Genomic DNA, 72,089 nt, shown 5'->3' with positions numbered 1-72,089 from the left:
ATGTATCTTCCGCGAATATGGAAATTTTACGCCTATGCAATGTGACCGCTGACTTCTCAAGTTACGGGTTCCTGGAGGGGATTAGGTGGAGCGAACGCACAGTCCCCTTGCCCCTCTGTCGGATCAGTTTGTTGGTGCTCAGCAACTTAGCTGCAACGAACAGTACTAGAGCAGTGATGCCAGAACCGTGGGAAGTGGGACAAATTTTTACCCTCTCCACGACGTCCCACGACGTCCCAGTGGCTCCCCTACCGCAGTTGTTTCATCTAACACAAGCGCGTTGACCCACGCACCGACGAGATACTGTTAAAGACTGCCAGCCCCTGTGTTAAAGTTCGGCCCGCCAAGTGGGCCCAGTGGGCCTGGGGTACGATCGGTAAATAGGAATGATGGATAATGTAGAATAGTGATATTACCCATTCTACCACCGAAAAAAACTGTTATACCACCAACGAGATGATTTAGCTTTGCCACAGTACAATAATTATCTCGTCGGTGCTGCTTGGAAAACAATTATATTTTACCTTATAATTGTATTACATTCTTATTGTAATACAATAATACAATTATTGTAATAATCGATACTAAATAAATATATGAAAAATAAGAATATTTGATATATAACATTCTGAAGAAATGCAAGAACTGAATAAAAAATAATTCGAAAATTACTGTTATATTTATAAAATAATGATTCTTAAACCAAAAATATCATTTAACTGTTAACAGAGACTCGTCTCTTAGCAGACTGTTAACAGGTGGGCATTTTTACCTTTTTCACAGGTAGCGGAAGTAGCCATTTTTAACAGAGAATGACATACTAAGCGCTTAGTGTATTCCCTTATTCTGCCATGTGGTGAACAGAGTCGAACGCCCCAAACGTTTGAAAGTTCGCATCCTTGCATACCCCGCGCTACCACTGGCGCACTCAAGGGGGGGGCTAAGGGGCTCTAGCATCCCCCAAAGAAAAAGAAAGGTGAACAACAGAAAATTTTCCAAAATCTGTTCCTAATTAAATTAGTGTTAATGTTTATGTCACATATTAATAACACTGTTTTTTGTATTAAAAATATTTTTATTCGTTCAACTTAACTCCCTCCAAGAACAAATTCTGAGTGCGTCATTGCCCGCACATACCCCATCATGGCCCATCATTGACTGTCCTTTCTTTTTCAAGGTTTTATGGCAAGACTTTATAACAGAAAACAGACCCCGAATATTCTGAAAGGTCGCAGACTGTGTCAAGCAGTGGACAAATTTGTATATATGTACTATTGTGGTAATTTTAGATATTTATTTTTTCGTGGAATACAAATCTAACACTGAAAATACCGCGACTTAGTTACTTTTTCAATTTTTGCTATCAATCGCACCGTGTGTTGCTCGACTCACAATCAAACATGGAATAACGGCTCTTGCTCATTACCGATCATTCGTGGCATTACCGCAGCATATTCTGAATAAATAAATAAATATAATTCAAACTATATCGTGTTTGGTATCATTTTAATCAGAAAAATCTTACCAATGCGTTAGTAAAAATTTAATTAAGAAAAAGTTAAAAATAAAAAAGTTTTATCGTTGAATTAGTATTAGTCACACCAATATTACGGTTCGGATCATATTACACGGCTTCCTGATCGAACGTCTCGGTTCGCCTAGGGGGATCCCCCCAAGTGGAGAGGATAGCGATGTTGCACTTATCCAGCTTTTACTTACTATTAAATAAAAGATTTTATTGAAATACATTTCTCTTCTTTTCGACACCTGTTACTTATTATATTATTATTATTATTATTATGACTATATCCTACAGAACCTATGTAATATTTTTTTATTCATCATTTTTTCTAAATGAATATTCTTTTACCTTAAAAACACATACCCTAAACTTAGAACTAGAGTTCGTCATTTATTAAAAAAATAATTGCCAATGAACTAAAGAGGGTTATTAAGTTACCTCCTTTAAAATATTTTACGTCTTAAAAAGTATCTCCGAAAGGTTTGTAAAACGTACTTAACTCGAATCACCGAAGAAATAATAATAGCATCGACCAGATAAAATATCATCTCATGTCTCATGATACAGTTCAGCACCGAACCTCGTCGTTGGTAAACTCACTGATTCTGGTTCTGTTTCTTACTGCGGCCGCAATATATTCTAGAGGGCGTACGAAAACGTCGACTTTTTTCGGTCCCGCGAACTCCCATAAGGCTGGCAGTCTTTAACAGTATCTCGTCGGTGACCCACGTGTCCGTGCGAGCTCTGCGGGTTTGGCAGAGTTCGGTTGCTCTCGTCATTTCTACGTTATCGGCTGGATGCTCAAGCCGCTAAAGCACGTGGCAGCAGCATCGACGAATCGACAAAACTAAGTCTGTTGTCCGCTTCGCTGCTAACACAATAATGAGCGCAACTCGTATTCGGTAAGGGCTAATCTGCCTTGATGAATAACCTATGCTGCTCAACATATTTGCTGCTGAAGAATCTCTCCTCCCATAGTAATAGTTGACACATTCATTTAAATCTTCTTATCTCATTTATTGACCTAAAGTTGCTAAGTTTCTTAATCGTTGCAATGCCGGGCGCTTACGGTTCCATCCGATATGATTGTTGATAGAAGTTAACCGTGTTTTAGGGAACAACGGCTCGATCACCAATCCTGCCAAAGAGCGAACGCGCGAGAGAGCAACGTATGTAAGCCCTATTCCAAATTCCGAATTGCCAATATCAACTACAGCACGATCAACTGTAATTCCTTGAGACTTGTGTATGGTTATTGCGTAAGCTAAATCAAGCGGAAATTGTTTGCGGGTGCAAGCCGTAGTTCCTTTTTTGTAACTAACCGTCTGGGGAAGAATAGGTACCAAACCGTTGAAAATAAAAGGACCATTGTAGTTATCGAAACGAATTAATACGCAGGCTGGGAAGTCGGACAAATGATCATCGGTATCAGTTGACAGATAAATTACGTCAGCGACGTAAGTTTTGCGTAAGCATGACTCGGCAATCCGACGCTAGCCACAATGTTGCTGGAAGGCCTTGGGCAACATCGGTTGAACCAGAGATTGCTGTGACGTTATTGTGCTTAGCACGTATTATCGCTACGGGTTTATTCAGTTGGCGGAGCATATGCTCATTATATTCGATGATGTCTTCCTTTTTTGCTTTCAAATGGATGCATCCACTGAACTCAGTGAAAGAACTCATAACGTTTGACGCAAACCTTGATTGCAGGAGATCGTAGTCATCATCGGTCACTTTGCCGTTAGCAATGTTGATTAACGTCTTGCGATATGCTTCTTGTTCGACTCCGACCTGTCTCATTATCTGTTTCAGCTCGAAAACCGTATTAAATTTTTCGAACAGCAGCTGTCCTCTGATTGCTAGCATGTTGGACGATTTAGCAATCCCAAACAGTGATGTATCACCGACTGGCGGCAGTTGATTGAAATCACCGAGCAAGTACATTATAGCGCCACCAAATTCCACCGATTGATTCTCCGGGTATGCCTGTCGTAACCTCTGATCAATTGTAGCAAGAAGCTTCATTCCAACCATAGACATTTCATCGCAAATGATCACTTTAATTGTAGACATTTTATCCTGAAAATTACGTTCGCTTTCCCCCGTTAGATCTGGCATTGCACCACCTCTCGAAAGCATCAAGTGAAAAGCGGAATGAATTGTTGTTCCGTTGATATTGTTGGCAGCCATGCCTGTTGGCGCTATGAGCAGCACGGAGCCAGGTCCGTGTATTGATTCGACAATGGTGACCATTTTACGTATCAGGCAAGATTTTCCTGTTCCAGCTGCTCCTTGCACAACTGTCAGCTTTCTAATTGTAACTCCTACCAGTTGATTATGCAGATGGTTTATCACATTCTGCTGTCCCGGATTTAGATCCAAGTTGTCACTGGTTGCAAGTTCGCGCTGGCACACATAATTTTCTTTAGCTTGTCGGATGAAATTTATTTGGGCTTCCAATCCTGGATAGTTTCTAATGATTGCGTACCATTCAAAATCTCAATCCTGATCTCTGTATCCAAGCACAGTATCAGGTACTGCTTCGTGTGGAAATGCCTCGGCTATGGCCATCCAGTCTCTTGGTTCATTTTCCAAAGCAGGTATGTCGTCAGGATCATGTGGTGAAGTGTTGTTTTCATCCAGTTCCCAGACAGTGGATACTTAGGTAATACCTGAAGCACACGCATTTTTCTACATTCTTGAAGTTGGTTGCGTACTGCATTGTATCTCGTTGCGAATTGACTCAAAGTCATGTCATTCGTCGTCTCTGATCTCGTTCGATAGCGGTCGAGAATTGATTGATGTACAAATTGATCAGAGTCATCCAGAGGTATCAAATTGAAGTCGTCAAGTCCAATATATATTTTCACAATGTGCCTTGTGCAATGATATAATGGAATACCAGCCAACAAATGCATGACCTCGCACGATGATATATCTCGAAGCCCTACTATTTTGATGAGCATCTTAGAAAATGCCTTCTGTACGGGATCATCAGGATGACAGTCGACGAAAATGTTGTTGAAGAGGTCCATGAAGCTCTGCGATTGTGGTTCACTTTTAGATGCATACTTCGATAAGTAGTTTAGAATTGCGTGCTCCGATGTAATTACTTTGCAGTCTGTATTTGCACGCCATATTTGGGCCACAAAGATGTTGTGCTCATTGAGTAAAGCATCATTTCTTCTGGGTGTATACTGCCAAATACCTTTTTCGTCTTTTTGAAGTGTCGATACATCTTGTAGTGGCTTTGGAAAGTTGAAACGGCAAGTCTGTACCCGGCGATTGGATTTTAGACAGTACCTCGAATGATTAGTATGTCTTTGAACTCTGTTCAGCAATTGCGACAGTTGGTGTGTATCGTATAGTTGTAGTTCAGTATGTTTCAATCGAGAAGGATGTATTTCAGCTGGAGGCTCATTAATAAGCGGATTCATGGCAGATGTGAGCGAATCATAGAACTTTTTATGAGTTTCGATCTCCTCCTCAAAACAGTAATCGAATGTCCGTACGTCGGGTGCATTTTCGAGCCAGAGAATGGCATGAATGTGAGAGCTACCACGATGTTGGTATTCAAACCGGTACCAATAATCAGCGATATTTAACTTGGTCTTGAGGATTTTCATGAAGATTTCAACCCTCTTCGAGAAGTATTCATCGGCCACCAGCGGATTTTCGTTTAGTTTTTCCTGCATAAGACGTGATAGTTGAGTTTCGGTCATGCCTTCTATCTCTGTTGAGCTGATTCCGAAGTGTCTCATCATGCAGGGCCACCAAAGATCAGCTGAGCTTAGTGTTAAGAAAAGAGTTGGAACTCCAAGCTGGTTCACCATTGCTTGCAATTCTAGTCGTCGTTGATACCAATAAGTTGAAGTTCCTCGAATCTTGGATCCCCAGCTCAACAACTTTTTGAGTATAGCTGGGTTGCGAATCAATTCTGTACGTAGTTGTTGTATACTGCCGGTAAAATCATTCTTTTTGCAAAAAATTGCACTCTTTATCAAAGCTTCGTGGCGTTGGAGTGTGTTGAGACAATGGAACCTGAACCGACAGTCATTTGCGAAACCTTTATCTTTGTAATGTATCAGAAATTCACACCATTCAGAGTATTGAAGTTTTTGGTTTCTAGTGAAGTCGACAATATCTGCCTGGCCATCCGGAAAGAAATGAGGAAAAGCCATAGAGATATACCCTTCCGTTCTGAACTCATTAATAGGCGTTGTAGAACTCGACGGCCATTGTAGGGTTGACCTGATTGCTTGTTCTTATCTTTGTTGGATTGTTATTGGTACTGCTGATTCAGTTATATCAGTTTCGTCAGTTACATCTTCGGTGAAACCACCTTCGTTTAAAAAGCGAATCTGATGCAAAATCACCATCTTGGGGAAGCGACGCAACATGTTTCATATCAATGTTAACGTCAGAGTAATGCGGGTTGTTGATTTTGAGCCACTCGAGCGCTTTGAGTACCTTATCGCGCCGCACTTTGAAATCTCTATGGCCAGAAACCCCGTCATGCTGGACAATGAGGACGTTTACATCAGCTGGCGTCAAAGGTAAGCGTCTTGTAATTTCGGTGATGTCTTGTTCCACATTTATAATATTACCGCTATAACGTATCTGACCAGGTCGACCGGAAGCTCTTACCTGATATACTTTCATGACTGGGTGCACACTAGCAATTAACATCTGTTCGATGACAGTTAGATCTTTGAGCTCATCAGGCACATCAGCAGGTCGCATCTTGTTCGCCGATGTGAATTTGGTGGTATTGCGCTTACAGTGTTTGCATGTAAATTCGTTAGTACATGTATTAAGAAGGAATCTATTGCAGTTGATGCATGTATTATACGAATGTTCGTTTAGGAATCGACTGAAATCATCCACGTGCTTCTGATCATGGATGCGAGTATAATGGATGGTAACATATTCAAGCTGCGTGGCCGGTCGTTGGCTGACAGGTACATATCGACGTGCGTCATGAGTTCGTCGACTTAAGTTCGTTCAATGTCTAGGAGGCATTTGTAGTGAAAAGCTTAAATTAATGGTGTTTTCGATTTGTAATGAAATTTATGAACTTTCTTGCGCGTCAATGTTTAGAGCGAAGCTCTTCTTGGCGCGATCGGCAGTAAGATCAGTTGGAAAGAACGTTACGATTCCCCTACAGGGGAATTTCGGTCCCCTCTCCTCTAATTCTTTCATCCAGCGAAATTGCGCGTCAATCGTGCGTACAAGAACGTTCGCGACAAAAGACGATCTCGCCCTCGCGTACGGCAGAGCGACGTTTTTTTTCATATTGAATTGTACCATAAAAAAATTACTAAAAAAACAATTCTAATTAATTGAACTGTAAATTTACGCATTATGACTTGAGCTTCGCTCTTGTCGGCCGTCCCGCGACGGCCACGTTTTTATTTCAATGATTTTTCATTGAAGATCAGTTTTTTTGTGATTATTCACTATGCTTGGGCCAATTTTTTATTTCAATAGCCTATGACCATCACATTGTGGTCATGATATGCTGTGCCAAATTTGGTGAAGATTGGATAAGCCGTCCAAGAGGAGTCTCTGGAAAACGAAATGCAGTTTTCGTGAGAAATTGAGCTTCGCTCGCTGCGCTCAATGATATAATTTCGTCCATGGCAATATGGCTGAATTAAGAAACCAGGAGAATCAGTTCGAATCCCGATTTTACGGTTTCAGTTCTGATTCTTAATGCATTAACGTTTTTTTAATACATAAAAATACATTTTTAATACATTAATACTATGAAATACATTAACTTGGGAAGCAGTTAAAAAAATGAGTTGAACTGCATTTTTCTTTGATATTTTTTTTATTAATATTTAAGTAATTTCTTCAATTAGATATTACTGTTATTCTAACTATTACAATACGTAAATCCGAAGACATATGAGGAAAATTCGTTAGGTTAAATTGTAAGGATATAAAGAAATTTCAATCTTTAACGGTTTGTTAGTTTTATTTCTTATTCCTTACAACTATTATAATTTTATTCTCTGAATGGTCATTACAATGAAAGATGGATTAGATACAATTTGATTCCTCATTTAATTTGTTATATACATATCAGGTTTCTTGCAACTATTGCACCTGGTCCACGCTTATACGATATTGCATATTTTTATCCGACTTCGAAAAGGAGGAAGATACTCAATTCGATCAGTATATTTTTTTTTTTTTTTTTTCATGGCTTTGTTCACCGATTACTCCGAGACGGATGGACCAATCGGAATGAAAGTTTTTGCATCTTGTACAGTACAACTCCCCATTGGTCCCGTAAAAAAATATTTTGCATTTTTTTATTCCTAACGACTTTTTTTTCTAAATGTACGTTCGCTGATTACTCCGAGACGGATGGACCAATCGGAATGAAATCTTTTGCGTCTTGTAGGATATGTCTTCCGATTGGTTCCGTTATAAAAACATTTCGCATTTTTTTATTTCGAACGGTTTTCATTATTGCAAAATACGTTCTGGTTCAAGGAATGCACCGATTGCGATGAAAGTTTTCAGATTTCGTAGATCATTCCACGATGATTCCATTTCCCAAAATTTATGTAACTTCTTAATGTTGATAACTATTGTTATTATAATAAAAAGCCTATTCTTTAGGGTTACCCTCCAAGGAATATACTGATCGCAAATTTTCAAAGTTGTCCCTGCAAGTAAACTTCGTCAGTTTCTTTACCAATTGGTTGCTAATACGGTATCCTTCGAATACTGCTCGTTCCACTAAAAAGTGTGAAATAAAATAATTTTTAACAAAAAGAAAATCCGACTTCGAAATGCACTAAAAAGTATAAAATAATTTCTATTTCATTTATATCTGTATTCCATAGCTATTAATACAATCTACTTAATCGTTAAATAGGATACTAAATAAATTTCAACCTTTTCGGAGGCGGCGCAAAATTAAACATATAATTTTTTCTTTGAAAAATAATAGGAATTTCATTATATCGTGTATCTTTACCATATCATCATCGCTTATCAATTATCGTACGTAATATATTTCTGTCCACCATTTATATGATCGCAAATTAAGAAGCAAGCTGTAGAGGGGAATCTCACACGTTATTAAAAATCTCCCTACACCTAGTGAGCTGCGCAAGTTAAGTATGGTCTCTCGTGAAATGCAGTATACATGTACATCAGAACTGCTACCAACTTCTGATACAATCGTTACAATTACAAATGTTGTCTGCCGTATCTATAACGTTTCGAATTTTTTTTCTTACGACTTATTAATTACCAAGTTTGCAATGCCGCAATCAAATCATTATTGGCAGCATCGTATATTCGGGTATTTTTAATTTTGCGCCGCCTCCGAAAACTTTGAAATGTATTTGGTATCCTATTTAACGATTAAGTAGATATTATTAATAGCTATGGAATATTGGTATAAATGAAATAGAAATTATTTTATACTTTTTAGTGCATTTCGAAGTCGGATTTTTTTTTTGTTAAAAATTATTTTATTTCAGAGTTTTTAGTGGAACGTGTAGTATTTGTAGTATTCGACACCCGAATAGGGATGATTGCTAAGGTGATTCTAAACAACTTCTTCCTTTGCCAAAATGTTGGTTCGTTTTCGAGTTATTAACAAAAAACACCGACCAATCCGAGCGCGTATAGCTCGTATTCATACTAGTGCAATAAATGAGGGGAGTTCACTAGCCCGACCATGAAAACAGCTGTTCTACCGAACGTGTTTCCTCGTCGAATGGTTGGGACCGACACAGTGACAATTTTACTGCATTTCGCGCTTGCAAAACAATCATGAACAATAGCTATGTGAACCTGGCACCCGACTTTTAAAACATTAACTTTTTTTTTCATAAAATGGTAGTATATCGTTTGTAGTTGATTGTAGTAAAGATATTTTCGTTTGTAGTTGGATCAATTAATAAATAAACAAAGTTGAAAAATTGACCCGCACCCGACATTGAGATATTTCAAATCGGTTTTTTCCATGTGATAGAGAATCGTTTGAAGTTGATTGCAGTGAAAAAAGTTTCGTTTGTAATTGAATAGTTTAAAAGTTATAGGTAATTGTTCATACCTATCAGCCAACTTCGTCAATTTTTAATATTTTTCAAATCCGTTTTTACCATGTGATAGGGAATCGTTTGTAGTTGTTTGTAGTGAAAAAAGTTTTGTTTGTAGTTGAATAGTTTAAAAGTTACAGCCGTATAACTTTTAAACTATTCAACTACAAACGAAACTTTTTTCACTACAAACAACTACAAGCGATTCCCTGTCACATGGTAAAAACGGATTTGAAAAATATTAAAAATTGACGAAGTTGGCTGATGGGTATAAACAATCACCTATAACTTTTAAACTATTCAACTACAAACGAAACTTTTTTCACTACAAACAACTACAAACGATTCTCTATCGCATGGAAAAAACCGATTTGAAATATCTCAATGTCGGGTGCGGGTCAATTTTCCAATTTTGTTTATTTATTAATTGATCCAACTACAAACGAAAATATTTTTACTACAATGAACTGCAAACGATATACTACCATTTTATGAAAAAAAAAGTTAATTTTTTAAAAGTCGGGTGCCAAGTTCACATAGCCATGAACAATTTGGTGGGGCAACGCGCCGTTTGCTTCTTACGCTATGTTATCGTTTCGGCGACCTTGTCATATGATTACAACACGTATGTAAGTACATATAAATTATAATTAAGAAGTAAAGGATGAAATATCTTCTACGAAATAAGAAAATACAACGTGCAATAATTTTTTTTATTTTCATCGGTTTCACTCGATACCGAACTACAATGGTATATACTATATGGTATACAATATGTATATTTTTATTAGGTAATACCTCCTGTTTAGGAGACCCCGCTCCAATGACCTTGACTTTGACATGTATTATATGGGACATCTTCCTGAGTAATTTTTCCTTATAACTTAACCATCGGTCACTGCTTATTAAAACGTTACTAACAATGAAAAATTGAAAAATGTACTGTTATTTTTCTAAAAATGTGAATTTTCTCCCCATGAAGTGCAGCTACATTAGTTAAATATTCTAGGATTGAAATTGACAAATAAGCTTCGTCTCTCTCTCGCCTCTAAAAAACTAACCTAACCTAACCTAACCTAACCTAACATAACTTGATATCCATTTTGTGATCATAATCGTGGAAAACAAAAAAGGGGCTAGAAGGCGGGGCGGGGGGTGGGGTGTAGGGGTTAGGGGAAGAGGAGCAGAGCCCCGACCCCTGCACTCCCACCCTTAAATACATCCTGATCTAATGAAACCTAATATCAGTCCCTTTTTTTATTTTTTATGATTATGATTACAAAATAGATATCAAGTTAAGTTAGGTAGAGTTAGGCTAGTTTTTTTAGAAGCGGAGATGCGAAGGAGAGGTGAAGCTTATTTGGCAGATTTTGAGAAAAATAACGGTATCCAGTCAATTTACCAAATGCCATTCGTCGAAAGACAATTCATCAAACACAAATCGCCGAATGCTAATTCACCGAAAGATATGATTCATCGAAGAGATAATTCACCGAAAACAATTCCCCGAATTGACAGTTCATCAAAAATTGATAATACATTTATGGTACTCCTTATCACATTACATAAATTGTGTCTGATCATGACCTAAACCTCACCGAAATTGAGATAACCGAACTTAGCTCTTCGGGTGTGTACTCCTAAGAGATACAGGTGTATAAATGTAATGACAAATTAACTTTGGTCATTGCAATTACGGTCGCTTGAGGGATACTTCATATCATAACTTGCATTCTGCGGATCCTTCGGATCCCTGGCTTGTTATAGGCAAAGCAAAGCATATAACGGAAAATTAACCTTGGTAGAAACAAATTGTAGATGTAAAAACGACGATATTAAACAAAATAAAATCAAAACGAAAAAGACAAATAGACTCAAAAACATAAAATAAGATCAAAAACATTCGATGAATTGTCTCATTCGGTGAAATGTGCTTTCGCTGAAGTGGTATTTCGTGAATCGGTATACGATAAACAACCCGTAAACCAAAATAACGGTACGATTTTCAATCTTTCATTGTTAATAACTTTTCAATAGGTAAACAATAAACGACGATTATATTATCAGAAAAAATGATTCAGGAAAGTATCCCTTATAATATGTCAAGGTCAAGGTCATCGAAGCGCGGCCCCTTAAGGGGGTAGACACGGGTAATATTAGCGCGTTAACTTTACCGGCAAAAATGGGCCTAAACATGAGTTTACGGGATTCGACTTTTCGTCCTTATATGAGAGAATTTCGGGCTGGGTGAGGGCTTATTCGAAAGAGAAAGGTCCAGTGCAGTATGGTCAACTCATGTTTCAGTGGAATTATGTTGATGATTAGTAATATAAGCGTCCAAAGTAGAGGAAAAAATCGACAAAATGCACTCGCGGAATCGAAGCATTTTTCGGCCACTAAAAGAGTGCTGTGATTGAAATCATGAGTTGACCGTACTGCACTGGACCTTCCTCTTTCGAATAAGCCCCCACCCAGCCCCAAATTCTCTCATATAAGAACGAAAAGTCGAATCCCGTAAAAGCATTCCTACAGACCAGTTCCGCCATTTTGTGGATAATACAGAGCAAGTCACGTGACAAATTCAGTTCAGCTAGTACTTATAAGGTGGCGTCTAACTAAGAAGGCTGTCGATTTGGAATCGTAGCCAAAATCAGGCGTTAGCTTGGTTACGTCACACGACTGTGTCAGCGAAGACAAGCGAAAAAGGCAACAACGCCCGAACGCTGAGTGAGACGAACTACAGTCATGCTGTCCTTCTCTCATTCTAACGATAAATGTTGAGATCGTCCCTTTTCGCTAAGTTTTGACTGACGCCCGCCTGGATTTTTCACAGCGGCCCATAACAAACCTCGCTCAAAGAGAAGGTATGACAAGAGAAGAATATACCTTCTCTTTGCAAAAATTCTGCAAATGTTTTCATACATAAGTTGTATATGAGATATTTATTTATTTAAATTATTTGCATTCACTCAGAATATTGACTAACACTTCTTTGTATTGTTTATTAGTTTCGAAAAACAAAGTTACTATAGGTTTTTGGAAATAGAAACGTCACGCAATTGGGACGAAGTATATCTTTTTGGTACGAGATAGGAAAAAGCTATTCATGTAAAAGTTGAATGGTATGACTTATGAAAAATATGAGATATCTCACGAAATATTAATTTTTTAAACATTGTACTGTTAGATATAGGTGATAGGTAATAGTGAGAGGGAATAGTAGCGAGGGGAGAGAAGAAGAGAAGGAGCCGAGGCCCCTCCATTTATTAGTTCTAATACTACTTTTTTATCCAGAATTTTCCAAGGAGTTGATACGAGTAAAGAAAAAATGCAATTCTGTTTAAACAAAAAGTGCATCTGCATTTTTTTAGTGCATCGTTGCATTCACGAAGAAAATGAAGTCATAGAGAAATAAACATTATCATACCATTGAACTTTTACATAAACAGCTTTTTCCTATCTCTTACCAAATTCAAGATATAACCCGTCCCAATTGCATGATGTATCCTGTATACTTTTATTAATTAAAAAACCTTTATTTTAAGAAATTAATAACTTTTTCTAAAAAGTATTCTCAGATAGCACGTTCCTTCGGTTCTTCAGAGTAGGCATATATTTTTCAGCAGTGAGGGGTGTTACGGTGCGCTATATAAAATCCACACGTTTGGTCAGTCAAAATTTACCGGAGCGGGACAATTCTATCATTTAGGTTGAAAGAAGGATAACATGATCACCCTACATCTCACTCTAACCACGCGCCAATGTTTCGCTTTCGTTCTTTAGGCGGACCGTCGCGATGCCTTTGGCGGGATGAGCGTTTGAATGTGTTTGTAAAAATACTTGAGGCGCTATTGCCTTCCTAGATCGTGTTGCGCGCTCACTAGCTGAGAATTAAACCTTTTAAGTTCGTAAAGGACCACGCAAGTGGCTCCACCAGGCCCAACGAAAAAACTGCTGTAATACCGACGTCCCGAATCGGAAAGGTCACGTGCCGTGTCTACCCCCTTAAACAGGAATTTTACCATATATTACAATCTATTACTTATTTCTCCTCATTCCAGTCGATAGAGACTAGGATATTCGAAAGATACGATAATGATGTCAATTAGCTTAGTCGATAATAGAGGGTTTTCTTAAACAGACTTGAGAATAGTTTTCAAATTTCATACATTTTGTGTACAATTTAATAATGGTGCTGATTATACAGGGTGTTCGACAACAGGTGGGAGATTTTTTAAGGGGTGATTCTAGGGATCAAAATAAGACGAAATAGCGTTTGGGGCTTTGTTTTCCAGTAATTAACGTTTAAAAAGTCGAGTAAAAAGCGCCTAAAACCTGCAATCTGCCCAGCACCGACGACTAAACGTCAGGTCAGCAGGGGTGGGTACAATCATAACCAAGAATCATTGAATAGTAGAACCTTACCTCGTGCTATTCTGTTTATATGTACTGCAGCATTCAACTTTCTCTTCTTGGTTATGACTGTATCCACCCCTGCTGACCTGACGTTCAGTCGTCGTTGCTGGGCAGACTGCAGGTTTTAGGCGCTTTTTACTCGAATTTTTAAACGTTAATTACTGGAAAACAAAGCCGCAAACGCTATTTTGTCATTCTTGATTTTCGTCTTATTTTGATCCTTAGAATCGCCCCTTAAAAAATCCCCCACCTGTTGTCCTAACACCCTGTATAAAAAAGACGGAATAGATTGAATTCATTTAGATAAAACTCCTGGAAAGTACTTTATAAAATGTAATTGACAGTACAATGATATAGTTCTGGTAACATCTCTTCATTAAGTATCGTAAAAAAGGCATAATTGAAAATTACAAAAAAATCACATGCAAAGAAATGATCCATGAATTGGCAAAATAATTATAAAATTAATATGTGTTAATTGTCGATCAAAATTTTCCTGAGCTTTCGAATGGTTCCGTTGAATTAGGTATCATTCGAAACAATATTTTTTTTCTTTGCAAGTGATTGCTGTTTACAATTCCTTATTGTCTGATTACAGTATTCCGTTCGGCGCTATGTTCCAAATTGATTAATTTGTAAATACTGCTTTCTCAATCAAAGAAACATAAAAAAAAAACAAATCTTTGGTGCAACATAGGGCTGTAGTTCCAAATGTCCCGGATCGCGGATCGACATGAAATTTGGAGGGTTGATTGGAAGCAGGTGGACGACCCTAAATATAAAGTGGTATCTTCGGCTTCCTATTAATTTCCAAGATATTGATTAATTAAAAACTTTCGGTACAATATATACAATTTTTCTTATACAGACATAACTAACACAACCGTCTTCGCTGTAGCAACCGTCATAGTCAAGTGTCGAACAGCCGTTGACGCAGGAGGGGTTCCAACCTGACTATCTATAGGGTGTCCTATTCAAAACTTTGGAGATTCGACGACTGTTGTAGCGTTGCCGGCCGCCGGAAATTTATTTAGCCTAATCTAACCTAACGACTTTTGTTGTGTTGGTTGATCGGTTAGCTTGGTCATCATACGACAAAGAAAGGAAAAAGTTATAAAAAGTAAAAAAAAAATGGATTTTACATGGAACACCCTATAGAAACGGAAGCCGATATCGCTATGGTGTCACTTCGACACTTGACGATGACGGTTGCTACAGCGAAGACGGTTATATTAGTTACGTCTGTATAGGAAAAATTCTACAGGGGTGATCCTCTCGCTACGCTACCCAAAAGGAAGTTCCGCCACAATAGAATGTAGAAGTCGACATCCCATTTCTAAATTTCTGTCATCGTTTACTTGACCCCTGCAGCGAAGACGGTTGTGTGCGTGAAAATGTTTGTAATAAGCAGAAGAGTCCCATTTAAACGCTGCGGAAAACAGAATATTTTCTTAACACATTTTCACGCACACAGCCATTTTCGCTGCAGGGGCCACCTCCGTCTAGTAAGCGATGACAGAAGTGGAATGTCGACTTCTACATTCTATTGTGGCGGAATTGCCTTTCGGGTAGCGTAGCGAGAAGATCACCCTGTGTGTATTGTACTGAAAGTTTTTAATTAATATCTCGGAAACTAATAGGAAGCCGAAGATACCACTTTATATTTGGGGTCCCCTCCCCCCTCCCACCATGATCGGCGACCGGGGTCATTCAGAACTTTATCCCAACATAGTATAAGGTTTTTAAAAAAATTATATCATGATATTTCATTGATTTTTCTTTACATATTTGTGTAAAATTGTTATCATTATACACTGCTCAAAATAATTAAAAAATCAGGTTTTGAAATATTTAATAAACGTAGCAATAGAGTACTGTTTTGTAAGAATGTTTGAAGTATTAAAAAATAATTATTATTCTGAACAGTGTAATACAAAGGTAACGAAGCGGAGGAACATTGTTAAATAACATCGACTATCTTAAAAAATACGACCATTAACCCTTCTTAATTCTTCATCTCTCTTTAATATCTCTTACGTAAATTCCATTTGATTTGATCTAAAACTAGTTTTTATTACAGTGACAGTGAATATTTTAGTTACAAATACGATACGAGACGTACTTTGTATTAATTACACGATATCCGTAGACGTGTGCGAGCAATTATCATCTAAACACTATCAAGCTAAAATACCTTCTTTTTTTTTAGTATTAATTAAAATTACGAAAGATTCAATCACATAATTCAATATATTTTAATGATAGGATATTAGTTACTTTATAATTAATGCACACTTTAGTGTAAAATTATTCTAAATGTTAATCACTATATATAAAGCCAAAATCCATTTGCATTTAACAATAAATGATTCTAGTTAAAAAAGTTACATTGAGTTGAAAATATTGAATATATTATTAGAAGTCAAAGAAGAATAAAAAGGAATAGGGTAGTTAAATGAAGGTGTCAAGGTCATTTAAAGATCATCTATAATATTATTATTTATTAAATAGCACAGCATCATTGTGTATTGGAACAATTGTGTGAGCTATTATTTAATGATAAAAAATAAATATATGTTTAGATGACCTTGAAACGTCCTTCGTTTTTATATTAAATTTCTTCGATGTGCATACATGCTATAATTTTAATAGTAAACGAAGATAAGTGATGCTGTTAATTATTGTAAAACTAACTCATGTCAGTATACGATGCATGAGAAATGTTGAGCAAGATTGATTTGCACCGTTCGCAAATGCAGGTAGGATCTATAAAAGGGATTATTACAATTTAAAGGATAATGATTTCAACGCTTAATAAACATTCGTTCAAGATACGTTTTCTGGAAGAAACATAGAGACATATTGTATATATTTCATTTTGAAATATTATTCTGTATACATATCAATCTAACGCCAATGAAGATTTGTATTGGTTATCTGAAATTTGAATTATAAAAATTTTGAAGTCTTTAATATTAATCAGTTTTTATCAGGTGTATAAATTAATTCGGAGCCTTTAGAATTACACCTTATTGGTTATTCTTTTAAATTTAAATACTTTTCCGCGCTTCTGTGTATTCGAAAAGTGGCGCCAGAATATGAAAACAATAACAATTACTTCAATAATTGTAGTTATCATAACTTTTTAAAAATAAAGCTTTAATTTTAAAAAAATGAAAGGCACATAATTAATTTGAATACCTAATAAATTCTTAACTCCCGGTACATACACGAGTGTGTTATTCTCTAACCTCGCTATATTGCTTCCATTAAATACATATTCGATTCATCGATCATAACAATCCGATAGCAGAGCTTATGTTAAAATTCTGAAATAGATTATACGGAAGAAAGGATATGAGGTAAACTGTCTTTGAAAAGCTTATTTCTTTAAAACAGATGCTTTCTATTAAACGATTAAGTTTATACGAAGCATGAGATATCGATATCGAAGATAAATCGCAATCGTTCGTTGATCGATCATTCCGATTGTTGATCGTCTTACGTAAAGCTTGATGTACACGATAGCACCTTTCGATTTACTTCATTTTCGATTCGTTGATTAATGTTGAAAAATCCATTCCCCTAACTACGCGCAACGCAATGATGTTGTCTATGTAATAATTAATTCGATACTTATTAATAATACTAAAAACGACGATAGTGGAGATTAAACTTCAAATTTGAGGTTAAGCTCCGTCGCATTACCAGTTTAATTGTAAGTGGACAATCGGAAATCTGTTACTTTTAAATCAAATTAACAAACTGAATTCAGAGCGATTCTAAATATGTAGAGATCAACGAAATTGTTCTTCCTATAAAAGACCAACTTTCTTCGATAATTCATTAACAGATCCAGCAAATCGATATTATTCAATAAACCTAATCGCTGTACATATTAGATTTACACTGTATGTACAATTCATCGTACGCTCGTCTATTTACTGATTGTTAGACTAAAATAAGTAAACAGGCGTTGTTTCTTATGATACAGTCTTAGATTTGCTTTGCCTCTTTCGCTCTTTTTTTTCTTCTTAAAATTTTACTAACTATACACAGTTACATACAATTAGGCATTCGTTTCTTTTCGGTTACGCAAATATTGAACATTTTGCTCATAATTGCATATCATAGATACTAACACGGATTGACCTTCGTTTCTAAAAACGCAATATCCGCGTGATATGGTTCGCTTTATTTTCTTCACCTTTTTTTTGTTTTGTTTAAGTGGTCCGTATATTCTGTGTTCAACGCAGCAGATAGTGCGTGATAAGGCCCTAAATGTATGTCAAAAAATTCATAAAAATGTTCGGCAGTAACAATGATAGACACGCAAGTACGAATCGTTTGATAATATCTCGCATCACTTCCGCCAGGGGGAAGCCGGCTGAAGTCTTTCGCTCGGTGCCAGTACTAACATAAACGACAATGTAAATCCACAAATTGTTTGTTAAAAGTGTGTATACATTTATAAAAATGAAATCTTGATATGACATTACCTAAAATACTACGGCGAACACGTGTATAATCGTTGCAGTGATAAACCTATTAAAGGACGGCTTTTTATTTCGTTTGCAATATCAAATGAAACGCTTGTGACGGTAAACTAGTAACCCTCGGACGGCGGACCATGGCAAGAGCCCCAATTTTAATCTAATCTTGTATTCCATATTATTTTCATTTTCTAAATGTTACACTGCTCTTTCAAAAATTATTCTTCCAATATATGAAACTCTTTCGTTTAAAGATTATACATTTAACTGTAGATTAATATCCCTGTATATAAATCTTTTTATAAATTTGAGTCATGATAACCCAGGCTCCGCTGTTCAAGGATTAATTATAAATGTTCAGTTTTCTGTCAACGGAGCTTAATGATGCGGTTTTTCAATCGAAACGTCATTCATACGTGTCTAAAAGATAATAGAGCGGTGTAATTACATCACATTTACAATATACTCGTCGGAAAATTATTTACACGAAAAGTCGGTCTTGTTGTTGGACTGTGTAGTGTGTCTAAATTTATCAAAATAAAATCGCATCTAAAGCCAATACAATTCTGCAGATCCGCAGTTACAGATTTTCACGCTATAGTAAGTACCTCACATTTGATTTAGCTCAAGCTAGTTTAATCGCTTCCAGTTTACACTTAATTTTTCACATTTTATGCGAACGAAACACCTCCGATACCTTACTTATAATTAGCGCTCTTTAAAAAAAAAGCTATCAGCACCAACGAATACATGTTGAGAACTTCAAGAATTCCACTAACAAGGGACATTACCCAATCGACACACGCCGATTTTGATGCGCTTTGAGTATGATACAGAACTCAATAAAATATTTGACACGTATTTTTTTTATCGGCAATTGTCCATGCTGAAGGGGTGAAAATAGTCCCCAAAGTTGGGGTTACAAAACATATTTTCTTGAATATCTCAGGAACTATTAGGTGTAGGTGAAAAATTCAAAATTTGATTTGTATGTTTTTGGATAGCAAATTTGTCTATGTAGCCATCTTTTTGATAAATTTATTTGTTTAAAAATTATATTGAAAAGTAATCTATGTTTGTAATTTTTTTTGGTAAAATGTTGATCTATTTTTATGAAAATTTGTACAAGTAAACTATACATCTTGACAAAGAATGCGAATAAATTGGAATTTTTAAGTTCACCGTCATAGTAGCTATTATTACGTTGCAAATTGTATTTACATCTCGACTCTGCTGGCCCTCTATAGCAATGTCTACGTTCCACTTTGATATAAATTTGTGTAATATTATTCAATTAATTTACACTATGCTTTGTTAATCGTTTCATGAGTAGTGGAAAACGGCATGGAAAATAAAAGTACCGGCAATGCCCATCGTAAAAGAGGTCAATACGATAGGCGTGAGGAATGCCAGTGGTTTGTTGAAATAGGAGTGGTTATTTCCTAAAAAAGTGCTTGAAAAGTTCTAATTATAAGGAAGCGATAGCTGATACTAATAGTGCATTCCAAATATTTTTGAAGTAGAAGAAATGTGAAAGTAAACAAAAATAAATGTTTTATACATCTATGCAATTCTATACTAATTTATATAATTGTTACAATAATGAAAACTCTCAAAGAAATGTATGAAACACAAATGCCGTCGACACCACGAACATTTCAGCACAAGTTCCGCGCACAATTTGCAACGTAATAATATCTACTATGATGGTGAACTTAAAAATTCCAATTTATCCGCATTCTTTGTCAAGATATATAGTTTACTTGTATAAATTTTCATAAAAATAGATCAACATTTTACCCCAAAAAATAACAAAAATAGATCAACATTTTACCCCAAAATATAACAAAAATAGATTATTTTTCAACATATTTTTTAAACAAATAAATTTATCAAAAAGATAGTTATACAGAAAAATTTGCTATCCAAAAACACACAAATCCCATTTTGAATTTTTCACCTACACCTAATAGTTCCTGAGATATTCAAGATAATATGTTTTACAACCCCAACTTTGGGGGCTATTTTCACCCCTTCAGCATGGACGATTGCCGATAAAAAAAATACGTGTCAAATATTTTATTGAGTTCTATATCATACTTAAAGCACATAAAAATCGGCGTGTGTCGATTGGGTTAAGTTTCACCTAATTTTTTCGATTGAAGTTTTGAACACAAATTGGTATATTATTTCGTCTCCGTTTCCCAATATACTTAAATGAAAGCACTTCTTTTTCCAAAATTTGTTTAAATATCAACATCTTTCTAAAAAAGAATTGCGTTGCTGCGGAGGTGCCAGCGAACGTATTACAGAATGAAGTATCTTGGAAAGAAGAAAAACACCTAACCGTTAAAATTAGGTGAAACTACATCAACTTATATATTACGTCGTTGGTGAAAAAATGTTCGATTTCACCATGTGACCGAAATACACGCATATGTACTTGTACACATATACAAGGCATATGTACTGTCCACCGATGACAAGATGTCCCGCGGGACGGCACAGGAGCAAGGGGGGACCCTCGTTCGCTCCGCCAGTTCCCCACCGTTTGACGCTTCCGTAACGCCAACGTTGGGTTTTTGACGACGCACGTTAAATAGGCGTAGGATTTCTGTGTTTACGAGGGTCGAGTTTTTTGACCTACCGATAATCATTTCGTACTTCATAAATATATTTAATATATCATTTCGTACTTAAAAAAAAAACCTCAAGTGGTTTAGTTCGATTTCGAAAAAATTATTCTGTTTTAAAGCATATGCCACTACCTTTCGGATCCACTGTATGCCTACGCCAATGCTCGCCTCACACTATCTCACTCAGTTTCGATACGTCTCATCGACTTTCTTCGTCACACGGTCTGAATTAGTGTGCGTGATCGTTTTAGCCAATAGCTCGCTAGAATTAAAAATGCGTGTGAAATGAGGTGTCTCCCTTCCATTCTGACCAATCAGATTTGCGGCCTTCTCATGGGACATCTTGTTATCGGTGCACAGTTCAAACGAACGGAAGACCCAAATGAAACCAAATAATCTCATTGAATGGGACAACAAACTGCCATTTTTTTAAATTCACGATTTAAAAAATGGAAGGAACTTATATAGTGCATTAAATACAATTCACAGCGGCAACACAAGTTTCCTAGAAACGTATTCCGATTAATAATCTTCAATATTCCATCAAAGTTTAATAATTGTGATTTTTCAATAGGCACATAAATGTATATATATTTTGAGTCGAAATTGAACTAATGATTTTAATTCAAATATTCAAACGAATAGATAATAGAACACAATACGAATCGCAGATAAATTTAAAAATGAATGCTAAAAAAATGTAATTGACTAATTGTTGTAATTATCACAATGGAAGTTTGAATATTTGAATAAAATATCAAATATTTGAAGTTTTATTCCATGAATTAATCATTATTTTAAATAATAAACGTTATTGTGATTATTCTAAAAAAATAGTTACTCGAAAATCTGAAGTAATTGCTTTCAGTTATAATAATTGATTTAATTATATGTACAGTACCGAGCATGGTAGGAATTTCTGTGGCGCCATTTTTCTTAGGGAAGCCTACTATGCTCGAGGTTGGATTGAAGTTGTCGCAGTGAAGTTGGCTACACATTCACTAACACATTCACACCACGTCGGTGAGTCGATTTCGCCCATTGGCTCACCGACGCAGCGTGAATGGTTAGTGAATGTGTAGCCAACTTCACTGCGACACTTCGATGGAACTCAATACATTGTAACATCAGGCATGTTACTCGTTATGCACATAAACATTATCTTTGATATAACTGTTAATACATTAATAGCAATAATCGCACCCAGACATGCTATAATGTACAATACAATGATAAAAAAATACTTCTAACAAATTCAAACAATAAAACGATTGAAAGTATTAAAAATTAAAAACGTTCATAAGAACAAATTGATTTAAGTAATTGATTAAATTTTACTACACGTATGTTTGCAACAAATATGTTATATATATAAAATAAAATGTAATTTATATAGACAAAAATTGTAACTACAATTGATATACCAAGACAGTTGCACGAATATTCTAATAGGAATCTAGCAAAATCTAAAATACACTGGAAGCTTTGTACAGCTGATAGTTAAGAAATAAATTATAGTACAATAATATATATATTAAGTGATATTATTAGAGTATTCAAATGTGAAGTTGTAATAATTGAATACTTTTCAAAATTATACTCTACAATGATAAATATTTCAAAAATTGTATGCAACATATTTAAAAACTGAAAATGCAATTATAAATTGCTGGTAATGTACATCTGATTTCCTAGATCAATCGTGATAACAGGAAGCTTGATAATTTCACTATTTGTATGTACATAATTATATGCATATGTACACTGAGTTGCAATGAACTTGTCGCAGTGAAGTTGGCTCCAGATTTACTGACACATTCACGCCGCGTCGGTGAACCGATCTCACTCATCGTCTCACCGACGCGGCGTGAATGTGTCAGTAAATCTGGAGCCAACTTCACTGCGACAAGTTCATTGCAACTCAGTGTACAATGTGTACAGTGCACCGATGAGATATTGCGGAGGCTAAGGAGTGACTCCTCGGTCTGCCCCGCCTAGTCCCAACGTCGTCACGCACCCACACCATTTGACTTTGCGGTGTGCAAGCAGCGAGCTTAGTATGTGTGAGCGTTTCGACCTATTGGTTATTACGCGCGACGGTCTAGAATGCGTGTGCATTAGGCGTAACTACAAACCTCTGACCAATCGTACCCGCATTCCTTAGCCTCCGCAACATCTCATCGGTGCACAGTACTAAGTACTTTAAGGTAAATAAATTATTATAATAAAAGCTTCCGAAATGTTGTAATAAAAACTGCAACTAAATTGGTTTTTGAAAAATAATTGTTAGATCTGAGCTCAACAGTACTTTGTGCTATAAGAAAAATGTATTCAGTTTGATTATACTGCGATAAAATAGAATTTTCAGTTTCATTGAGTCAGATCCATTATCAAGTCTATACTGAAATTACCTCGAGGAGATATTTAGCACATGGTCTCCGAAGCTGGAGCAGGTACGGTGCTCAGATTCTTATCATTGGGATCAGAGCCCTCAGAGTCTCGAATCGGTGGCCTCGAAAGAGTTTGTTCAATTTCTCTAGTTACACTGATAGTAGGTGGAGGTCTTCGCGACTCTTCATCAATAGCTGAAGCTCTACGAAGCTGGTGTCTATGTTCGTTTGATATGAAGAATGGACTTGCACTAGCATCGTCCTGTCCCTGTAAGGATTCCTCATCGTCTCCAATGTACCTCCTCTGTATTAAGTCCTCCATCTGTTGGTAATCGCATTCCTCAGCATCTCTTAAGTGTTCGTTTTCAATCTGCCATGCCATTTCTGGATTGGACATCTCTGAAAGATTCCTAGCCCTCGAAGGAGGAGGAGAAATCGGTGGCGTTCTAGGTGGACTAAGAAGGCCACAGTAACTCTCTAATTCGTCTGTTATACTGGTGTATTCAGCACGCATTGCTAGTAGAATGGATCTCTGCGTGCTACTCGTTGAAGATACTGAGGGAATTACTGCAACGCGTGGCTCTGCCCAGGTTACACCTCTAGCAACTCCAGATGGTAGTATCATTACATCATCAGATTCTGAACGCGTCCTACTGCTCTGTCTGGTAGGACGTTCTGAAGAATCTTGTCTGAAAGGTTCTGATGTTGGTGCTTCGCTGCTCGCTTCTCTGCTTGGCTCTTTGCTTGTCGCATCTTTACTCGTCTCCCTGCTCAATTCCCTGCTCGTTTGTCTACTTGGATCTGTGCTTAATTCTCTGCTACTTGCTTCTCCGCTCAGTTCTCTGCTGGCTTCTTTGCTGTCTGATTGTGACTCTTTCTTTACTGTGTCTCCCTCGACATCTCCTCTGCTCACTTCAGTCTCTTGGCTCGTTGTTGTCTTAAGATCATCTTGGACGGTATGTCCGTCTCCGCTTACCGAAGAGTCGTTTCTGCTAAGGTTCTCACGTGACGTAACCGTTTCCGAATGTTTCAACATGTCATCGTCTAATTGTTGACCTAAACTGAGAAACGTACCATCAGTCAGTGATCGCACGAGCCTTTTGCGCTTAACTGCGATACTTGGTAGCTGTGTATGAGAGTCTGTTTCTGAGAGAACTTCTGACCGTTCTGATATTCTGCGCTGACGACCTTCTACGTCGAGACCGGACAAGCCTTCTATATTGGGCATATGGGTTGCCATAAACCTATGGATAACTCCTAGATGTGCCAATGTCTGTTCATTTAACTCTTCCAATTTACGGATACGAAATTCCACAGCCTGCAATAGAATAAAATATTTATATATTAGATGTTTAAATAATAGAAGAGAGAATAGATAATATATGATTACCTGAAGCGAAGCATTTTGAGTGTTTTCCTTCTTATCAATGTCTTCTATTTTCTGATGCATATTTTCTACCCTTTCCGTAGTAACCTTGATACGTTCCTCTGTCGACATCTGAAGCTTTAACTCTTGTTCACGAAAATAACCTTCGACACAGTCCTCTTCAAAATCGTACAAGCGTTCCATGTCGTCTGCTTCTAGGAATAATTTGAGCCCGTTGTCGTACGTTTCACCGGTACTTGTTTTTCCTTGAGTCACATACCGCAGCAAATATTTCACCAGCAGATATATGTGACAAACTACAATGAGCGGAGGAGGTAAAACTGGTTTTTGTTCGTATTCCATAACAACGGTAAAACGTTGGAACATCCACACTTGGTGTGCTACCGCGTTTACCTCATTGAATATATTATTGAAAACCGCAATCAAAAGGTTTATTAGTAAGATGTTTGCAACTAAAAGATAAATAGACATTACAGCAGGTGTGATCCAGCGCCCTGGTAGGCAGGGAATCATTCCTGGCTCGTCTCCACAATCAGGGTCTATGTTGTCTGCATATACCTCCCCGTACAACATAAAGTAAGGCTCCATGAATATCTAACCAAAAAACCTTTAATTAATAACCATACAAATTCTTTTGAAATAAAGATGTATAGAAAATACATACATCTCTTATGATTCTTAATTTGGGTTCAGCATTTGGATTCAATATTGCTTGTCGAGTGACTCCAAAACTCATTAATACAACTGTTAAAAGTACCACAAAGTATATCATATTTTTCACCATTTTTCCCATCATGGTAACTAACGGACCTGAAGCAACAAAGAACCAAATTCATTCATTTATTGTGCACGTATTTATATTTATCTTTTTTCTTAATGTGGTGACATAACGTACCAAAGTACTTATTTACACCAAGGATATTTAATATCCTTAAGTACCAATAAATACAATCAACACAGTAAATGACACGACCAACGTCAAGAGTAGAATGCCGTAAACGTAAGGCCAGACCAATTTGAAAAAAAATAATAGCTGCTGCATCACATGGATTCCACATATTCCATGCCCATACACTAAATTTATGAGAAAGAGTGGCTGGTTCGGAGGTGGCAATTTCTCGTACTTTTTCACATCCTAACGTGCAAATGTATGCGATCGCATAAATCTCTGCCAATGATGGATGATCATCCATGTGTATGAGAATGCAATATGAAAAGAGAACCAAAAAAATCATATATGCTATCTGCAACCCAAAGAAATACATTTAATGTTTAATGATGTTTGTTTGAATATGTACAAGCGAATATCAGTTAACGTATAAAACTTACAGCATTTGCCCAAAATTTTGTGATAGGAGCTGTATAAAATTCATATAATTTTCTCTTCAGCCTCAGTGGCCTGCTATTTTTTATGTCATTGTAGTAGTCAGATGAAATACCATATGCGCGATGAATAATATCATCATTGTCTGTCAACACTTTACCATTCTCTTGTACAATTGTATCCTTTGCTACAGTTGTAGTATGCTCATTGCTGATCAAAGCCTATATAAAGAAAAGAAAAAAAAATTTCAATATAATGTACACATACACACACACACTCACTCACATCTCACAAAGAGTACAGGACATTAACAGACAAATGACAGGAATCTCTCAAGTATAATCAGACATGTATCAATAGTCATCTTTACTAAATTATTAATCATTCTCAGAAACAATTTACAGTACGAATGTTACTAACAAATTAATTAAAGAAACTAAGTGAATAGAATGGTACACAGTATATAGGAAGCAAACACTGAAACAAAAATATTTTTATAGCATTCTAATAACACTGTAAAAGATAGGGAAAGATAGATAACATACATCGTTTCTAAACAAATACATCATTGTTATTCTGTATGATCACATAGAATTGTATAAGTGAAATGAATTTTTCAATGAATATTTTATTATGTAGAGGGATGTGTTACGTAGAATATTGTGAAATACTTTATAAAAGGGCTAAATAATCTAATGATGTTCAATAATAATAGCTATTAATGATTATATTTTTAATAGATTGAAAGAACATAAAAAATAAGTAACAAATTCAACTGCTGTAAGACTATAAAGGATAAAAGTAAAATAAGATAATAATCAAAATGGAAAGCGATGAATAGAGTGCAGTTTGTGTTAAGAGTAATGGCCGTGTAGAGTATAAAATAGTTAGTGCAATTCAGTAATACAGTACAGGAAGAGTGGAAATTTAAAATAATTGTATTACGGGACAGATTTTCAGCTTCTTTTATGTTTGGTTTCAGACTGATATGATTCCTTAAATGTAACTTTTCTAAATTTACAGAATTGTATACATTTTAATGTATTAAGTAAAAAATTACTAAAAACAAATAATCAAAAACAAACGACTGACAATGGTTAGAAATTTCAACCGCGATAAAAAACATCGGTACGTCGTAAGGAAGATTGAAATGAAAAGGTGATTTAATAATATACATATTAAACATCGATTGGCTTGCACTATTCAGGTTTATACCATAGGAACGATACCGATATCTGACATCAAACAAACAATTTGAATATTAGTATTTATAATACGACACGATTCTTTTTACATTAGAAACTTTAGTTATCATCCTCACCGGTACGGATTCCGATACTGAATAAATAGAAGTTTTCCTTGATGATAACTAATAACATAAGAAAGATAGTTGAAAAGTGCACCGGAAAGTGTGAATTGATTGGTCATAGAGTTCATTGCATTTCAGGCCATTATAGATATACCTTAGCGCCTTGTTGGCTGCTGGATTTGTTGCGTACACTCAGGCTCCTGCGATGACGTTTCTAAAAAACAATTCATACGCATACCCAGATAGTCTATCAGTCGCAAGAACATTTCAATACCTCTAAAAGTGATCGATATGTTATATTTTATTCAATACGCAATTACCCTACTAAACAAGATATTTAAATATACATATTTACTATTACATGTGCAAGAAATCACATACAATAATATAACATTGTAATTTTAGCTAATATGTATACTCTTTGAACATATAATCACAGGTGTTTATAATGCTTCAAGTTTCATTTAGGGTACTTAGAAAAATGTAATGCAAGCACATAAACAATTTACAATTATATGAATAGAACCTACATGCGTATACGTTTTCATAGAATCTTTCAAACTACAGTTCAAAACCAGCAACCACGTGTACAACCAACTGTGCTACTGAAAACTATTTTTATGAATGAAATGTATTTTAAGTAAACGTTATTGCAATTATACTGATGTATACTTAGTTAAATATTTGGGTCCAATTTGATTTTCATTTGTTTATTTACACATCTTCATTGATTTGTATCATGAATGGACAAAATTCGAGTACATTATTTCAACATAACAAAGCCGTGATTACCACTATGTTCAAAAATAAATTGATAATTGCAGCATGGAATGTGTAATGATGAACTTTTGTGCAATGCAGTGACAGCCCATATTGATTAATACGAATCACCACACTCTATCATCTTCATAGCAATTTTATTTACTCGTAAGTCGTACCAATACTAATCACAAACATTAGTCTGCACTAGACATTTAATCAATGTTTAGTTGTTTTAAGTAAAACATTACTCTCAAATAATTACTTCATATCTGTTATCGTAGTTTTATTAAAACCAAAAAAAAGAAGTCATTACCTCGACGTCTGGGCCAGTTGGAACGCCGTGCTCTGAATCGCTATCTTCCTTCTCATCTTCAAGAGCGATCAAATGTTCTTCTTGAGTTTGAGGCATCAATTGTAATTCCTCACGACTTTTGAATTCCAAACGTGTTATGTAAAAAGGACAAACTAATCCAAGTACAACCTAAATTTAGAAAACAATACAATTATAAAAGGTACAGAAATCCTTTTTCCTTACATCTACAACATGATCACCTTTAAATTTGTATTTTTTCTTGTACGAAGACCACCCATCCACAGATCCGCTAAAATGATCTGACTACAAGGATGTGCCAAAAGTGGACGATGATTAGCAGTGACTGCTAACGAAAGACACGTCTGACCGGACCAGTTTTGAAGTTCAGAAGTTAATAATTGTTGAGTCTGATCGTCATCCTGGCGGTAACAATAATCTAGCAATTCCAAGGCTGCCAAAAGAAGAAATAAGAGTAGTAAATTATATAAAGACATAAATTACATAAAATTGTATGATGAATATCTTTATACCAATGTTTTCGAATTCTTTCCCATAGCTTCGTAGTTCGTCGTAGACTTCCGTTTCAAGATCGTCTTCAGCAGCTTCATGTGCCATCGCTTTGTATAACTTAAGGGCGACAAGTGCTTTCGCTAGAGCTTCCTCACCATGTTGCCACATCAGTAAAGCCATTTGCTGACGTTTCGTCAACACAGCCCAAATAAGTAATTCATTGAAAGGATAATCAAAAAGTGGAGTATCACGATTAGCTGGTAAAGTCTCAGCAAGCAAACTCATTGTTAAACTATCTTGTTTGCTACCAGATCCTGAATAATAGCGATTGCCGCTGCTTAAAACGCAACTATTTCGATGCATATGCTGAGGATGCCCTCCGGATCTCTTCATTACTTTAGTATAGATCACGCGAAACCTTCTCCGAGTGTACTGGGAACGATATGCCCCACCCATTAATTTATTTATCACAAGACCAATGTCATGTAACGTGTACATGTACCCACGTGGAATATTTGGTCGTACATCGCGAAGAATGTAGCCCAGTGTGTTTGAAGGACCTTCTTTCTATGTAATCGATACAAATAGAAAAGTTAATTACATATCTATAATATCACAAGTAAAATTTCAATACTTACGGTATTATATAATTCTTCAAGCCGTGGAATCGATAAGAATTTACGCATAGAAACCCCATTCTCCAAGAGGAGTTTTACAAAATCAATTCTATCATGTTGCAATGCTTGCATCATGGCTTGATCTAAAGCACCTGGTGGCCAATTTTGTCCATAAACAAATATTTCGCTACGTGCTATATCCACTCTATTCCAGATCAAAGACAAAGACAGCTGTTCAGCAGGAGACAACTGCTTAGATTTAAACAAAGCTGTCAATATTGTTTGATCCAGCTCTTGAGGACGATCTTGAGTTATTCTAAATACTGTTATCTGTAATTGCAATTTATATATAGGACAAACACATGAATGGTGTTGGAGAAAATTATAAAAAATTATATTTACCAAGTGCTTCTTACGTGTACACTGTAAAAGTTCAGAATACAATTGAGATGCTTGTTCAGCAGTTACTTTAAAGGTGCGCTTGATCGTATCTAAAAGATGTTCTCTCATACTCTCTAATGGTCCCTCGTTTTCTCCATTTTCTCCTTCTCCTTCAGATGCATATCTAAATGTATTTTGAATTAATATACAATGATACACATTTAAAAATAAAAATTATGAAGTAATTGTTAAGTAATTACTTATGCATAAAGGCGATGAGATCAGCAGCTCGACCTGAACCATCACAAACTACTACAGGAACTGGAGGAACATCTGTGACATACTCCAAAACTGAACGAATTGTATTTGTTCCTCCTTCGATCACTAATGCTACAACAGGAATACTGCTGTGTGTATCTGTAATAAGAAATCAATTAATTATATGAAAATTTATAAACTATAATTATTGAAGCATTTATATTTACATGGTTGTAATTTTAAATTGGAAATGTATTTTTCCAATCTTCTACGTAACACAATTTCAGCACCGTATCGGCCACCAGTACCATTATCCACCAATAAAAAATATGCATGTCGATTGTTTAAAACTGCGTATTTAGACCTGTACAATTGTAATAAATAGGAGTAATTTTTTATAACAGATTATATGTTAATAAAAAGTTATGAATTTCTACCATGGAGACGAAAGACAATCGTAAGATACTTCACCGCCTCGAGTTACAAGCTCGTGGCTTTTATCCAAAATTCCCCATGGTGCGATACCTATGCTTACAACGCGACCTTGTCTTTGAGATTTTTCTAATAACAATGCATCTCCCACTTGTCTTGTGATACCTGAAAGGTTTATATTAATACACACACATATATATATAAACTTAAATTAACAGATAATTTCTTCATTTTATCAATTGTTTATTTCAATCCACCTGTATTGGTTCCCCCTGTAAATATCCATGCTCCAGTTGTCTTTGCAGCTTTCAATAAACCCTTTCTTAACACTTTTTTCAAACTTGGCTGGAGTTCAAAGTTAGAGCGTCCACCGTGTACAGTTATTAATAACTTAGGTAATCCCAAGTTCCATTCTCTGCATAATAACTGTACTATTGGCTCTGGTCTTGTATCATAAGCTAGCCTTACATACTAAAAGAAATGTAAGATGAAAGATTGATATGTACATGTAATATTAGATTTTATTGTATAATTTCTTCTTCTTTATTTACCTGTGCTTTCGTTGGATGTGGTCCACCTTGAAATTCAATTGTGCCATACGCATCAGTTGGAAATGGACGCGTATTTTTGGCAGGTGACCACTGTTCGCGGTCTTTTTCTTTGGTATTGCTAGCAGTATGACTCTGAACATCTATACCAGCTCTGCAGTGATGAGTATACGAATATCCACAACAACATCTATAATAATCAATCATTCATCAGTGTTTTTACTTAAAAGAAGACGTTACTTAATTACACTTGGGTACAAGCAAATACTCAAGTTTCCATCGAATTTTACAACTAACGATTATTGTATATAATTGTACCTCTTTGCAATTAAATTTTTTTTTAGTTTAAAGATCACTTACAACTGAACAACATATGTTTTACTTTTTCTTATTAAGTAAGGAAATTTTAAAAGGCACCCAAATCAGAAAAACACTAACTACTGCAATTACTTTTCTTAATTACTTAAAGTATCTTTACAATGTGTTATAGAGGCATAATATTACCGTAATGTCTGTTATATAAAAATAATAAAATTTTATAGCTGCATGGTATGATAAAGAAAAAAAAATGATGAACATGAAGCATTTGTTGAAAAGCAGTAAGTAGAATGTAAATCTAAAATAAAATTTTAGCAAGTAATTTAAAATGAAACGATTATGTGCATATAAGTAAAATATACCATAAATATCTAGAGTTTAGCAGCTCTTGTACAAACCATTATTGCTGAGAACTGTACAGAATGCATGTAACGTAATAGTACTTTATATTAATAACTACTTTAAAATATATATAAATATATATAAACTGTTTTCTTTTAGAAACATGATTTAATTTAAGATAAACAAAAATGCATACAATACTTTTTTTAGCAATAAATTCGATATATTTGCAGAAGCAATATTATATGATTTTTGATAATAATTTTATGTAAAGTATAAGATTTCTAATCGCGACAAAACCTGCAATGAATTCTCACCTGGAAGTAGTGATCACATCATACTCTGCATTCTTATCTCCCTGTACTTGTTTAAACCTACAAATGGAATGAAAGAAAGAAAAGTAAAGTAAAACAAAATGAACATAAAAAAATATGTTAGTAGTGATCTAAGAAGATCTAGAAGTAGATTTCCAATAATAAATATTTTCAATAGAAACTGTATTTAAAACTATGAAACCTAAATATAGGACTAAATATTACAAGCATTTGAAGTTCACAGTCGTCATTTATTAATTCAATTTCTTATATTGCCTCTGCAAAAATATTGCCCGTTTAGAAAAACAAAATATATGTAGATATTCATTATCTTATATTAATTAAACTTAACAAAAGCAATAGTAAAAAATGTGTATGACAATGACATATACTGGAAACAAAAATGATGTTAAAAAGATGATTTACATTTTAAAAAATATTTATTTTTAAGATAATGTATAAAACCTTCTAACTTTTTTTATAAAATTTCACGTGTTTAAATTATTTAGAATGAAATGCATCCATTATTTTAAGTTATAAGTTCATTTTACTGCAATGTATGATATAAAAATGTGCCTTCTAAGAAGTAAATAAATCTGAGAAAGTAATAGTACATACTTATGCTCGTCTTCAGCACTTGGAATAAATTTTGAACATTCCCTCTTTTGAAAAGTTGCTTCTATCCAACTTCGTTCAGTTGCCTACAAAATTTGTTAAATTATTTACATGCAATGACACATAATTAATCATTTTAGATACACCTTAAAAGATGGCCCAAGCATATACTACAATTTAGTACTTTTATTACAAAATAATATTAAAATAATAAATAAAAAAAATACCTTTGCCTTTTTTCTCTTCGCTCTAGGAGTGGTAGATCCACAAATAATACTTCCAATTGCCATTTTAATTGTAACATGTATTCAACTTAAGATTAACCAATAGTTTAACTAAACAAAAAAACAAACATAACTAAATAAAAATGAACCAAAAATAATATTCAAGTATCATGTAATATAAATATGCTTATACACAAAATATTTGTTTTACAAAAACTTAAAGGAAAACATTAAAAACATTAAAAATTAAATATCATACAATAAGACTAGTCAAACTACAAAATTTTATTAATATTTTTAGGTGTAAATAGAAATCAAAATATATATGTATAAAGTAACATGACTAGTAATAAATAATAAAGCAATTAAACAATGAAACTGTACAACTATAACAATACATTGTCAAAACAACTAAGTTAAACATAAAAATCAGACGATACTTGATTGCAAGAGATAAGATAAATGAAACAGATAAGGAAAATACACTAACATTCTCTCTTGTAATACATATTTTATAAGTAATTCTTATTAATATTTAATAATTACATATCTATTATTACTTTTTGGTAACTAAAATTCATTTTTAAATTTATTATACATGTGTAAATTTCATGCCTTTATAATATTTTTATCGCATAATGTAATAATATAATAAGCAGGTACATTTAGTTTGTATCATATAAAATTATAATAACAAATTTGTTGATTATTAATTAAGATAGCTGAGAAAAAGGCATTAGGTACATTACCTAAAAATGATATAATTTTAAATGAATTCAAACTAACAACATTAATTAATATAACTGAACTACAATATGTTTTATATCAAAATACTTTATTATACTCACCAGTCTGCAACTTTTGGTTTTGTCTATCATATCTACATAGAACTGCATGAACAATATCAATGTGTGTTTCAAATATAATAAAATAATATATTTGCAGTTGAAAATTAATTACAAGTGTACCACCAGTAAATATTTAACTGGTACAAATACAAGTGTATCTAAAAGAAAGATTGAAACAATTTAAGTTTTAAAGCCATATTAATTAATGTATATTTTGTTTCAAATTCAAAGCATTAATTCTAATTTAGTATATAATATTATACGTCTCTATAATAAAAGAATTAAAGGAAAATTGTATTTAAATGCATATTGCAGTAATGACATTTTAAAAGCGGCGGGAAAATGTATGATCTGTCATGTGCTTGGAAGTTAACCTGGAAAACAATAACTACAGAATCTCTTCATAGCATAATTGAAACATCTCATTTGAATACGAGATTACATTTTAATGTACATTTAGCAAACATTTAAATTTTGAATATCAAATACAGGATAACAATGCTCGTAGATACAAACCTTAAAAACAAACGAGCGAAAATGATCAAATTATTGTACTCTGTTGTACTCATAATGCATGAAACGTTACATATGCAGAGAAATCGCGCTCGCGTGTATTCGTAATATTTTGCACTAGATTTTATAATTCATAAAAGCCTTTTGCGTCACTCAATTAATGCTACACGGTATTTATGTATGTATATATAATATTTGCATTTTTTACGTTACAAAACGTTTCGTTATTTAATTGCAATAATATCGTAGAATTAGAGAAGAGTCCACTGAATTTACCAAAATTACATACAGAAATGCTTTATGCAAGAAATTCGTTCTATTAAATGCGTATCATCCCTTGAAAATATCGAGCTTGCTCCCCTACATTATACTGCATCATACTGACAAAGTAGGCCAAGAACAAGGTTAACTCTAACATTGACTCGAAGATATCAGCAGTGGTATCAACTGCAATGTTCAAATCGTAAATTTGAAAGTTCAAATTTTCGATTTAAGTTGATTGTAATAAAGTATCAAGCACATGTATTGTTATTGAAATTGTTTAACCACACATTGATGTATGGTATTCCTGTTCCTTTAGCAATAAGGCATAGACTCATTAATTAAAGCAATCTCATTGATTATCTTCTTTTTTTATTCTAAAAATACGTACTTACTTAATACCGCGTCAATTTTAAGACATGTGATGTTCATTAATTATCTTTATAAATTTTTATTTCTTTACTTAAATCTGCAAATCACGCGCGATACCAAAAATATCTTACTGTATATTTTTAAAATTATGAAGAAAAATTAATTTGAAATTGTAAAGTATCTGTACATTTGTATTTAATAATAACAGTAAATAGTAATTAAAATTAAATTTCTATTAGATACTAATTGTCTAAAAATAAGACTACCAAAATGAACTTTATGAAGTACTTTATATTTACATTAAACTTAATTAACAAAGTATATAATACTGTACAAATTAAGCTGTTATTCTGGTTTTTCGGGACCCGATACTTTAGGTTTGTTAGATGATTCTGATTCTGCTTTATTAGCTCTATTTGACCGAAGAACCGCGCCTGGACTCGGGTATGGTCTCATTTGATAAAGTGGACCCGAAGCAGTTGTGTCTGCACCTGTTTTAGCTTCATTGTGTCTTGCTAAACCATCAGACCATTTTCCTCTACAAAATGTAAAAAAAGGAATAGTTTACAATAGCTTACAGAACTGTACAAACATAAGAAAGAAAAAGTACTACCGTGGAATATCACTATAAGATGCTGGATCCATAGGATCTAGTGTCCGATCTTTTTTCTCTTTATTTTCCAATCTTTCCACTCTTTGATTTCTTTTGTTATCTCCTGATTTATGCCTTACTCTGCTTTCTGGTTTCCTATCTTTCCTATCTGATTTTGCTTCTGTTTCATCTATCTATTATTCGAAATCAGAATTATAAATCATTTTATATTAAAAATAGATATCCATAAAAGAAACATCTATGACTAACTTCCATCGGTTCTTGATCGCTACCACTATCATCACTGGACATATTATCATCTTGATCTGCTGCTTTAAGATGTAATTCTTCTCTCAATTGAGATGCTGGTTGAGATATTTGACATTTTGGGTGACCAGGTGGTAACCAAGATACCAAATCAGATGACCAATCCCAATAATAATGTTGTCCACTATTAAAAAATTCATTAAAGCATAATAAAATAATGAATTAGTAATAATTTTAAAAAGATTGCAGCAATATCTGAAATACTTACGATCCTGGGTCATAAACAGCTTTCCAAGTTTCTGGTAAGGGATACCTTTGTATCAGTCGCATTTGTTTTTTTAAATATTTGTCAGAAGGTTGTACATGTCCAAGCCCCCATAATTCTTTACATTTTTTAGTACATTCATGATAAATATTATATTTGTTAGGACAACCACTATATCCCTAAAATTATTTATTATAATTAAATCATTATAGTTACCGTTCCATTTTACAGTAAATCCTAAGGTAATATTTACCATAAATTTTTGTGAAATATCAATTTGATTAATTTCTTCTTTGGTGTTATCATAATCCTCGGCTATTACTTCTTCATGTATCTTTTTCTTTGATTCCTTTTTTGAAGATTCTAAAAACAGATAATTTTATAATTAATCAGATTATAAAAATTATGGTACTAATGGTACAATACTGTTTAGGTTACTCCACAACTTTTACCAATAATTTTAATGTTTCTACTTAAGAAGTATACATAAAAAGTAATTAAAAAATTGCAAAACATAATAGAACAATATGGGATAAATAAACCATTACCAATTCATCTTATATTTGGTATATATTGAATTAATAGATTTATGTGTACCTTGCTTTTCAGATCCAGAAATAAGTCCTCTCTTTGCAAGTCGCGCAGCTAATGCAGCTGGAAGAGGCATTTTGTACTTTTAATATCTTTTCTATTTCATCTATTAATAAAATAATCTTTTACTTCAAATTAAATGAATTTTGTATAAACACTCTTCATAGGGGCATAAATATTAGAACGCCGTCATCATTAAACCGTTATCAGAGCGCCACCCTACGCAAAATGAACGAAAACTCGTCTTCCGGTAAATACGTTCTCTCGTGATAGGGATAGGTAAATTAAACAAATTCATCATTTTATTAAAAAATGATTTATTATCTTAATCTTATTTTCGTACAAATCCGGCATTATGAAGAACGTTGTATACTTTTTCTCGTGGAATTTTATCCGTTTCACGATCAATTACCTGTAACAAGAAATGAAAATTACATCAACGCTACAGTTTATACGTATATGATGTAAGTTATGAAATTAATCCAGTATATTAAAAAAAATCCAAAAGGTAATCAATAGAAGGTTGCACCAATAAAATGAGACATTTGAGACTTTGCATTTAATCGTATTATTGTAATTAAACAGCCCGCGCAAATGTTGAAAGCATTACGATATAAATCCACAGAAGAAATGTGATACGGCAGTAAAAGAAGTATTCTCAGATTTCAGAATTAAATCCACCAACCTCATTTCCAAATCAAGCAAGAATAAACTATATATTGCTTGCTGTACGTAGTTCGTCATCATATTATTATTATAATAATTTAAATTATAATTTTTTAATCTTTCTAATAACGATAAAAAGCGCGAAATTTAAAAATACTAATTCTTTGATTTCACTATCCAAAAAACTTAAACTTTTTCTTTGTTTTCCAATAGCCACTGGGTGATCGTTGTAGAGCTTCTCGTCCTGAACACAAATCCGAAAACCGAATTGCTCTATCACCCTCAGTTCTCGAAAGACATGAGTTTTTGTAAAAACATGTGTTGCGTGGGGGGGGAGGAAATGACCTGTACGCGGAAACTAAAAACGCTAGAACATTCGCATTGTTATAATTTTCTTGAAAATCATAGAGTAGAAAATTATATTTCCATGATAAATAAACTTCCATACTCTTAAATTCATTTACTGCAAGTAATTCTTTATCTCATGCATTTTATTTTTTCTATATTATAAACAACTTTCAAAACTGTCTTCAATTGAGTGTCGATTGATAAAGTATTTTATCATTTTATTGTTGGTATCTAAAAATAATAATGAATAATAATGAAAGAGAAATAATAATAGCAAGAAAAAATCAATAGGTAGAAAAATGGATACACATTGAACCCACCATTGTTGTTGATTACGCGTAGCTACGGCACTGACTAGTCGAGGAGAGCGAGCTAGGCCGTCTGGCGCCCACACGCCGTGCACGCGTCACCGGCAGATATTTTTTTTTTCGATTTACTCGAATTGCATACTGCTCTAACATTTACCCCATGCCCATATAGTTTCTTCTTCGGAAATGTCTACAGAATTCGGTACTGTATAGAGAATTCGTGCTGAAAGAACTTTTCTTAAAAATACAAAAGTAATACGTAGGAAATGCGTGCGTCGACTGTTTTTTAAACTTTCATCAACATTTACATCTATTCAGAATCACGTAATATAATAACTATATATATCAATATATTCGGGAAACTTTCCTCTATCTTTTAAGATCATTGCGAATGATCTAGCGTTTTTAGTTTCCGCGTAATAGTTCATTTTCCCCCGAAAACACATGTTTTTTCAAAAACTCGTGTTTTTCGAAAACTGAGGGTGATGGAGCAATTCGGTTTTCGGATTCGTGTTCAGGACGAGAAGCTCTACAACGATCACACAGTGGCTATTGGAAAACAAAATTCGTGTTGGACAGTGTTTTTATTAAGTATAGATACAAGAATTAGAAAGAATTAAATTTGAATATTAAACCCAACTACTTGAAGAATTAAAAAGAAGATTAAAAGTATAGAGAAAATAGAATGGAAAAAATTGTGAACTAATTATGTTATCTACGGAAGGTAATATATTTTTTACCTGCATCTCTTTGTTGAAAATCCATGATTCTTTCGCAAGTTTGGCTGCAATTATAGGATTTTTGTAGAAGTCGTTTCGCAACTCGTTGGGTAAGGTATCTTCTACCGCTGAATTCAATAGATTAGCCGGATGAGGATACACAAAACCTTCAGGAATGTAGTATTGTGGCATAGCTGCACACAATCCTACGACGACCATAAACATCATAATTGCGTTCATGTTTGAATGTAGAATTCTGTGAAATTATATTACAATTATTTTTAACTTAAATCAATTTGACACTATAGTCATTAATAAATAGTCTATAAATTCACAGATAAAGAACTACGAACATCCAAACCACCGAATTAGATTAAAAACTTTCAGGTGGACCAATTATCTACACCTATCAAAAATTTCTCAAAAGGATTACACGTAAGTTCTTCTTATTCTCAATAATTTTTCTACACATTATACTTAACAAAAGAAAATTCAAACCACTAACAAGAAATTTTTTCTGTTAAGTTAGGGTTTGCCAAATGGTTCAGCTAAAAAATTGGTGCCAAATCGTTGACTGGAAGTTTCCTTTCGCTTCCCGGTACCGCGCTTGCACTTCCGTGCTCCTCTTTTTGATCTTCTTTCTTCATCCACTCACCTCTCGCGCACTGCACTCCACCCGAAGGATCTAGTTATTTCTCAGTCGCGTGTCTAACTGAAGTCAAGATCCGTTACAGTGTTACTTATATAGTAGATGGCAGTACTCTTGAAGCTAAGGTTACGAACGACTTTTCTTGGTCATTATCCGTCTTCCGACTGTACCTCCATGGACCTCACAGACCGACGAGGCCGCTCTGTTTCTCCTTAAAACGTTTCAAGGGTGAAGATCCCTTCATCCGCGATCACCGGTTACTTGTTCATCCACGACCTTCTCACTGTTTCTTGATCCAGTTTACAGGCTCAGAAAGGAGGTAGTAGATGTTAGGACACCCGATATACTGTTGCGTGTGGATTTAGTGTTATGAATCATTAGACATTTGTGAGAGGGATTGGAAGATTTAAAATGTTGACTGGCTGTTACAAATTTTGGAAGAAATTCTGGTCAGGATCAAATACAGTAACTTCTTTCCAAGCACGTTCGAACTTTACACCTTCCAAATTGCATATTACACGACGATTTAAAACAGAGGCTTTTAAGAAATTCATAGCATGTAATTCGATGAACACCATGCCAGCTGAATTATTCTTTGAAAAGAAGTGAAAAGGGAAAGAACCGTCCCAAAATATTTACGAATTCCTTGCGTTTCATTGATTTGTATTATACGTTTGGAATTGTAATGTTGTAACAAGTATTGTGCACTTTCATTATTTAATAAGCAATTTAACACTTTATCTACCGGAAGCCTATTAACAGGGTTTTTTTTTGACAGTGTCTGCTGTTAAAGAAAAACCAATTAATAATTTTTTTATTATTACAAATTCACATATAACTTAGTTGAAATAATGAAAGTTAGATGTACTTTAATTAAGAAGAAAGGTTACACCTTTTAATCTTTAGTTATTGTTAATTATAAGGTGGTATTGATTTTATTTATAGTCTGTGGATAATGTGTTAATTATTCAGTATTTATATTATGAATTATTGTAAACGAATCATTGAGAGTTGAATGAACTATTATGTACTCTGTTAGTTTAGTACTACCTGGTGAGTTTCAACCGCCCACGCAGGTTCTTGTGAATTTTTTCACAGTTTTCCGGTTTATACATTACGCGTAATCATGTTTCTTCGGCGACAGTATCCGGGTTCGACTACGTTAACGAGACTGCACAATTCACAATTCCAAACCTCTCTGCCGTCTTGCAACGCTATGCTATTTCACTTTCTTCGCTCACGTTCGGATCCTTTCTTTTTTCGAAATCCTTGAATCAAGGGGTTTCCCTAGTGCAACAGTGCCCAAAGTAGGCTAATCTTTGAGAATTTTTCAAATGAAAACGACGAAACAGATTCATGTAAAACTTTTCGGATATGTTATACTACATTTAAGGAATATATCAGTATCTTTTCAACCATAAAATTTATAAGTAGACTGCGGAAGTTTATACAGTTACGATATGCAGTGAATATGCAAAATATATGTACGATGTATGCAAAGTATATTCAGGATACAATTAATAAATAAGCACTTGCGTAGAGACTAGAAAATTTGTACAATTGTATTTAATCAATATATTTAACATTATATGTGGATTACAGAAACTGTTATAAAAAAAATTAATGATATACTACAAAACAATGTAACATGAATATCAAAACCTTTAAACGCCTTTGCAACTGTATTAAACATTTATTAAACTATATTAAACTGTATTGAACATTTTAATTATTAAATTATTAAACTATTATACTATATATATACAATATACATATATGTATATACATATACATACATGTATTACTTTATATCCAGGTTTTACGTATACTAATTAAAACCACAGTTAGTTAACTAAATTGTAAACTTACAATGACAAAATTGAACAAGTTCTAATAATTACTCGAGCTAATTTGTGAACAAATTCTGTATATGCAAAAAATGTAAAGAATATGCAAGATATATGCAATATGCAAAATAAAAAGCTATATTTTTGAAATGTCCTAATAATGAAACATATTTCGACAAAATCTCATTTGTTTCGTCTATTTCTCTAAAATATCCATTTGCATAAACTTTCACAATCTATTTACAAATAATAGCATCTCAGCCATTCTGTGGTAGCTTCCCCAAAAAACGTTTGTGAACGGTAACTACGATTGTAGTTGTTACAGTTATCTAAAACGAAAGAACTGAAACGATTCTTAATCTGTACGAGTGTAGCTAGACCTAGAATCGTGGAAAAATACTGAAAATTAAAAAAATTATAGCGTTTTCATTTCTTTGGTTCCATTTTTAAGATAAAATTGCGTAGTCTTTTGAGTACCAAATTTTTTGTTTTAAACGCATCGAAAAAGTTTTAGGTTGAATGAAAACTATACATCTACTGAATGTATTCCCAAAATTTCAAATGAATCCGGCCATGCGTTCCGGAGTTATCATGGTTACCAGCTTCAGCAATATTATTACGAAAAGAATGCCTTTAAAGTTTTATATACACATTTTTAGTTCGTAATTTGAAATTAATTAATAATTTTTTTAGAGAAACCCCTTAACACTAGAACTATCAAACTCCTTAAAATGACGGATCTCTGATTTTTTATTTTAAATTACAGAAATTATTAATTTCATTGAAATGTATGTTGATTTCTGTCGCGATGAAAAGTAATTTTGGTAATTATTTAGAAGTTGGTCCTCCTCACCGATGTTCGTGACCTTGAAATATGTTGTCAAGGTCATAATTCTGAACAACTTTTCCCTATACATGTTACCGCCGTTCGGCCTTAGTTTCCGAGATATTTGCAAAAATCTTTAGTTAAACTTAGATTACGAGTACACTGTATTCCGGGAAAAATGGAGACTGAATGGTGATTTAAAGAATGATTGAAGTGGTTTGAGGTTAGGGTTAGGGTTAGGGTTTTGTTTTTGATTTTTTCACGTTATAATTACTCTTTCTTTCACTTTTTATATATTGTATACCAATTATTCATTTTGTTTTTTGTCAGAAATCGTTTTTTGTCAATCATGTCGCAAAATGCCATTATACGCTCATTAACATCATGTTGACGTCGGAATAAAAACTCAGCTATATATATTCCACGTAATGAGACGTACGAGTTCCATAACGAGGAATATTAGCTCTCGTATCACGCCATGTACGCTCTAAACCTAAACCTAACCTAACCCTAACCCTAACCCTAACCCTAACCTCAAACCACTTCAATCACTCTTTCAATCACTATTCAGTCTACATTTGTCCCGGAATACAGTGTACTGGTGACATAAGTATAACTGCAGTGTTTTACGAATATCTCGGAAACTAAGGCCGAGCGGCGGTAACATGTATAGGGAAAAGTTGTTTAAAATGATGACCTTGACAACATATTTCAAGGTCACGAAAATCGGTGAGGACAAACTTCTGAATAATTACCGTAATTTTATATGGTAGTTTATGTTTCATTCTTTATTTATTTATTTTTCTACTTAATTTTTAATTTGTAAGTAAGTTCGATTGTAACCTCATCGAACGCTGATAGTCATAAAAAATCTTTTACTTTAAATTAATAATACTCTGTGCAAGCTCAAGAATGCTCTGTCCCCAAAGTGTTAACTAACAAAAAGAAGCTAAATTCTTAAGTTTGCACAGAGTATTATTAATTGAATCCTTGAAAACCGGACCATGGAGAGAAACTCCATTTCAATTTAATTTTGTATGTCATATTATTTTCATTTTCTAAATTTTACACTGTTCCTTTAAAAATTATTTTCGAAATATATGAAACACTATCGCTTACAAATTATACATTTAACTTCAGGTTAATCTCCCTATATGTATACAGGGTGAGGAAAAAGTACCGAACCGGTGAAATATCTCGAAAACAAGACAGTTTAGGAAAAAGTATTTGATACATAAGTTGTGGGGTTTCAATAGATGCATCAGTCAGTCAGTGGTACGTATTTGACCTTGAGCGTAAGTATGGAGGAGCTATCAAGGTGAAGTTAAAAATTTTAAATGTAAACCCCCACTTTTTATTTAATTTTCTTGTAGCTGACATTGAGAGCTTTTCCAAACACTTCCATGAGCTTATTTCGGTTGAATACTTTTCGAGATATGAGTCGATAAAGTTCAAGTACCGCCGCGCCAGTATTAGCAATAACCAAGGTGAATAACTAACGAAATGAGTTTAATAACCGTTGATATGTTGATATACCACATACACACACACGCACATAGTGAGGTGTAATCCGACCATGCAACCTTCACGCGGTACACCTTGGCTACTGCTACTGGCGCGGCGGTACTTGAACTTTATCGACTCATATCTCGAAAAGTATTCAACCGAAATAAGCTCATGGAAGTGTTTGGAAAAGCTCTCAATGTCAGCTACAAGAAAATTAAATAAAAAGTGGGGGTTTACATCTATTGAAACCCTACAACTTATGTATCAAATACTTTTTCCTAAACTGTCTTGTTTTCGAGATATTTCACCGGTTCGGTACTTTATCCTCACCCTGTATATTACGTAAGTTTGGGTTTCGACCAGACCTCGCTCTTCAAGGGTTAAAGTAAAAGTGGTAACAATTCCATATAACAAAAAGAAGGGTCTCGTTTACAAATTAATTGAATCGTTCAGGTTTATACAATTTTCTAGAAGGATACAATTAAAATTCATTTACTTTCATTTGTTAATGATTTTAGACGTTCTGTGAAAGATAGGTAAAAGATACAAAGGAACGGATACGCCGTGGTATTTAGGCCAATGTTATGTCCTTATAGGCAGTAGCCAGAGGCAGTGGTTACCCTTGTCGGAACTGACTTGCCTGTTACAGGAAGTTGCTTTTTAGTATCGCAAATAATACGTACAATTCAATGAGAGATCCAATGAAAGGAAAGCGTTGACGGAAAAAATGAAAGGCAATGGCTGAGGAATTATGCGAGACCTTGTACTTGAATTGGCTTTTTGATCGTCTGGATGCATAAATTAATTGTAAACTGGTTTTTATATCGTTCGAGGATATTGCTCGGCGAGTTTAAACTTTTTCTAGTTGCATACTACAAGTAACATTTATTTAATAACTTCGTTAATATACTTCAAATACTGCTATTAAAAATTTTAATGAGAAACAGAAGGCGAATGTTTTATAGCAGTGTGAGTGTAAAAATTTGATAAAAAATAGAATTGAATTCTTTTTAGTCTGGGTTAGAATTGTTCACAATTAAATTTGTAAAAATTAACTATTGTATAATGATATTTTATTTTTCAACTTTATCTGATTATCAAGGTAACGATTGCTGTAGAAAAATAAAAAATTTTTAATGAGAAAAAGAAGCCAAATATTTTACAGTAATGTGAATGCAAAAATTTGTTACAAAATAGAATTGAATTATTTTTAGTTTAACTTAGAATTATAGTCAATTAAATTTGTAAAAATTAACTATAATGATATTTTATTTTTTAACTTTCGTTGAATATTAAGGTAACAATCGACGTTGAAAATAAATCAACCACTAGTTCTCGTTTCCGTATTTTATATAAAGTTTTTCACAATACAAAATACAAATATATAGTACAAAAGTTTCCACATGTTCATAGGATAATTTACGTAAGGAGTACACAAGTTAGTCTATAACACTTTCCTGAACAAGTGTAAAAAGCATACAATTACAAGGATCAACGAACTGTTACAATTTTAATCCTCTTACCCAACTTATCTTAATCATTCAGGTAAGCTCATACAAATAAACAAAAATAGATGAAAAACAATTTTTGATAAGTTTCTATTTTTCAGATCTACTATCCTGTTTCTGAACGCACAGAAGTTAGAGTCATTCCCGGTTTAATGGTAGTATTCGTAAGCTGGAGAGAAAGTCTTCTGGTAAACTGGAACTGCAGTATGAGCGATGGTCGATGTAAGAGCCTTCCCGACGATTGGTACGGAACCGTGAACCTGAACGTGGTCGAGACGTGCTGTTTTAATGAGGGTGGGTTGATGCACGGATACTCTTTCAATTTTCGTCGCTGGTTCCACGACGTTCACTTCTTGAAGAGTTTCGATGGGTCTGCTAACCACGACTCGTCGTGTAGACACGCGTTCGTCAGCCGAGTCCGCATATTCTGGAGCAGGAGTTGCGGAGATTACCCGACTTCTTATCTGACCGGCGTCTCCAACTGCAGACTTGGCGAGTCCGAGATTACCGAATCCCACCTGTAAGAGCATTTCTCTGTCAGTAGATGATATTTAGAGACTGAGTACAGTAGAAGTTGGATAAGTGCCCGGGTAGATCCATTGGATAACTACGGGGTCCCCCTTGAAGAACTGCGAAGCTGGACCAGTAAATAGTGCACCCTAATCTGAACTGGAATATCGATGAGACAATACTAATGCAATAATAAAACTTTTTGATTTTCGATTTTTTTTTTCAATGAAATTTTGATAATTATTTAGAAAGATAATTATCATCGATTTCGATGATTTTGAAATCTATTGTAGAAATCAACATTTTGAACAACTTTTTCCTATACACACAACCGCGGCTCAGCCTTAGTTTTCGAGATATTGTCGAAAAAGTATTGCATTGAATTCTGCCTACTCACGTGCGTTCTCACGTAAGTACTCAACATACTTACGCGCCAGGACGGGATCACTGCTTCTCTACTATTTCTGTATACATAAGATGTGGGCTTAAAAATCAAATTTAACTAATTTCAATGATTTTAAAACTCAGCATTGTATACCTGCTCGCCAGGAGGTGACCAGGATAGTACTTTGACCTAGCCTAACCTAATTCACTGGATGAACTTGTAGAAAAACGACCCCCCCCCCCCATCCGATTTCGATGACTTTTAAATATGTTGTAAAATTCGTCATTTTAAGCATCTTTTCTCCTATGAGCTATATGTCGGATTTGAATAGTTTGCGAGATATTCGCGAAAAACTATGAGTACATACTACTAATCGTAAATTGAATATCGTTTGTATGTATACGTCCGCGTCTGGGTGGGCGTCGGCAAGAGACCCTCGCTTATCTACTGTTTCTGTCAACAGCACTACCTATCCTGGCTACTGTCTATATAACGGGTCAGCTTAAAATCAAAGTTAATTACTAATTTCAATAATTTTGACATTGAACTTGCGTGACGGGTCGCCTAAAAGCGGCCGGAATATTAATACAACCTAACCTAACCTAATTTAGATATATAAATAACGGAAAACATTATATTCCATCAATATTACTATTAATCATTGTGCACTATAAGATTGTCTGCCGTTCGTACTAATGTTGGCGGTATTTTATTTCTTTTGTTATTTATACGTCTGAGTTAGGTTAGGTTAGATTACATTAATATTCCGACCGCTTTATGGCGACCGGCCACGCCAGTCAAACGTAAGAATATAATTGTAAAATATAATTTGATTTTTCAGTTCACTCGTCTCTTTCCCAGGAGCGAGACCACATGGTGTTGCTTTCAGGAACGATAGGCAAGCGAACCGGCGCACACGCGATCATGGGCGCATGCGTATAGGCACAATTCGCCGCAGTAGTAACAATATTCTCTCGCGAATATTAAGCAAACTAATCACGTCCGACATATAGCTTAGAGGAAAAAAGTTGTTTAAGATGTCGAATTTTAAAACATATTTAAAAATCGTTGAAATCAGAGGAGTAGTTTTTCTGCAGGGTGATTCTCTCGCTACGCAAGACATAAGTCGTGCCGCACAATGGAATCCCTGTTGTTCCGTTTCTTGTCTTCGTCTCAGCCACAAACACACACAGAGCAGTCATGGGTCCGGCGATATGGCCCCTGGGTCTCTTTACCCGCAAAAACAGCAGGGTTCGATTGTGCGGCACGGCTTTTGTCTTGCGTAGCAAGAGAATCACACTGTACAAGTTCACCGCTGGATCCACGCTATCAGTTGGTTCACGGTATGCTTATGGTCCACTCTCGGCCCAGTAAAATATAATACAATGTAATGTATAAGCATATTCATACTATGCGTAACGCTCCAGCTTCGATCCGATCACGCTCCGATCCTGATCAATCACGAAGAACATTTTCCTGGAGCGTGATTGGGCTTGTCGGGACCTGTTTCGATAATGTGAATAGTCTTTTGTTTCAACGTCGGTCCGTCTTCAATCATTTTTGCAACTAACTCGCAGTGCAAAGGAAGTATGTGCCATATAAAATTTAATACTTCATAAATTTTTCTTCATCTTTCATTAAATGACGATACAACGTATATTTGCCTTCACTTTGTCTCATCATTAAACTTGGATGCACCCATATACTTCTATTCATATTCTTTCGATTTTTTATGTTTTTTTTTTTATCTTTATCTAAACGAATAGCTATAATACTGGAGCACGAACAATTCCAGACTGAAGAATGCTCGAAGTTCGAAATCTGGCAGAACAAAAGTAGACCAAGTGCGGTTGGAATGTGGTATAGCAGTATGAATAATTAGTAATTATCGATATCTCGCCAACCCCACCGATTTCGATAATTTTTTAATATATTATTGGGATAATGATTCTAAACAACTTTTTGCTATACATATAACCGCGGCTCGGCCTCAATTTTCGAAATATTTGCAAACGAAAGTTGCTACTATACCAATGAATTCTGCGTATACCTATACGTCCGTGGCGGTGTGTGGATCAGCATAGGACTACCACTTATGTATCTCCTCTTTCTGTAAGCATATTCCGACAGCGTAAACTTAAGGAGTATAACGAGTGAACTAAAAAATCGAACTTGACTGATTTCAATGGATTTTGAATTTTGGCTTGCAAAGGCGACTGCCTCATGGCGGCCGGAATATTAATCTAACCTAACTTAACCTAAGCTAATTCACTAATTTAATTTTAGTATTAAATTAGGTTTGGTTAGGTTAGGTTAAATTAATATTAGATTTTTAAGTTCCACCCGTTATGTACACTGCTTGATGGGTATTTACCATGCTGTGTTTACAGAAACCAGCCATCCCATACTAACGCACACATTGCCACGGACCTGTACACTGATTGTGAGTTGCGTTGATTCTATCGCAGCGTGTGACTCTAACACATATTCACGCCGGCAGTGGATTGGCTGCAATCCTTCCTTCGCGTGCCCTTCGCCCATTGTCAGTGTAACGCAGAATTCACTGTAATAGTAGCAATTTTCTTTTGCAAATATCTCTAAAACTAAAGCTGAGCGGCGATTATATGTATAGGAAAAAGTTACTAAGAATTATCATCCCAATAATATATTAAAAAACGATCGAAATCGGTGGAATTTACGAGATATCACTAATTACCGCAGTATGGATACGGTAAGATTTTACCGGTCTCAGAGCGGACCGTGAACCGACCGATAATATAGATCTAGTCTAAATCCCCTCACATTGTCCCTATGTTGTTCTACCCACTTTGTCCACCGATTTCTTCCTACGTCTATGTTCTCTTCATTGGAATACGCAACACGCAGCGCTACTTCCTTGATGAAAGTTCAGTTTATAGTAAAATAATATAACTTTCTTAATTTTACTTCTTTTTATCCACAAATTTTTTTAACATGTTGAGATTTTTTTAGTTAAAATGAGACCAAACACGATAAAATTTGGATCATATTTACTTATTTTACGTACAAGAAAACATTCCCAATGCGAATCTTTTTTCGTCCATACAGTCCAAATTATGTCATGTTTGGTCTCATTTTAATCAGAAAAATTATACCAATATGTTAAAACAATTTGCATGTACAAAAATCTAAAAATAAGAAAGTTAAACTGTTGTTAATTTCTTGGTTGCTACGACTTTCATGCCATCCTTCTCTTTTGTGACTTGTCGCCGCTGATCAAAAGCAGCCGCGAGGTTCGAGTAATAATATCGGTTCTATCCATATTGTCCACTTTCGCTTCCCAGTTTACGGACAATGTGAGAGGATTTACTATAATTGCAAATTGCTCGTCGATCTTCAATACCCGTTTCCTAAACTAAAAAGGTATTTTAACGCAATTTCGTTAATTTCTTAAATATAATGCAAAATCCGCTGCTTCATAACTGTCCGGTTTGGGTCCTGAATTTTGACTAATTATCCAACTTTTACGGTACTACACCTTACCAGTGGAGCTGAATAAATAAGAAAATATTAAGAATTTGTTAAATTACCTCAGCAACGTTTCCACGAGCAGTGAGCAACTCGAGCAGCCTGTTTTGATTCTGTCTGTCCTCTTCAGGAGTGGAATTAGGACTTACAACTACGTTTGGTGATGGATCATGAGCAACAAAGGTGTCTTCTGATTGTGCACCATTGAAGTTGAGTCTTGTTTGCGCTCCAGATGCGTTAGCCTGTATTAGAAACAATTATTAAGTACCTTTCATTATTATTAAGAGTAGAATTAAAATCGTACCTGGTCCTGTACTGCACGATTACGGAATTCAGGATTGTCCACGACTACGGTTTCATCATCACTAGGGGCTGGAGTAGAAGAAACAACTTGCTGGCCAATTGCTTGTACGGATTCATAGTGGGGATACAGAGATTGGATCACTGCTGGTCCTTTAGGTGTCTTCGAGGTTGGTTGGTCCAATTCGAGCACGGCTGATCCAGCTGGACGAACCACAACGCGTTCCTCGATGTCGAAGAACTGCTTCTGAATTGCTGGACGACGGACCTAACAAAAGATGATAGTAGAGATACTAGATACCTGAAGGTAGGATGATTTTATTAAAACAAGATGTCGGTAGGACAGAATTTAAGTAAGATAGGTGATATTAAAACAGTTTCTAATAAAGACAGCTTAGGTTAGAATAAATTTAATAAAAAATGACAGTATGAAGATAGATTTCAATAAAATGGGTGATATTAGGGTACATTCTAATAAAGAAAGCTGAGGATAGGATAAATTTAGTAAACAAAGATGTATTCGTTAAGTATTTGTTAATTAATTTTAACAAAGAACAATTTTCAATTTCAGGTGAAAGTGTCATAGATGGAAAGAAGAATGGAGAACTGAGGAGAAGTTGATAGGAAGAAGTTGAAAAAGCCCTCCTAAGGAGGAATTATGACTACCAAAACCATAGTAAAAGAAGATTATTATAAATAAAATAGAGAACTTCTAAGAATAAGAAGAGGATAACATCCCAAAAGAAGAAGAGGAGAGCTTCTCAGAACAAGAAGAGGAGAACTTCCCAGACCAAGAAGAGAACTTCCCATTTCAAGGAGAGCAGAACTTTCCATTTCAAAACGAGGACTTCCCAGAACAAGAAGAGGAGAACTTTCCATTTCAAGGAGAGGATCTATGTACATACTTAAAGACTTCAATGACTTACTTCAAACTTGCGGGTCGAAACGGCTGGTTTCACTACATCCAACTGCTTCTCCAAGAGAGCATGTTGAGCTTCAATTTTCGTTACTGGCACATGAGATACAGTGGGCACGTGTTTGACATAGGGCACAGCAGCTACTGCTGGCACTTGGGCGGTAGCGTATCCAACATGCTGAGCCTCGACTCTAGCAGGAAGCCCGTAAAGATGTGCCTCAGGCTCGACATTGTTGATGTAGGTTACACCTGCCGGATTCAAGTAAGGCATTCTGATGGACACAAAACCGCTCTGGCCACCCTGCAGCAACGTGGCTGCCACTGTCACGAAGATGATTCCAAACTGCATCCTATAGTAACATTCAATTTAAAATTGATATTATACAAAGAACAAGTTGAATAATTCAGGAAAATTCAATATTTGGAGAGCAATTATATAATATCCTTGCTTGCTTCAATTTTTTTTAAAAAATAGATCTAAAGTATGAATTATTTAAAATGAGTAATTAGTATTTAGATTGAAGATTAGAATCAAAACAATATTACTGTATCGCTATTAGTATACTAAAAGTTTCTATATCTTCCAGACTGACTCCTGCAAGAAGATAAGCAATTAACACATTGTACGTTCCTCAATAAAAAGAGAATGCATCTTACAGCAGCTGTCAACGTTCACGGAGATACTCATTATGCGAACTATGGTTTATTATCAATTAGTAGTTTGATAAATACAGGATAAACACGAGTTAAGGAGCCTTCTTAAAAGCTTATAATCCTGAAACGAAGTTACCTTGATCGTCGATGGAACGATGTGCGAATCAACGAAGGGATGAAACACTCTGTCCCGACAATGGCAGGAGTCGTTGCTTATATGGCCACGGGGTCGTACAGGGGGCCCCTTCTCACAAAACCATCGTTCCGGTACCCCTCCCATATGAACAAAGACTCAAAGTTGACCAAAACTGGGTCGGTCTACTTTACTTTTCCACGTGTTTAATCTTCGAAAAATTTGCTCCCTCATAGGAATGAACAGCTATGAATCTCCTGTCTCTATGCCTCGATTATTAATTTATTACTTTCGCAATTTCGTATTGACGATTACTGGTTTTCAGTTGGGTGGTCATTTCGAGATTCCTTCAAGAAAGATTGATGTTCTTGAATCTTGGATTACTGCAGTTTGCATTTTATTATAAATGACCAAAAATGATATATTAAAATAGTATTCAATTTGAACATTATTTAATGATTAGTGTATTCAGTATAGTAGTTCTATATTTTGTGCCATTTTTTATCATTTCTTATCATTTTTGGTCATTTTTAGCTTTGAGTTTTGAACACTGCTAAATGTTTCTTTAAATCTAATTATAAAGATTAACAGGATTTTTGTAAAATAATTTTGATTATAGTGTGATCATTTCTAAAAAATCTTTTGTCAGCTTTTGCTTTTAATTTACCCAAGCAAATGACCACTTAACAGCAATACAAATGATATTTCTTAAACACTGCTGAATATTTCTTTAAATTTAATTATAAAGATTAACAGGATGTTTTTAAAATAACATTGATTATAGTAAGATCATTTCTAAGAAATTCTTGTCTTAACCTTTGCTTTTAATTTGCCCAAGCAAATGACCACTTAGTAATACAAATTATGTTTTTTTCAACAACTTTTACTTTCTTCTTAGGTGGGTATTTGTGTTCCTTCTTTTTCTAACACAAACCACAATGGGAAATAAGGAGAAGAATTTTGAATACCCAAGGATTACGAGTGTTCGAAAGTGAAAACAGAGAGTTCAACTGGGTCGATGTGCCTTTAGAATTCGATTGATATTCATCTCGTGCACCTTCTGGGTCCGTGTAAAATTCAGCACTCACAAAATGTTGATACCCTCGTGGAAAAAAGAGAAAAGAATGCTTTTAAACTAGTTTATATTTCCGTATTCAATTAGTGAAACGATATGCTCTTCATTACATTGTTTCTAAAAGGTAACATTTTAACGCTACAACTACCAAACCAGCCAAAACGACAGGTTTCAAGCTTCTTATTTTAATTTATAAATTTGATCGAGGTATTTGTATTGAAATGTATATTAGCCATTGTCGAAATAAAGAATGGACGTATGTGTTACCGGCAATGTATGAAAAACAGGTATTGTATAGAATGCCTAGGCAATATACAGGGTGTCCCAGAAAGAGTAAGATTCCCTTGGAGGGATGATTGCTGAGGTGATTCTGAACAACTTCTTCCTCTGCCAAAATGTTGGTTAAGGCTTCACTTTTGAATGATTAACGAAAAACACTGTCCAATTAGCGCGCGCGTAAAGCACGGGCTGAACCGCGAGAGTGTTGGCTATTGGTTACGTTCGCACCATGATCATGAACAAGCGCAACGACACCATATCGGCACAATCTGAAGCTTCATTTTCGAGATACAAGAAGCTGAAAATTGGAATATCAAAAGACAAGGACGCACATTTGTCTAGTACTGCAGATTGTGTCAATGTGATGTCGCCATACTTGTTCATGATCATCGCTCGAACGTAACCAATAGCCAACACTCGCGGTTCAGCCCGCGCTTTACGCGCATTCTAATTGAACAGTGTTTATCGTTAATTATTCAAAAATGAAGCCTTAACCAACATTTTGGCGAAGGAAAAAGTTGTTCAGAATAACCTCAGCAATCATCCCTCCAAGGGAATCTCACTCTGGGGTAAAAAAACAATAAAATTTAGTAGAATATTTATTTTCCATGTTGCACAATAGTTCATAACAAGGAAAGAAAACATAATCATAAAACATCTAAGTACAAACATTAATAAAAACTAAAATGATAGCTACAAGAAAATGAATACAAAGCGGCTGTCTGATGAAACAAAGAAATTCAAAGTTTGGCTCAATGTCTGACAGTTTCATTCTTAGATCAGGTTTTGCGGTAAATATATGTATGTAAATTTATTATTTTGTTATTTTTTTACGTTTGCGATTTAAAATTCCGTCATTACAATATTATTTTCGCGAACCCCCTTTATACATCTTGCGAACTCCTGGGAGTTCGCGAACCACCAGTTGGGAGCCAATGGTTTAGGCATTCTATACAATGCCTGCTTTTCATACATTGCCGGTGACACATATATTTAATTGTTTCATCCATCATCTACTTAATTTTCTACATTATTTTCAACTTAAAAATAAATGTACATCAAACGTTGATAGTTCTACTATTAATTGAAATATTAATTTTCAAGATGATGAACCAAATACTAATTATCATTTATTTCAGTTAAAAATTAAAGGACAAAATGAGGTAATACAGGATCCTTTAAAACCAGAAACATGAAACATTTCACGACCATTTTTTGCTATATTTGTCCATTCGATGTTGCTATCAAGGTGATCTACTTTTTGTACATGATGGTTATTTTTTCATCGACAATCTTAAAATAATCGTGTGTTGTATTTTTTGTACACAAGAATTTCAAAATGAAACACTGATAAAACGACTGATTTGAATCTATAAAAATCAATTCCGTATTCATACTTCTATTTTGAATCTGAAGATCACTCTCCTGTACTAATCTATTATAAAAGTCATGAAGTTAAAAGTAACTGTAGCTAACAACATACCTGTGGTTAAATAAAGGACTGCTTTTATTGTTGTAAATTATAGTTCATTAAAAATAAACGCAGTATTACCGCAAATAACCTAAAAATACTGTAATACGTGTTTCAAAAATACGTAATCTCATTATTAAGTAATGCAGTCCAATTCAGGCGTGATGAGGCAATTAAGGATTTCACAATTAACTGCAAAAAACGTAACTGGCAATATGGTAACAACAAATTAACCGTACCGAGTGATCATTATCGCACGTCGTAACTTCTTCATCACCCTGTACATCGATGAGAGTGGTCAAGGATAATTGAATCATAAATATAGATTGAAAAGCATTTATTTTCGGAATTTGTGGCTCTCTCAATTCGCGAGAATCAGGTATTTACACAATCCTTTGAATGATGCTTGTAGATTCTTTCGATAGTGTATTAAAGACTTTTGGTTTTTATTTTAATTTTAAAGTAGTTGTTTTTAAGGCTTGCCCAATGTCTATGTGTAACAAGGTCAGCTTGATCGAGGGAGTGACGATCGAATTTTAAGCATGCTCTCGATCAAGATGAAAATGTTGTGCAAGTGGCAGGCGAGAAACCATAGGCCGGTAATCCGGTATATACAGCTTTCTTTTTTTATACTGTACATTTTAAGAACGACAATAAATTTTTTCTTCATTTCAGATAATTGCATTTGGACGAATGAAGTAATGTACTTGGGTTGTTTCACTTGGATATAAATGGTTTCCAATTAGTTTCTCAATGAAATTATATTCATATTTACATTATGATCACAGGAATTGTTATATATCATATGGTTTAATGAGAATTGATATTTCATTGACACTGACCCAATTCTAGGATTCTTTCTGATAAGGTTACCAAGTCTTCAACCGGATTTAACCGTGACCTAAGTTAATATGATCTTTCAGATGAAATTGAATCTAATTTGTGTAAAATGTATACATTACTGAGTCGTTTTTGGCGATGTAAATATAACTTATAGTGCTTTAAAAATATTGTTACCGTATAAGTTGCCGAGATGTCTATCGATCATAAGAAGTCTCACGGAATGGCACAGAGACAAGAGGGGATACTACGCACACATCGACAGACCCCCTAGTTTTATATAAGGCTAATTAGTAGATGTGATCACTTTGACCAATCCTATGTCACGACCGAAAGTACGTGTGAACTGAAGTAGGGTGCGACCAATCATGCGTTATTATCATGGGACTTCTTGTGACGGTGGACGGTAAATATTACCAAAATTGCTTTAGGTAAAGTATTAACATTAACATTAACATTACAGGTTTAACATATGTAATTTTTAGTTTATTTATTTTAAGTTGAAATGGAAAGCAGTAAAATTTTCACCAAATAAATGAAGCTGTTATAATAAGAAAAAGCAAGGCAAGAAGGTGTGATGTGTTTTTTATATTACCAAGATGTACATTACTTATAAGATTGATTGCTCGAAATGGTGAGTGCAGAATTGTAAAAGGTGAGATATAATTACAGAAAGAATTGTAGTCAAAACGTAACTGAATCACATTAATCATACATCGTTTATGACATTTGAATGGTTCGTGAGAGTAACTGCGAGTCAATGTCAACTTTTTTGTTTTTAAACAATTTGAAAGCTGATTGAACAAAGATTTTCCATTGTATTATTATTTTATTTTTATTTAAAAACAATGTTAATTAATATTTATCAGTGTTGAGTAGTCTGAGAGAGCATTATTAATTTTTTCTGAACAGTTAATATTGTATATTTCAAACATTAATCATTTCAATCATAAAGGTATTGAAGATAACTAATTATCTACAACATAAATTAATCAGTTACAAAACATTTGACAGGGAAACAAATGTTACGTTGTACTTAAACACTAACATTTTATCATGGTTGGCCGCTTAATTATCCTTTCTTTAATACAGTCCTCCTCCTTCGTTCTTTTCTTCTCTACGTTCCCTCTTTCTTGCATCAGTGAAACCGAAACCGAAAGTGAATTGCCTGCCAGGCGTTACCGTTCTGAAAACTGGTCGTCCTTCTGTCGCAATGTTAAGCGATTCGTAATTTCAAAAAATATAAAAACAAAAAATACAAATTTCACTTTAGTGTGTACGTTTAGATCCTTTATCATATATCTCCTAATTTTCTGTTGTCATTCACCCGCTCGTGTAGACATTCATATACCAAGTGTTTTATTTTAATTAAGGCAACTAACAAGCAGAGGCTTCAATGAAATTTGAATAAATAATACACCTGCATATATAATAAGATAAAATAAATTTCACTCATTAAGTTTTATGTAACGGTTCTAATGCATATCAGTTACACAATTAAATATTTATTGTGGTGAATTTACATTTCTTGTTGAATTAGATTTCTGTTTTACCGATAAAATTCAAATTATATTTATACTTCTTATTTCATCGACGTTGTTAATTAACTTCTTTTAAATTTCAATGTTTTACATAAATATTTCTTTTGTTAGCTGTTTCATTTTATTAGAATTTCATTTTATAAATAATCACTTGGAAACAGAATTGGTTCAAAGAAAGACGTTCATGTGAAACTGTTAAAGAAATAAAATTTTATTTTATTAAAAGGACAGGACTGAATTAAGAAGATTTCTTAAAATTATCAATTTTTATAGAAGATTTATTCCTCATACTGCATAAGTTGGTGCGAAGAAAAAAGATTAAAAAATTATTAATTGGTCCAAGGAACAAATCGAAGCTTTTGAAAAAACAAAGAAATAATTAGTTTCTGCGACATTACTATCACATCACTTAGATAATGCTCCATTAACTATAAAAACCGATGTTTCTGATTCCGCCATGGGTACTTCAGCAATTGGTCGATGGAGTTTGGCAACCTTTAGGATTTTTCATTTTCAATTCACAAAAGAATTATAGTACATATGATCGGGAATTATTGGCAATTTATTCAGGGATAAAATTTTTCAGATACATGATTGAAGGAAGAGATTTAACTATTCAAACTGACCATAAACCGTTAATTTTTGCTTTTCAACAGAAATCATCGAAAGTACCACCTCGTTAACTTCGACATCTAAATTTTACTGGTCAATTTTCAACAAAAATTATGTTTGTTCATGGAAACGAAAACATTGTTGCAGATTCATTTTTAAGAATAGAAACTACTATAACTTGTGGTCATTAGTGACTTGTGGTCACTACCGAAGACTTGGCAGAAGCACAACAGGTTGAAATCCTATCAAATGAAAATTCTTCTCTTAAACTATAGAAATTGAAGTTAGGTGATTCAAATACTAAATTATTTTGCAATATTGTCGAAGAAAATATTAAATTGTATTAAATCGTTCCTAAAATTTTAAGGAAGAAAGTTTTCCAAGTTGGTCATTATTTAGCACATCCTGCAAGTAGAACGACAAAAAAATCTTTATTTCAAACATTTATTTGGCTAAAAATGTTAAAAGAAGCGGCTGAACGGGTACGCTCTTGCATTCCATGTCAAAAAAGTAAAATTCATCGTCATACTAAGAACATTCCAAAACGTATACCCGTTTCTGAGGGGAGGTTTCATCATGTTCATACAGACATTGTTGACCCATTACTAGTTTGTAAAGAGTTTCGTTATTTTTTAACCATGATTGACAGATTTACACGTTGGCCTGAGGCTGTTCCAATTAAAGAAACTTCAGCCACTACAGTTGCCACTGCTTTCTTTTCGACTTGGGTCTCAATAGTTGATGAACCGGTTACTATTACAACTGATGGAGGAAGTCAATTTGAATCGGAAAATTTTTAAAGCTTTAGCCAAAATAGTGTCCACAGATCTGAAGAGTCTTATACTGAAAAATAAGGGTTTGTCTTTACACTTGTGCTTTATCTTTGCCTAAGCAAGTCAGCGCAGAGCTTTTCCTCTATAGCCAGAGTGGTGTCTGTATTCCACCGAAGTCGGAGACGATCTGAGCATGGTCGAAACCAAACTGATTTTCTCCGCGTAGCACGCCTTATAGTCAGCCTTTATTTATAGTCAGATTTTGCTGACCAAGCGCTTTTTTTCTGTATAGGATTTTTGTCTATAGGAATTCGCGGTATGTGACTCCCGAGCACCCCTACTCCTAGTCTTAACGCGGTCTCCGGGCACGTCATCTAATTCTATAAACGTTTACTATAATACAACAACTATCGACTTAATTTAATATTACGATTGATTCTTGAACTGAGGTGCAGCTGAGACGTTACAGTTATGTACAGGTACTTGTATCTATTTACAATTATTTACAGCTATTTATCTTTACATTTATTTACAATTATGTACAATAGTGAGGCAATAAGTGCAGTTTCCTTCTTCATCAACTTATTAAAAAATGGGGATTTAATTCTACCATTAGAAGAAGACACAGAAGACATTAGTGAAGAATCCAAAACAATAGGACAGAAATTATATTCGTATTTTCTGCAAATTAAGGGGGTAGACACGGCACGTGACCTCTCCGATTCGGGACGTCGGTATTACAGCAGTATTTTCGTTGGGCCTGGTGGAGCCACTTGCGTGGTCCTTTACGAACTTGAAAGGTTTAATTCTCAGCTAGCGTGCGCGCAACACGATCTAGGAAGGCCACAGCGCCTCAAGTATTTTTACAAACACATTCAAACCATTGATATGTATACCAGTGACTATAGATAGTAGAAGACTGGACATGCTTTTGTTACCGAAGGGTCGTCATTTCTGGGGCGAGCACGCCCCAGTATGAAGAGAGGTTTCCACAGTCGGTATAACAGTCGTGCCTGTTTTGGCAGTTCTTCTGTTACCATACCTCACTGGTACAACTACCTTATCGATTACGGTAAGGTGAAGAGACAAGCGCACATATAGTATGACTGCAATGTTGCCACATCTGTTTCCATATGTATTGCAACTAGTATTCGCACTTCACACACAAGCATATATCTGCTTCCATCCGTGTGCGCTATCGCTTCGGTGCTTTCCACCGTCAATTCACGTATAAAAGTCACAATCAGAAGGTCGAGTTCGAATCCCACGGAGACAATTTTATTTTTAATTAGTGTGTAACCTCTTAAAAAAATGAAAGCTTGATAATTATTAATTTGTGAAGTATTTAAACAAAAGGGAGGAGAATTTTTCTTTTTTAATATGTAAATGCTATATTATATCCGTACGTCTTTAAGAAAAGATATAAGAATACATACATATATACAGAAATTACATTCTTTATCAAATAAGTGTTTTATGCAATCTTTAATATTTATAAATGCAACAAACGAGCATAGAAAATGAAGGAAATTAAAGTAAGTACATATTTTCGATAGTGTTAGTAGTCCTGAGGCAATGTATCAGAGTGCTAAGGTCTGACGGTTTTGTACCAGGTTCAAATCCCTCTGTAGACATTAATTTTTTTTACATTGATAATATTTTTATTCAATTTCTAGAACTGTCCGTAAATCATGTATAAGGAAAAAGTGATTCAGAACATATTAAAAAATTGTTGAAACCATTTGATGATAGTATATCAGATGATTACATTATAACATTTGTTTATATGACATATACGGTGTTTCACTTTAATTCATTACTATGCCGTAATATTTCAGTATTGGCAAGTGAACACACGATAGCACATGCTCAATCGTAATGCTTTATTAGGAGCCAGCAGTTGAATTCTCGTTTGCAGGATAACGTTTTTTTTCTAGGAATTAACTCGAGCATAGCTCGACAAAATAAGATATCTTGCGGCATACCTTTGACATGTATCTATCTCATTTTATCTCGTTGCGTGTATTCTCTTTCTTTGTCTACTGAGATATGGCAACGCTGAGCTGAAGGCTGTAAGCAAAAGGGTACAATCCTGGGTACCGAAGCACCGACGAGATACTGTTAAAGACTGCCAGCCCCTGTGTTAAAGTTCGGCCCGCCAAGTGGGCCCAGTGGGCCTGGGGTACGATCGGTAAATAGGAATGATGGATAATGTAGAATAGTGATATTACCCATTCTACCACCGAAAAAAACTGTTATACCACCAACGAGATGATTTAGCTTTGCCACAGTACAATAATTATCTCGTCGGTGCTGCTTGGAAAACAATTATATTTTACCTTATAATTGTATTACATTCTTATTGTAATACAATAATACAATTATTGTAATAATCGATACTAAATAAATATATGAAAAATAAGAATATTTGATATATAACATTCTGAAGAAATGCAAGAACTGAATAAAAAATAATTCGAAAATTACTGTTATATTTATAAAATAATGATTCTTAAACCAAAAATATCATTTAACTGTTAACAGAGACTCGTCTCTTAGCAGACTGTTAACAGGTGGGCATTTTTACCTTTTTCACAGGTAGCGGAAGTAGCCATTTTTAACAGAGAATGACATACTAAGCGCTTAGTGTATTCCCTTATTCTGCCATGTGGTGAACAGAGTCGAACGCCCCAAACGTTTGAAAGTTCGCATCCTTGCATACCCCGCGCTACCACTGGCGCACTCAAGGGGGGGGGGGGGCTAAGGGGCTCTAGCATCCCCCAAAGAAAAAGAAAGGTGAACAACAGAAAATTTTCCAAAATCTGTTCCTAATTAAATTAGTGTTACTGTTTATGTCACATATTAATAACACTGTTTTTTGTATTAAAAATATTTTTATTCGTTCAACTTAACTCCCTCCAAGAACAAATTCTGAGTGCGTCATTGCCCGCACATACCCCATCATGGCCCATCATTGACTGTCCTTTCTTTTTCAAGGTTTTATGGCAAGACTTTATAACAGAAAACAGACCCCGAATATTCTGAAAGGTCGCAGACTGTGTCAAGCAGTGGACAAATTTGTATATATGTACTATTGTGGTAATTTTAGATATTTATTTTTTCGTGGAATACAAATCTAACACTGAAAATACCGCGACTTAGTTACTTTTTCAATTTTTGCTATCAATCGCACCGTGTGTTGCTCGACTCACAATCAAACATGGAATAACGGCTCTTGCTCATTACCGATCATTCGTGGCATTACCGCAGCATATTCTGAATAAATAAATAAATATAATTCAAACTATATCGTGTTTGGTATCATTTTAATCAGAAAAATCTCACCAATGCGTTAGTAAAAATTTAATTAAGAAAAAGTTAAAAATAAAAAAGTTTTATCGTTGAATTAGTATTAGTCACACCAATATTACGGTTCGGATCATATTACACGGCTTCCTGATCGAACGTCTCGGTTCGCCTAGGGGGATCCCCCCAAGTGGAGAGGATAGCCATGTTGCACTTATCCAGCTTTTACTTACTATTAAATAAAAGATTTTATTGAAATACATTTCTCTTCTTTTCGACACCTGTTACTTATTATATTATTATTATTATTATTATGACTATATCCTACAGAACCTATGTAATATTTTTTTTATTCATCATTTTTTCTAAATGAATATTCTTTTACCTTAAAAACACATACCCTAAACTTAGAACTAGAGTTCGTCATTTATTAAAAAAATAATTGCCAATGAACTAAAGAGGGTTATTAAGTTACCTCCTTTAAAATATTTTACGTCTTAAAAAGTATCTCCGAAAGGTTTGTAAAACGTACTTAACTCGAATCACCGAAGAAATAATAATAGCATCGACCAGATAAAATATCATCTCATGTCTCATGATACAGTTCAGCACCGAACCTCGTCGTTGGTAAACTCACTGATTCTGGTTCTGTTTCTTACTGCGGCCGCAATATATTCTAGAGGGCGTACGAAAACGTCGACTTTTTTCGGTCCCGCGAACTCCCATAAGGCTGGCAGTCTTTAACAGTATCTCGTCGGTGACCGAAGCAATCTTCTGTTATCGTCAACGCGTATTAGACTGTTATAGTGCGAAGTGTTTCACATTTTTATATTAGGATAGAGCAGATGGCGCTCGTTCTCGAGGCACAAATTCACGAGCCTTTGAGAACAAAGGCATGTCCAGTCTTCTACTATCTATAGTCACTGTGTATACTATGGATACGAGATTCCCATAAGCCAGCCGTACAGCGGTTGAAGCGAATTGAAGCAGATTTTAGCCGCCACCGTTCGACCGATGTATTAAAGGAAACAGCGCGAAGCTTGAAAAATGTGGTTTAAAAAAGACTAAAAGAACATATAATGTATTACAATTATATAATACGAATTGCTTGTATGATGGTTGAAATTTAGAAAAGTTAATCAGAGCAAATGAAATTCATGAAAATAGTGAATTAATTTTTTAAATGTAATATTAAACAAACTGAAGTAATAATTAATGAAGTTCACAAAAAGTGAATTTGAAATATTTGCAAACAGTTTTGTCGTTTGCTTCATTGTTTAAGATAAAGGAGATGTATGTGTGCATTCAATTCCGCGTCGGTAACACAGTCAACGTTTCATCGAAAATTAGGCTGAACAGAAACTGATTTCAGCGCTACCTCAGTTATTGCATCCAACTAACGGCATGCTATTCTACGTCACTCTTCGCATACACCTAAATGACACACGGATGCTACGATAGCTATATGTATTATGTACGATGAATCAGACCAATTTTTGCGTGTCGCTGGAGAAACCACAGTTTCTCGAACGAGTTCGGCTCGCCTTTGATGTGGTGACAGCCGAGAATCGAAGCAGCGTACAGGGAAGAAAGCAAGTTAATACCCGTGTACGTGTGAGATAATACTAACGCAATCAAAATTTAAGATTAAAACCTTTTTATTTTTTTATTTTTTTTAATGACAATGTTACTAACGTATTTATGAGATTGTTCTGATTAAAACAAGATCAAACATGACATAATTTGAATTATAATTATTTATTTACTTATTTATATCTAAATAAGTAAAAATAATGCAAATTATATGGTGTTTGGTCTTATTTTAATCAGAAGAACCTTACAATTACATTAGTAAAAGTTTCATTTAGCAAAAATGAAAAATAAAAAAGTTATTGTTGAATTAATATTGTTTCACTCAAATGTTTTTTCTCGGGCCCTTTAATTTTCGGACCTCTTTCTCTTTCGCTATTTGTCCTTTTCTACGTTCGCCAGCATTGAAGAACTCGCTCCAGCCGTGTTGTTCATCCAGCATCACATTTTCGTTTCCTATTCATCCAATATTTGGGCTTAACGAAAAATCAGGAGAGTCCAGCATAATATCACATTCTATGCTGAAAAAACATACTAACTTATCTGTCTAAAATAATTTTAATAACTCTGGCAACAGATGTATTTTCGGGGTGCTTTTCATAAGTAATCAGTATTTCACCAAATTGTTCAGAATATCAATTTTTATAACATATCAAAAAATCATTGAAATCGGGAAGGACGTATTTGTTCTTCAGTTTCACTAAAAAAAAGAATAATAATAGTAACAAAAAATAATGATAGTACGTTTTGTGACACATGGGTTGAAAATCGCTATGTTAGTCGATAGAACGATGCGTGAAAAAAAAATTCACGCGTCAAAGTCTATCGCCTCTTCCAGGCTCGAACGTCCCATATGCCACGATACATTATATCGTCGTCAACGGTTCGGTCGACGCACACAGATTCAGATATACGAGCTGCGAATGAGCGCGCGGTCGAGCGTAGTAAATTGGTGGTCTGCTTTACCTTTTTGACGTCTTTCGCGAGTGAAAAATCAACGAAATTGTAGAACATACTATTTTTCTAAACGAAAGCTTGTACACTGAGTTGCATTGAACTTGTCGCACTGAAGTTGGCTCCAAATTTACTAACACATTCACGCCGCAGCGTCGGTGAACCGATCTCGCCATTGGCTCACCGACGCGGCGTGAATGGGTTAGTGAATTTGTAGCCAACTTCACTGCGACAAGTTCAATGCAACTCAGTGTACACCATTACCCGAGTGCTCGTTTTGCTCTATCCGATCCAAAGAATGGCGCTCTGGTCTCTATTTGGACATTCGATTCGCAAAAATGTTTATATTACGAGTAAATTAATGCAGGTGAGTCCCATCCGCCATTTTCTTGACCGTGGACAGACAGTAATTTCAATATTTTACAACTTTTTGACGATTTGAGTAAAATAAGGACCAGAGCGCCATTCTTTAGGGCCTCCTGAACACGTCCCTCAAATTTCTTTGCAATCTGTTCAGCAGGAACGAAAAATGGTGTGTGTGACGCGAGTTCTCAAAATACGTCCTCATTTCTAAACAGAATGTAAAAAAATTTGAGGGACGTGTTCAGGAGGCTCTAAAGAATATTAGTCTGCTCCTTATATTATCCAAATCGTCAAAAAGTTATAAAATATTGAAATTGCTGTCTGTCAACGGTCAAGAAAATGGCGGATCGGACTCACCTACATTGATTTATTCGTAATATAAACATTTCTACCAATAGTTTGTCCAAATAGGCACCAGACTAATATTCGTTGGGTCGGATAGAATAAAACGAGCACCCAACGAATGATGTACCAGTCTCCAGGAAGAAGTATTTTGAGAACTACGATTTCGTTGACTGTTCATTCGTCAACAAGGTAAAACAGACCAGAAATTTAGTTCCTCGTTTATTCTGTAGGGCGCAGTTCGTTCGTTTTCTGCGCTCGACCGCGCGCTCATTCGCAGCTCGTATATCTGAATCTGTGTGCGTCGACCGAACCGTCGACGACGATATAATGTATCGTGGCATATGGGACGTTCGATCCTGGAAGAGGCGATAGACTTTGACGCGTGAATTTCTTTTTCACGCGACGTTCTATCGACTACGATAGCGATTTTCAACCCATATGTCATGAGATCATTATTTCTATCATTATTTTTTGTTGCTATTATTATTTTTTTTTTTGTAAAACTGCAGAATAAATACGTCCTTCCCGATTTCCGGATATGATATTCTATTATTTTTTTCAACAATATCAACGGCCAAGAGTGGTTACTAATATAGTTCTCCAGGTATAAATGGGGTCATTACCAGGTCTGCTGGTATTGCTTTGAGACCAGCGGGATAGATAAGCGACCATATTAGCGGACGACTCGCCTACCTGAGACAGGGGTACGCCGCGTCCTTTTCCAGCTCATTGTGACGCCAATTTTCATTTCTCGTCACTGATGGTGACGTCAAAAAGTCATCGATTTAGCATGTAATGACTGAAAATCGATTTCTTCAACAACTTTTTCATATACATATAAAGAGCGGTTTCATTTAGTTTCCGAGATATTCGCAGAAAGCTGCCTGTTGGTTTTTATCTTTCAAGAAGAGAAAGTTTTCTTTAGTTCCGTTTACAAAAACCATCGACGTACATATTGCGTTTCTTTTTTCGAGACACAAGTCAAGAGGGTGCAGCTGTGTTCCTTCTTGGCTTATTTAGACAAAGATTAGGACCGATGGAGTCTATGGGTACGTGACGAATTCTTCGTCACTGACCTGCCTTTAGTCGGACTGTTTCTTCCGAGCGGTACGGACGTGCCCTTCCAAGTGTTTTAAATAAAGTTTTGATTTAAAAAGTATTTTCTCATTTTATTTTTTGTTTCACCACCTATTTCCAATAGGTTATGGGCCCAGATTAGTTTTTGTGCTATCTGCGTGTAGTGTGGAATAAAATATAAAAGAAAATATAAAAACTGAAAAGCAAAACTATAATTGCTGTGTATATATATATATATATATATATATAATAATATATTAGTGTGTGTATCATAGTGTAATAATCCTTTGTATAATTCTTAGTGTAAGTTTAGTATATAGTCGTTATAAATAAAAGGAAACAATGGAAGGTGTACAGGCAAAAAGGAACATTAAACCATTTAATGGTGAAAAGTACAGTGTTTGGAAATTTAGAATTCGCGCGTTGTTGACTGAACTAAACGTGATTCATGTTATTGACGGCGAAGTTCCAGATATGCTTAGTGAAGAGTGGATAAAGGCAGATAGGACTGCAAAAAATATAATTATTGAATATTTAACTGACTCGTTGTTAAGTTTCGCGGAAACGGATAATTGTGCGAGGCAAGTGCTTAAAAATTTGGACGCTATTTATGAGCGAAAAAGTGTTGCCACTCAGTTGGCATTAAGAAAAAAACTATTAACACTAAAATTAGAAAGTGATACACCACTAGCGAGACATTTTATGATATATGACAATATTATATCAGAGCTTATTGCGGCGGGTGCGAGACTGGATGAGACAGACAAGGTGTCTCACCTGTTATTGACTTTACCTGTCTCCTATGACGGTGTAATAACAGCCATCGAAACATTATCGGAGGATAATTTAACGCTGGCGTTCGTTAAAACGCGACTTCTCGATCACGAGATTAAATTGAACGATAAATCTCGTGACACGAGTATGAAAGTGCTCCAAGTAAATAGACAGGTACCGAAACAAATAAATTTCGAAAAGTCGAAGCTGTCCAAGAAAAATCAAGGACACACTAATAAAAAACAATTTAAAACAAACAAAGTAACTGCAATGAAATGTCACCATTGTGGCAGGAAAGGTCACGTAAAGAAAGATTGTTTTTATTATAAAAGAATGCTACAGCATCAAGCTGAGCAGAATAAAACTGCACAGACAGTGCAGGTAATAAACAGACCGTCAACATCGAAAGAAAATACATCGAGTTTTGCGTTCATGGCCGGGGATTTTCAAATGGAAGGCGACCCGAGTAAAATTTTATTTTTACTGGACTCGGGTGCTTCGGACCATCTAATCAACCGAGAAGACTTGGCCGAAAATTTTGTAGAATTGGAAATACCAATAAAGATTTCCGTGGCGAAGAACGGAACATTTATAACAGCGACAAAAAGGGGCTCGCTGAACATCACCACGAATATGGGCATCCCAGGTACCATCGACGAGGTCTATTACTGCCCAGATGTACCGTACAATTTATTGTCGGTACGACGCATTCAGCAGGCCGGCATGACAGTAATTTTTGACGAAGGAGGCGTCAGAATAAGCAAAAGTGGTAAGATCATCGTGTCAGGTAAGCCACTGAACAATTTAACTGGTGTTGAATTTAAAGTTTGTTCAAATACAGTAAATTCTACGGTAGTATTAAATGAAACCAGTAACAGAAATAATTACGAATTATGGCATCAACGATTAGGTCATATTGGGAAAAATAAATTCTTAGAGTTAAAGAATAAAGAAATGTTTGTTGATATGGGTCGATTAAATAAAGTTAAAGTCCATGATAGATTATGCGAAGCTTGTATAAAGGGAAAACAAGCACGATTACCGTTCAGAAATGCAAAAGACAAAAGTCATGTAAAACGACCATTGTTTATAATACATTCAGATGTCTGTGGTCCAATCACTCCTTCGACAATTAATGACAAAAATTACTTTGTTCTATTTGTAGACGAATTCACTCACTATTGTGTTACGTACCTGATCACACATAAATCAGATGTATTTTCAATCTTTCGAGATTATGTAGCAAAGAGTGAAGCTCATTTTAATTTAAAAATTGTCAATTTATATTGTGACAACGGGGGAGAGTATTTGTCAAACGAGATGAAGGGATATTGTGTTGAAAAAGGTATTAGTTACCACCTAACGGTTCCTCGAACTCCACAGTTAAATGGTGTGTCGGAACGTATGGTAAGGACAATAACCGAAAGGGCTCGTGCAATGGTAGCCGGGGCAAATTTAGAAAAGGTTTTTTGGGGTGAAGCCGTCCTTACTGCTACGTATCTGATAAATTTAACTCCGTCTAAGGCTTTAAAAGAGTCAAAAACACCATATGAGTTGTGGCATAATAAAAAGCCTCAATTAAAGTATTTAAAAATTTTTGGTTCGACTGTCTATATACATAATAAAACAAGACAAACTAAATTTGATGAAAAGTCTTGGAAAGGTATTCTAGTCGGATATGAATCAAATGGGTATAAAGTGTGGGACGTGGAAGGTAATAAATTTGCCATAGTTAGAGATGTGATTATAGATGAGACTAATTTCTTGAAATCTAGGCCTGTAATAGTACAGCCTGAAGGGGTTAATACAGAAAACTCCCGTAATAATAAAATCGAGTTGATATCCAGATCTGTAAGTATCCAGTCTGAAACTGATTCACCTGACATGCAGTCAAAATCAGTAGAGTCTCATAAATCTGATATAAATAATAAATCAGATACATTAGAATCCGAAACAGTTAAGGCAAATACAGAAACTGAATTAAGTCATAAACTTAATAAATCTGTAATTGAAACAGATATCCCAGGCCCTGCATCTAGTAATAAAAGACAATTATCGCCCGAAGTAAGAAGGAGTGATAGGATTAAGCATCGTCCACCTATTTCATATAGTGAGATTGATGAGAAAAATGATTATATAATGTGTGCTCAATCTCTAGTTTGTAAAATTCCTGCATCGTATCAGGAAATTAAAAATAGGGACGATAGAATTCAGTGGGAACAGGCAATTAAAGAAGAAATAAATTCTCTTATAATTAATAATACATGGAATTTAGTGCCAAGACCTGAAAATAAAAATATTGTAGACTGTAAATGGGTATTTACAATTAAAAACGATGAGTTTGGAAACCCATTAAGATATAAAGCTCGTCTTGTTGCGAGAGGTTTCAGTCAACAATATTTAATAGATTATGATGAAACATTTGCACCGGTTGCAAGAATAGCAAGTTTCAGATTTTTGATGGCATTTGCGAATCAATATAATTTGTCAGTTCATCATATGGACGTGAAAACTGCTTTTCTGAACGGTATATTAAAAGAGGAAATATATATGAAAGTTCCTGAAGGAATTGAAAATAAAGAAAACCAAGTTTGTAAGTTAAATAAAGCCATTTATGGGTTAAAGCAAGCAGCAAGATGCTGGTTTGAAATATTTGAACAAACTCTTAAAAATAAAGGTTTTCAAAATTCATCTGTTGATAGATGTATTTATATTCTAGACAAAGGAAATATATCGAAAAATATATATGTGGTACTTTATGTAGATGACCTGGTGATCGCTACTGCTAATATTGAAGAAATGAATAACTTCAAAAATTATTTAATGAAAAGTTTTAGCATGGTGGATCTAAAAGATATTAAACTTTTCCTTGGGATAAAAATCGAGAGAAGTAAAGATAAAATATCAATGGATCAAAGTGCATATATCCGAACAGTTTTAAACAAATTTAATATGTCAGAATGTAAATCTGTTAGCACACCCCTAGAAAATAAATTAGATTATGAAGCTTTGAACTCCGATAAGAAATATGACGCTCCTTGTCGAAATCTTATCGGATGTTTAATGTATCTAATGTTATGTACTCGACCAGATTTATGCACGGCAATTAACATTTTGAGCCGATATCTAAATAAAAACAATGAAGAACTTTGGAAATGTTTGAAACGAGTACTAAGATATCTGAAAGGATCGATTGATATTAAATTAAATTTTGTTCGAGGTGGTTATGATAATATTTTAACGGGTTATGTAGACTCTGATTGGGGTGGAAATGATAAAAATGACAGAAAAAGTACTACTGGTTTCTTATTCAAATTATTTGAACGTTGTACTATTTGCTGGAGTACAAAGAAACAAGCATCAGTAGCAGCTTCATCTACCGAAGCTGAATACATGGCGGTTTTTGAAGCTGTCAGAGAGTCATTATGGTTAAAGTCATTAGCAAACAGTATAAAATTAAACATTTCAAATCCAATTGTTATCTATGAAGATAATAATGGTTGTATTAGCATAGCGAACAATCCAACTGATCATAAAAGGTCAAAACATATAGACATAAAGTATCATTTCTCAAGGGAACAGATTGAGAAAAAGGTAATAAAACTGAAATATATTCCCACAGATAGTCAGCTGGCAGATGCAATGACCAAGCCGCTACCTGGAGTAAAATTCCTGGAATTTAGAAAAGGAATGGGATTAGAATAATATCATATTATTTTTGTAAACATGTAATTATGTATATACATGTATTATATTTCAGTGTAATGGTTTGATTAGGTTTTTCTGGGTTTCCCTAATCCTCAGCAACAAATGTTGGACCATATGTAATTTGTCCCAGAAAAGCACATGGAAGGTGTATCGTCATTTTACTGCAGTCGATTAATTTTTGAGGAGGCGTGTTGGTTTTTATCTTTCAAGAAGAGAAAGTTTTCTTTAGTTCCGTTTACAAAAACCATCGACGTACATATTGCGTTTCTTTTTTCGAGACACAAGTCAAGAGGGTGCAGCTGTGTTCCTTCTTGGCTTATTTAGACAAAGATTAGGACCGATGGAGTCTATGGGTACGTGACGAATTCTTCGTCACTGACCTGCCTTTAGTCGGACTGTTTCTTCCGAGCGGTACGTACGTGCCCTTCCAAGTGTTTTAAATAAAGTTTTGATTTAAAAAGTATTTTCTCATTTTATTTTTTGTTTCACCACCTATTTCCAATACTGCCGATACAGGTGAATTGAATTCTACCTATAGTTGTTCATTTGTGACAGCATACATACGCGTCAGATTGGTTGCCACTTACCTTCCCTTTAGAAACGAGGGTCGAGCAGGAGTAAAGGTTCCGTTCACAACTACATATACCAGACTCCAAGAAATGTCTATTCAAATTCAATTACAAGTGAATGTTATTGATGTAATAAGTTAGGTTAGGGTACATATCTACATCCGGCCGCCGTAAGGCGGTCGGCAACGCTTTTATTTAAATAATATATAATACGCATTTTTAATAACTTTTGTTCAATTCTTTTTACACTTCTTTTGATAATTAATTTATTATTATTTCAGAAAAACATTGCCGACCGCTTTACGGCAGCTGAATTTAAATATATAGCCTTTCCTAACCCATCACTGATATTCATTTCTAATTGAATTGGAATACACATTTCTTGAAGTCTGGTGTATATGCAGTTATGAACGGAGCCTTTACCTTCGCCGACCCTCGTTTCTAAACAGAAGACAAATGGCCAGCAGATGACAACCAACACTTATGCATGTGCTGTCGTAGACCCACATCTATAGGCAGAATTGAATATGTTATATCGAAAGTTTTTCGTATATATCTCGGAAAGTAAGCGTCGCTTATATGTTCCGGAAAAAATAGTTCAAAATATTGGTTGCTATAAAATATCCAAAAATCATCAAAATCAGCGAGGAGGTAGTTGTTCTACACTTATACCGAAGTTATAAGTTAATAAAAATAAAAATAAAAATATCTTGCATTCAAACCGTTATATAATTTTTTATCTGAAAGCATGTATTTCATATACAGTAAAAGGTGGTATATGCAAAAGGGATTGTATCTTCGAAATACATGGTTTCCAAATATTGCTTTGGTTCTTCAATGATAAGTGATAGAATTAAATTTACCTCATATGCATAATTACAGCAAAGTACACTTTTATATCTCTGGTATTTTTTGAGCTATAACTATTTGAATATGTTCAGTTCTGTTGTAATTGACGTTCCAAAAACCTATTACACTATGGCTTTACATTTTAAAATAATGCTAAAATATTTTTGACCAGCTTTTCGAGGCCAATCCAACAATAAAACTGTTGTACTTTTACCAATGTGTTAGCGACGGCTTATTTTTAAGGGTCGTCGAGGGCAATTAACCCGACTCTAATTTGCTTTCGTAC

At 34.7% G+C, this 72,089-nt stretch overlaps 5 protein-coding genes and 1 long non-coding RNA gene across 13 annotated transcripts; 1 reads left to right on the top strand and 5 right to left on the bottom strand.

The window, feature by feature from the left end:
• Positions 1–2,971: 2,971 nt before the first annotated feature.
• On the bottom strand, positions 2,972–3,778 carry LOC123988086 (ATP-dependent DNA helicase pif1-like). Its single transcript, XM_046286872.1, has one exon. The coding sequence runs from the start codon at positions 3,776–3,778 to the stop codon at positions 2,972–2,974; it is 807 nt and encodes a 268-aa protein (XP_046142828.1).
• Positions 3,779–18,698: 14,920 nt separating this feature from the next.
• Positions 18,699–45,463, top strand: LOC114881037. 3 transcript variants are annotated; one of them, XR_003790203.2, is made up of 3 exons: positions 18,699–19,106; positions 45,178–45,309; positions 45,374–45,463. It is a non-coding gene; the product is annotated as an uncharacterized LOC114881037 (long non-coding RNA). The 3 variants fall into 3 exon arrangements; XR_003790205.2 differs by lacking the exon at positions 18,699–19,106 and adding an exon at positions 39,299–39,371; XR_003790204.2 differs by lacking the exon at positions 18,699–19,106 and adding an exon at positions 42,947–42,987.
• Positions 23,344–35,061, bottom strand: LOC114881032 (transient receptor potential cation channel trpm). 6 transcript variants are annotated; one of them, XM_029197636.2, is made up of 23 exons: positions 34,551–35,060; positions 34,035–34,192; positions 33,190–33,297; positions 32,966–33,048; positions 32,351–32,407; positions 31,377–31,563; positions 31,083–31,296; positions 30,831–30,990; positions 30,621–30,757; positions 30,396–30,552; positions 30,157–30,319; positions 29,776–30,084; positions 29,158–29,704; positions 28,867–29,078; positions 28,628–28,795; positions 27,707–27,766; positions 27,565–27,612; positions 26,249–26,464; positions 25,815–26,163; positions 25,584–25,729; positions 24,923–25,513; positions 24,696–24,850; positions 24,485–24,588 (listed from the first exon to the last, which is right to left on the bottom strand). In XM_029197636.2, the coding sequence occupies exons 3-23, from the start codon at positions 33,250–33,252 to the stop codon at positions 24,570–24,572; spliced, it is 4,041 nt and encodes a 1,346-aa protein (XP_029053469.1). In that variant the 5' UTR covers positions 33,253–33,297; positions 34,035–34,192; positions 34,551–35,060; the 3' UTR covers positions 24,485–24,569. The 6 variants fall into 6 exon arrangements, with proteins under 6 accessions (XP_029053463.1, XP_029053465.1, XP_029053466.1 ...); XM_029197630.2 differs by having other exon boundaries at positions 23,344–24,850; positions 34,551–34,931; XM_046286896.1 differs by lacking the exons at positions 24,485–24,588; positions 24,696–24,850 and having other exon boundaries at positions 25,094–25,215; positions 25,394–25,513; positions 34,551–35,061.
• Positions 35,452–37,123, bottom strand: LOC114881034 (polyglutamine-binding protein 1). Its single transcript, XM_029197637.2, has 6 exons — positions 36,902–37,123; positions 36,558–36,667; positions 36,308–36,483; positions 36,043–36,223; positions 35,794–35,966; positions 35,452–35,718 (listed from the first exon to the last, which is right to left on the bottom strand). Exons 1-6 carry the CDS (start codon positions 36,969–36,971, stop codon positions 35,526–35,528), a joined length of 903 nt encoding a protein of 300 aa, XP_029053470.2. The 5' UTR covers positions 36,972–37,123; the 3' UTR covers positions 35,452–35,525.
• On the bottom strand, positions 37,227–40,403 carry LOC114881035. Its single transcript, XM_029197640.2, has 4 exons — positions 39,756–40,403; positions 39,442–39,648; positions 38,958–39,192; positions 37,227–37,307 (listed from the first exon to the last, which is right to left on the bottom strand). Exons 3-4 carry the CDS (start codon positions 39,174–39,176, stop codon positions 37,227–37,229), a joined length of 300 nt encoding a protein of 99 aa, XP_029053473.1. The 5' UTR covers positions 39,177–39,192; positions 39,442–39,648; positions 39,756–40,403.
• LOC114881036 lies at positions 45,303–52,582 on the bottom strand. Its single transcript, XM_029197641.2, has 4 exons — positions 50,901–52,582; positions 49,979–50,242; positions 49,737–49,916; positions 45,303–45,790 (listed from the first exon to the last, which is right to left on the bottom strand). The coding sequence occupies exons 1-4, from the start codon at positions 51,237–51,239 to the stop codon at positions 45,422–45,424; spliced, it is 1,152 nt and encodes a 383-aa protein (XP_029053474.1). The 5' UTR covers positions 51,240–52,582; the 3' UTR covers positions 45,303–45,421.
• Between the last annotated feature and the right edge of the window lie 19,507 nt (positions 52,583–72,089).

This window comes from Osmia bicornis, chromosome 8 (assembly GCF_907164935.1).
Source record: "Osmia bicornis bicornis chromosome 8, iOsmBic2.1, whole genome shotgun sequence".
Lineage (NCBI taxonomy): Eukaryota > Metazoa > Arthropoda > Insecta > Hymenoptera > Megachilidae > Osmia > Osmia bicornis.
Note: the sequence above shows the minus strand (reverse complement) of the source record. Positions and strands in the feature narration are given on the sequence as shown.

What these genes read in the sequence shown, in the direction of transcription:
- LOC114881034 (XM_029197637.2), bottom strand. Translation starts at nt 36,971, where the DNA reads ATGCCTCTTCCAGCTGCATTAGCTGCGCGACTTGCAAAGAGAGGACTT. An exon ending in GCTGTTTATGACCCAGGATC is followed by an intron (nt 36,224 to 36,307) that starts GTAAGTATTTCA and finishes ATTTTTTAATAG; the next exon opens with TGGACAACATTATTATTGGG. An exon ending in TCTTATAGTGATATTCCACG is followed by an intron (nt 35,719 to 35,793) that starts GTAGTACTTTTT and finishes TACATTTTGTAG; the next exon opens with AGGAAAATGGTCTGATGGTT.
- LOC114881036 (XM_029197641.2), bottom strand. Translation starts at nt 51,239, where the DNA reads ATGCAGTTTGGAATCATCTTCGTGACAGTGGCAGCCACGTTGCTGCAG. An exon ending in TTTCGACCCGCAAGTTTGAA is followed by an intron (nt 50,243 to 50,900) that starts GTAAGTCATTGA and finishes ATCTTTTGTTAG; the next exon opens with GTCCGTCGTCCAGCAATTCA. An exon ending in ATCGTGCAGTACAGGACCAG is followed by an intron (nt 49,917 to 49,978) that starts GTACGATTTTAA and finishes TTTCTAATACAG; the next exon opens with GCTAACGCATCTGGAGCGCA.
- LOC114881032 (XM_029197630.2), bottom strand. Translation starts at nt 33,252, where the DNA reads ATGGCAATTGGAAGTATTATTTGTGGATCTACCACTCCTAGAGCGAAG. An exon ending in GAAAAAATACAAATTTAAAG is followed by an intron (nt 28,796 to 28,866) that starts GTGATCATGTTG and finishes TTCTAAATTTAG; the next exon opens with GTTGTACTTGGATTAGTTTG. An exon ending in TGGTGTAAATAAGTACTTTG is followed by an intron (nt 25,730 to 25,814) that starts GTACGTTATGTC and finishes TTGTTGCTTCAG; the next exon opens with GTCCGTTAGTTACCATGATG.
- LOC114881035 (XM_029197640.2), bottom strand. Translation starts at nt 39,176, where the DNA reads ATGAACGCAATTATGATGTTTATGGTCGTCGTAGGATTGTGTGCAGCT. An exon ending in TTTTCAACAAAGAGATGCAG is followed by an intron (nt 37,308 to 38,957) that starts GTAAAAAATATA and finishes TTCTTGTTACAG; the next exon opens with GTAATTGATCGTGAAACGGA.
- LOC123988086 (XM_046286872.1), bottom strand. Translation starts at nt 3,778, where the DNA reads ATGGTCACCATTGTCGAATCAATACACGGACCTGGCTCCGTGCTGCTC.